General features: G+C 38.1%; 1 protein-coding gene and 1 long non-coding RNA gene across 3 annotated transcripts; both read right to left on the bottom strand.

The window, feature by feature from the left end:
• Positions 1–7,619: 7,619 nt before the first annotated feature.
• Positions 7,620–61,189, bottom strand: UBQLN1 (ubiquilin 1). Of its 2 annotated transcripts, XM_061163757.1 has the most exons (11): positions 60,815–61,187; positions 30,455–30,606; positions 29,228–29,343; positions 23,830–24,092; positions 23,077–23,235; positions 22,675–22,906; positions 15,803–15,945; positions 12,773–12,856; positions 11,444–11,559; positions 11,030–11,198; positions 7,620–9,626 (listed from the first exon to the last, which is right to left on the bottom strand). In XM_061163757.1, the coding sequence occupies exons 1-11, from the start codon at positions 60,992–60,994 to the stop codon at positions 9,474–9,476; spliced, it is 1,767 nt and encodes a 588-aa protein (XP_061019740.1). In that variant the 5' UTR covers positions 60,995–61,187; the 3' UTR covers positions 7,620–9,473. The 2 variants fall into 2 exon arrangements, with proteins under 2 accessions (XP_061019740.1, XP_061019741.1); XM_061163758.1 differs by lacking the exon at positions 12,773–12,856 and having other exon boundaries at positions 60,815–61,189.
• Positions 36,037–43,700, bottom strand: LOC133071233 (uncharacterized). Its single transcript, XR_009696389.1, has 4 exons — positions 43,417–43,700; positions 39,424–39,474; positions 37,953–38,729; positions 36,037–37,058 (listed from the first exon to the last, which is right to left on the bottom strand). It is a non-coding gene; the product is annotated as an uncharacterized LOC133071233 (long non-coding RNA).
• Positions 61,190–62,823: the final 1,634 nt, after the last annotated feature.

The following is a 62,823-nucleotide window of genomic DNA, read 5'->3' as shown; positions in this document are numbered from 1 at the left end:
ATAATTTAAAAGATAGAAAAGGAAGAAAAGTAAATAAAAAATAAAAATTCCGTTTGAGCCTTATACATACGACAATTCCACTTAAGTCTAGGGCAGGCTTATTTTTCATTCTTCTTAGCTGACTCTGATGTGAAGCCAAGGTTGAGAATTACCACCTCCTCTTTGAAGATTAACATGTTTTACAGCCCTCAATTATCTCCTAAATTTGTTTAGGATTTCCACAAAGCTATCCCCATCCGACACATGCCTCACAGTCTAATCAATGTCTCAAGTCTTTGTCACTTGAAAGGGAATCCTTAACAAAAACATGTGTGCTCTGTCATTCAGCTGTATCCAACTCTTTGGACCAGGGGGCGGTGGGGGCGGGAAAAGGGGATATTCCCCATCCAGGGATCGAACCTGGTGTTTCCTGCATTGCAGGCGGATTCTTTACCTGCTATCAGGGAACCCTATCAGAAACGTACTTTCTACTATAGATTTCACCCACATGCCATCTCCAGGCTGGTTTGCACCCACTGCCTGCTTAATATTTTATACTAGGCTTACAACAGTGCCACATTATGGCTGGGATCAATGCTCACAGTTTGTACATGAGACTGTTAAGTTTAGTGCCTGAATATGAAACATATCACACTTTGATCCAGAAACTAGAAGATGGGAGGTCATATTGGGTAGTACTGGAAACAGGAATGATAAGAGGAAAATGAAGAACTTGAAGAGGAAAAACAGAACTGGCCAAGAGCATGATCTATAACCAGCTACATTTTAACACCTATCATGTTCTCTTTGAGGCATATTTCTCTTTTTCTTGAAAGAGAGGGACAGAAATGGGGGGGGGGGAAACACCCAACTCTTGTCTACTCTTTGCAAATCCAAAACAGTGGGACCAATTCAAATGCATCAATGAATGACCTGTACCTAACAGCTAAATCCATAAAACTCTTGGAAGAAAACAGAGGAAAACCTCTATGACCTTGGATTGGGAATGAATTTTTATATATGGTACCAAAATCAGGAGTAACAGAAGAACAAAGGAAAAACTTGACTTTAAAAAATTAAAACTTTTGTACAAAGGGCATTATCAAGAAGTGAAAAGACAATCTGTAACTGAAAGGGTTTAATATCCAGAATATATTTTAAAAACTCCCACAACTCAACAACAAATATTTTCAAAAGGCAAAGGACTTGAAAAGACCTTTCTCTGAAGAAGATGTGCAAACAGCCAATAAAGCACAAGAAAAGATGCTCATCATCATGAACTCATTAGGGAGATACAAACCAAACCATAATGAGATAGCCATCCAACACTCAGTAGAATGGCTGAAGTCTGAAACAAAACCAAGAAAAACAGAAAATGTAAGTGTTGCCGAGGTAGAGAAAATTGGAAAACACACCTTGCTGATGGGAATGTAAAATGGTACAGCTGCTGTGGAAAATAGGAAGTTCCTCAAAAAGTTAAAAACTACCATATGACCCAACAATTCCACTCTAGGTAGATATCCAAATGAATTAAAAACAGACTCAAATACTTACTAGTGTTATAACAGCATTATTCATAGTATCTAAGTGATGTGTCCATCAACAGATGAATGAATGTGTTAAATCCATAAAATAGAGTTATTATTCAGCCATGAAAGGGAATGAAGCGCTGACACATGCTACAACATGAATGAACCTTGAAAACATGATAAACCTGACATAAAAGACCACATAAAGGCACACCTTGTTTTACTGTGTTTTATTGTCCTTTGAAAATACTTTTAAAAAAAAAAATGAAAATTTGTGACAACTCTGTGTCAAGCAAGCCTTCCAGTGCCATTTTTCCAACAGAATTTGTTCCTGTCTGTGTGTCACATTTTGGTAATTCTTGAAATGTTTCAATTTTTTCTCAGTTATTACTGTATTTGTTACAGTGATCTGTGATCAGTGGTCTTTGTGACTGCAGATGTGGCGGAAATGGCAAGAGAACTAGAAGTGAAGCCTGAAGATGTGACCAAATGTCTGCTATCTCCCAATAAAACTTTAATGAATAAGTAGTTGCTTTTGACGGAGGAACAAAGAAAATGATTTTCTGAAATGAGATCTATGTAGTAGTCCTGGTGAAGAAACTAGAAGACTGCTGAAATGACAACAAAGTGTTCAGTATATCATATATTAGTTGGTAAAGCTGTGGCAGGATTTGAGAGGACTGATTCCAATTTTGAAAGAAGTTCAACTGTGAAAGGAAGTTCATCACTTGTGAAAGGGAAGAGTCAATGCAGCAAACCTCACTGTTGTCTTGTTTTAAGAAACTTGCACAGTCACCCCACAAGCTTCAGCAGCCACCACCTAACCAATCAGCAGCCACAACCTTGAGACAAGACCCTCCACCAGAAAAATGACTATGACTCACTGAAGGCACAGATGGTTAGCATTTTCAGCAATATTTTAATTAAGGTGTATACATCGGATTTTAGACATTAACACTAGTGCACATTTAACAGACTACCGTATAGTGTGAGCATGACTTTTATATGGAAAAACAAACACTTTGTGTGACTCACTTTATTGTGTTATTAAGCTTTATGAAGGTGGTCTGGAACTGAACCCATACTATCTCTGAGATATTGCCTGTATTATATAATTACATTTCTATGAAACATCCAAAATAGGTAAATGCATAGAAGACAGAAAACAGACAAGTGGTTGCCAGGGGCTGGGCTAAGGGTGGGGATAAAGAGTGATTTCTTAATGGCTTTGGGGTTTCCTCTTGGGGTGATGGAGTTCTGGATGATTGTGAAGGTTGCATAACACTGTCAATGTACTTTAAATACCACTGAACTATAGATTTTTAAATAGTTACAATAGTATAATTTGTTATATATATATATATATATATATATATATATATATATATATAATATATATATTTTTTAAGCAAAAATGAAAACCACAGGCATTCCCAAGAGCTTTCTAACCTTATTACCATATGCTAAGACAGCCAATTACAATGCATGCTTCCTTTGGGAAGGCTGTTTCCCGGAGAACAGGGACTCAGTCAAGTGTATCCTGCTCCTTCTACAATATTCAGTAAGCAGTCACCACTTCTCCTTTGGAAAAGAGTGAATACTGAGGAACAGCAATGTGCTCCTCCAACATTTTCCCTCTTCTGGCATGATGGTGTGCTGCTGATTAAGATGATCACAAATTCTGTGATATTCTACTTATCAAGCAGTTTGGGGCCTATGACCCTTAAATCTGGGCAAGTTAAGCTTGACCAGTAGAATACAAGAGAGATGACACTGGGCCAGTTTGGGGGGTGGGGGCGCACACCTTAAAAAACTGACAGCTTTCATTTTTCCTTGAAATACATGCTCTTGAAACCTGTCCACCATTTTGTGAGGAAGCACAAGTAGCTCTTGTAGGAAGGCCCAGGTGGAGAGGAAGGCCCAGGTGAGACCCCCAAGTGCACTCCCAGATGAAAGTACATAGTAATTGAGACAGCTAAGGGAATAAGCTCTCTTGAAAGTAAATTCTCCAGACCCAGTCAGGTTACTCCAGCAGTATTCACCAATCCTTGCCAAAGTGCTCAATCATGAATAAATTTAATGACTGATTTTTATTTTAAGCCCCTGTGCTGTGGGATAGTTTGTTATGAAGCATTAAATAACCACAACACGCTGGAAATTTCCTTCCCTTTCTAGAAACTAGGAGTAGAGAATGGGTCTGAATAGTTTTAAGAAAAAAAAAAAATTAGTTTGCATATATAGCAACTACTATATACTTCATGAAAGAATTAGGCCCCACATTCAGCTTTCGCCTTCTGAGGGAAAATATACCAGGAACTCCCATAAATGCCTAGGTTCATAGAGTGGTAAGCCAGACAGATTGGATTGTGGCTCTGGGACAGGTTACATCATAATTAAGGAGTTTGAGGCACAAATGTCAACACCTTATAAACTGGAATTACAAACTGAGATGAGAATGTGCTTCATTACTACCTCAGCTCTGGAAAAAAATCTCCATCTTATTCTATTCAATCTCACCAATGCAAAGGTGTTGGAAAGAGATGCTTTTCCTCCATTTCCAAAAGGGTTGACCATAAATAGTAGTTCAGATGGGCTGGGAAGGTATAACTCCTACTAATAAGGGAAGGCTGCTAGCTACCTAGCTGAGGAAAATGATGGTTTGAAAGACAGAGAAATCCTCTCCCTCGCACTTTAGCCCATCCAACAAATGTGTCTGTGTGCTTATCTAGATCTATCAGTCAAATTCATTCTAGGGATCAAAGGTGATGGTTAACTACTTTTTCTTTATAGTTTTTGGTAGAAAACAATTACTTCATATTCTCCTCCAAAATCGAGTCCCCTTACACACACACACAAACAAAACTTCCCATCTTAACAGAACACAAAAGGCAAACTTCCTCTACACTGCCATCACTTCCCTCAACTCAGCTACTGTTCCCCATTTCTCTGGATTTTCTTTACTTCAAAATTCTGTGTATCCTGATATTTTCCAGGTTCATTCTAATCAGAATTTTACCCTAATCACACTTTAAAACCCCTATTACAGTCATAGAGGTCCTTCCCTTTACTAAATCCATAGGTTAATAGTCAATCCATGATGGGTACTTAAAGGCAACAGCATTCAACACTTCTTCACCATCTTTCTCCTGTGAAACACTCTCCACGTGCTCTCAGCCCACCCGCCTGTTCACATCTTTTGCTGGTTTACTCTCATCGCTCTGAGGTGAAGTTAACAGCAAACCAGGACTCAAATCTTCCCAAAGTGTGTTTATCAACACACTCTAAAATTCATATAGTCAGGATTTCTCAACCTTGGCACGATTCACATTTTGAGACCAGATATCTCTGCTGTGGGAGGCCGCTCTGTGCATCAGAGAAGATTCAGTGGTGTCCTTAACCTCTACTCATCACATGCCAATAGTAGCCTTAACTATGATGTCAAAAAGGTCTCTCTAGACATTGTCAAAAGCCCCCCTTTGTCGTTTCTGGTTGAGAACCACAGACCTCATCCTTGGCTTTAAACACTATAGAAAAATTGATGCTTTTGAACTCTGGTGTTGAAGAAGACTCCTGAGAGTCCCTTGGACTGCAAGGAGATCCAACCAGTCCATCCTAAAGGAGATCAGTCCTGGGTGTTCATTGGAAGGACTGATGCTGAAGCTGAAACTCCAATACTTTGGCCACCTCGTGTGAAGAGTTGACTCATCAGAAAAGACCCTGATGCTGGGAGGGATTGGGGGTAGGAGGAGAAGGGGATGACAGAGGATGAGATGGCTGGATGGCATCACCGACTCGATGGACATGAGTTTGAGTAAACTCCGGGAGTTGGTGATGGACAGGGAGGCCTGGCGTGCTGTGATTCATGGGGTCACAAAGAGTCGGACACTACTGAGCGACTGAACTGAACTGAGCTGATATACACTGGCGGCTGTATAACTTGTCTGTAGCCTGAACCTCTCCTCACGCTGCCTTCTCATTATCTCCAATTATATATCTAATCAAGTACATCTCACTTAACACATCAAAACTAGACTTCTGACATACACCCCAACCCATATGTACCCTGCTCACCTTGCTTGGCATCTCTCTTGTTCTCAACTCTCACACTTTTATTCATCAGTAAAACCTACTGGCTCTGCCTTCAAAACATACCCCAATTTCTTACTACAATTTGACTATAATTTCTTACTACCTCCACTGCTACCAGTCCAACCCAAGCTGGTATTAACTCTGAAATCCTAACAGTCTCTCTGCTTCCACCCTGGTTCAGTGGTTCTTACCTGGGAACTTGTTAGAAATGAAAATTCTCCTCCAAGCCTAGGACTAGCAAATCAGAAACTCTAGGAATGGGACACAAAAATTTACTACTTAACCTGTCCCCATCTCTCTAATCAATCCTTACACTACTTTCTCCCTAGCTCACCTTGACCGTCACACTGAACTGCCTGGGTTCTAGAAACACATTCAGAACATTCACATTACAGCACATTTTCATTAGCTGCCTCTCTTCCTGAAAAGCTATTCACCCTCCCAGATATTCCTCAAGTCTCTAGTTAAATGTCACCTTTTCAGTGAGGCCTTTTCTGACTACCCTACATAAAATAAAATACCTTCTTCCTGAATTCGTCTCCTTAATCTTGGTTTTTCACCAAAGCACTTGTCACTACCTAGCAGGCCATATATATGTTTTGTTTACTGTTTCCCTACATTCCACTGTGTAAACCCCATATAGATAGAACTTTGCTTTATTTACTCCTATGCTTTGAGCAACTAGAAAAGAACCTGTTACTCAACAGATGTTCAATAAATGTTCACTTTCTGAAGCAAAATGGTTGCATATGGTTGACTAGAGGAAAGATACAAAGAAGTTGAGGAGAACCACTTCATGTTACTTAACTGCCAAGAAGATTTCAGAGCAGAAAAACAAACAAAAATCCTCCAAACTGTAAGTGAATGAGAGAAGCAGAATGCAGCAGTTAACATTTCAGAGTATATCAACTGGTTAGCCAAGTTTAGGAAAACTACAAAACTGATCCCAGAGGCACAGTAGGCTTTACATAAGCCAAAGAAGACAGATGAAAGTCCAAAGGAGAGAATACCATGTGCAATACTAGAGAAGCAGACATTTGCTAAGTGTAATTTTCCCCAAGTGTGTTTTCACTGGATCTACCGAGAACAACAGTTAAGTGAAAAGGACAGTAGAGAATAGGACAAAGTTGTATTATAAAAGTTTCCTTAATGTAGGACTTATTGACTTAATTAACATGTTTAATGTTAACAGAGGAAGTATGATATGCACGTATTTCTCTGCCTTAACAACATAAACTTGTTTTGCACAAGGACACAGACATGTGCTCCAGCTTCACTTTTATCACTAATATTAGTAACATTTTTTATCTGTCCTATTTTGTAATTTTTCTACTAAATTAACATAGTAATAATGTTTCTCAAACAAAAAAACTCCTTTCATGATTACATTTAGGCCAAGTCTGAAACACCAATTTTGAATACACAGAGGCCAGCTGTCATTTATCTCACTTGCTAAAATTTGTGTAGGATCACAAGTATTCCACTTGGGAAATAAAATCCTGAAATGTTATTTTCATCACTCAACCCAATATGAGAACAATTTAAGTCTACAGTATTTTAGGAGTGTTTTTTGTTTTTTTATTTGTTTTTAAGGCTTTGGAGAATTTTAAGTATCTTCAACTCCTTAAAAGATATTCACATCTAAGATGAACATATCAGAAACAAACAGCAACAAAAAAATCACACCAGAGCGACAACTAAAAGGTTCTTAAGAATCACCTAGGCGAGTGTGCCACATAGGCCTCACCACCACTTTCACGACTCCAAAATAACTAGTCAAGAACCAAAAAGAGCAAGCAAAAGCCCAAGTTACCTGATGTCCCAGTTGGTTCTCTTTCTAACGCACAATATAGTATATACACACATAATTTAACTGAGGAAACAAAAAATTAATGAAAAATAATCTCAAGTGTAGGAAAATCTGGGGGTCAATCAATTCCAGCAGTCTTTAAAAGACATGATTACCGAAAGTAAATTGAAGACATCTTTTTCTTTCTACAAAAAAGGCAAGACAAACAAGTGTAAAAGCTAGAGATTTATTGTTATTTTGTGATTAATAAATTGTCAAACTGGTTATGACACTACCCCACACTGTATACCATACCACCAATCGCTAGTACAAAAGTTTTAAAACCATACTGAGGCATAAGGCAGAGAGAGCAGACACACAAAGATCATCCTTGACAAGTTCCTCTTAGTCATGCCTCCATCTTAATTAACCTTTGTACCTGTTTTATTCCAGGGGACAGTGTCAAAACAGTGCACGAAATGGTGGGCAACCTGCCTCTTTACCTTTTTTAATAGCAAGCAACTGACAGAAGTAATGGAATTCAACTTGTATTTTCCCTTGATTTTACTGGTCTGAATTAATTTTAGTTACTTTAACATTTTAATTTCCCTTAACTGTACATGAGAGAATATAATGACCTAAGAGAATACTGAACCAGAGTCAGCTAAATATGTTACTGACCCCAAAGTTAGGTTTTAATTGGTCCTAAAGGAATGTACCACCCCAATAGTTTGAGAGTTAGGCAAACAGAATTTCCTTGGGGAGGGAAGAAAAAAGCTGTAGAACAGCCAAATGTACTCAACATTGTTAAAACGGCTCTTTGTTTTCACCCCTGAATGATACTTCTTTACTACACTATATGCACAGAAATCCTAACAGAATCTTGGTTGCCAGTATTATTTAGGCTGGCCCAATCCAGGACAGAACCCCACCCCACCCCCAAAATTCCCCTTCTCTCAGGCTCTGAAAAGCACAATATTTAACTATTTCTTAATAGAACTACCAAAACACTTCAGAAACAAGTGGCTCACAAATCATTTTAAATTCGTGTATTGCCTGTGCATGAGAAAACTGATAAACCCAGAAGATAGTTCTATTTTTATATGGCGATTAAAAATAACTGAAACATCAAGACACTTTCAGTGAAAGCAACATTTCAATTACGAATTGTAATGCCTGTTAAACTACCTATGGGAGAAGCTGAAAGTCCTAGGCAAATGCACTTTGGGGTTATACTACAGTGCTCCTTCAGTCTGCACAAAGATTAAGGTAATTTACAGTCAATCTGTGAATGCTGAGACAATGTTACATCATCTTGTCTGTACAATTAATACGTCCTTTTTAAAGAGACAACCAGAATCAGTTTTTCTACTGTATTTTCAACAAGCCTCACTAACCAGTACTTTTGCTGAGATGTTTATCAAAGATGCTGTAAGATTCTACACAAATTAAGAAATACTCCGCTTTGAAGTATTTCCTTATCTTTATTTTTCCCATTACAGATGTTTTGCTCAGATGATCTACTGTAGTATGTTTCTAGAGATGGTGTCCCAAATGTGCATACATACACTGTATACAAATAAAGCAAAAATTGTCAGTAGTATAAATCTTACAGCATTTTTGTTTGCAAAAATACATGCCAAAGTCACGATAAGCAATGTTGTATCACAAATTATAAAGCGCAAATGATTTGCTTCTTTTAATGCTTTTATTCTACATAAATTACTACCAGAGACTAATGTTTAAAAAGCAAATAAACTGGACAGATGCAGGACAAAAATCTGTTCACCCAACTATAAAAGGTGATATGTTTTTTAAAAATTACAATAAACGCATAAGTGTTTGACGCATGCAGTAGCCTTAAATGAAAAAGCATTGATTCCCACTGTTCCAGGAAAACAAAAAACAAACAAACACAGTGAAACCCACACATCTTACTGCACTCCACCTTAAAATGTATCATATATTGGGTTTGTTTATAACAGCACAGAATTCCAAGAGTCAAAATGAAATAAAGCGGGTATTTTAAAGATTTAAGAGCCGTTATCAAAAATAAATTACATTTTTTTCAAGATACAGAAATGCTGCTATGATGGCTGAGAGCCCAGTAACCTTTCAATAGCCGCATTGATATCACCTCCTGTGGCTATTAGCGCTTGCAAGTTTGCTTCACGGTTCAAAAATCCCATTGCACTGAGCTGTTCCAGTTGCTGCTGAAATCTAACTTCTGGATTCTGTAGCTGTTAAACAAAAACAAACAAACCAAAGCTCTAAGGAAAATCAGTCCATGTCGCACCTAAATAATCTTTTAAAATTTTAATTGCTTTTTAACATTTGCTAATCTATCAAGTGATATAAAAGCACTGGCCTCTCTTGAAACATATTCAACATAGGGAGCCCAGCCTGGTGTTCTGGTACAACTTAGACAGGTGGGAGGGAGGCCCAAGAGGGAGGGGATATACATACAATTATCACTGATTCATATTGTTGTACAACAGAAACCAACACAACATTGTAAAGCAATTATCCTCCAATTAAAAAATTCAAGAAACTAAAAATATATAAATAATGGAAAAATAAAATATTATTATTAAAAAAATAATTTAAAAAAAAATTTTGGAGCTATCAACCAATTGGGTAATTGTAAAAGCCAGTGTCCTCATGTATAAAATTCTAAAGTTCTAATCTAATGAGGCTTAGAATGTCTTTAATTTCTGTATCAGCCAGTCAAGTCTTCAGAAAAAAGTTTCAGTTTCAGATGTACTTACCATACTCCTCATTTTTTCAGCTGCATCTCCTTTTCAGAAATGATATACTACAGAAATACATAAATGATCCCTCAATTCTGGGCAACATGATAATGGTGAGGCCTATAGATTGTTCAAGTTAGATAACAATTCTGCCCAATACCTAAAATTGCTTTTTCCTATTAATTCAAAGAACATTTACTGAGTCAGCAAGTCATGCTAGTTATCAGGAACACAAATCCTCATATAAGATAAAACTCTGACCTATTTATTGTATTTAAAAAGGCTTAAAATAAAAAACTATGCTGTATTTTCACCACGTAGTAGTTTGAGCACAATCTACTGTAACAGGTTTGAATTTGCAATCATCTGTAAAATTGGCATATTCTTAGTAAATAAATGATTCTAGATGCGAGAGGAGAGCATTAGGAGTCCACATTTTTTTAGCCATATTTGTGAGGTATATACGTGTAACACAAGTTACCATAGGAAGCAGTAGCAAGTGGGGTGAAGTACTTACAACTTTCAAGCCAAAATACAAAGAGCAGATAGAATACAGCTGTTCACGAGGTATGTGGAATAATCAATTTCTATTCCTCCCTGACAAACTTTTATAAAATATAATCTATTTCAAACAGTTTTCTAACATGGACTCCAAAAAAGAATGCATTTTAAAAAGCAATTTCCAAAATTACAGCAGAGCATTTCTTCCCTACAACTGTAACATTTCCTTTAATGTCTAATATAGTACCAAAGTTAACAATTATAATGCCTATTTTTTAGAATCAATATAATTAAGAACAAACTTTTCATTACAAGTTAAGCCCCCAAAGATGACCCCTTTCTTTACTTTTTTGAAACTTCTACCATTAAGAAGAGCAGAAAAGAATCATTACCTGAGGATTCACTCCAGCAAGAGCCTGCAGCATTTGTTGGATAAACTGCTGGTGTCCAGGTTCGGTGGTTCCAACTGTGGGACTTGGGTTTTCGCTAGATGCAGAAGTAGAGCCATTGGTTCCTGAAGAGCCTCCAGTACTTCCTAATGCCCCCAGGCCAGGAGTAAACCTAGAGAAAGCACCAACTGTTAGTAAATCTAAACTCCTAAAAATAAGAGGACAGACCAGGCTGGCTAATGGCAAATTAGTTACAATTCAACAGAATGTTAGCTAAGTTATCTTCTTAAAAGAAGCATTTTTAACTTTGAAAACTCTCTTACAATCTCAACCCAAAAGAAGAATGGCCATTAAATCTAAAATTCTCAGAGAAAATAAGCACTGTGCACGTTCACAGTCTTTCCCAAAGAAGCCTACCCTGGGATGAGGCCGGGGGCTTCAGTTGCTAAGGTCTGTAAACCCTGCTGAATCTGTAACAAGGCCTGCATTGCTCGAGGGTTTGACATTGCCGATAACGTATCAGGATTCTGCATCTAAGGAAGAAAGAAAACCAGTGGTTACGAGGGAATTAAAATTAGTGAAGGTAAAATGAAAATGTTTTCTTTGCTATGCTTCTTGAGAAAATCTAAAACCTTACTCCTAGACACTGGTAATCCGTAATTTCTTTCCCAATGTAAACACAAGCACCTCCCCTTTGGCAGCAATCTCATGTGCGAATCGTCACTTGACCTCCTCCCAAATCCATTGTGAAAACCATTTTTCATAATGAAACACAATCAGGAGCTCCTCTGGAAGCCATAGTTGTTCCTCGTTTTCCAACAGATAAAAAGAGTTGTTTCTAAGAGACGACCTCCAAATGCACAGTTTATATCACATTAGGTAATATGGTGAAAGCCACATATTCCTCCTTGACCAAGTGTTAATCTGTTGCTGATGGAACAATTTTACCAATCAGATACACTCTAAGACAATAGTTCCAAAGTTGAAGTTAACACGTGTTGGTTCAGCTTCACTACTTCCAAATATACGCCACCGGACTAACCAAAAAAAGATAGGCCTACATCATTACAATAAACCAAGGACACTGACTAACCTTAGATGATGGTTTATAGGTCAGAGGATCATTTGGGTAATATTTAAAAGCCCTCCCTAGAACTACCAGTTTCAAAACACCAAGACTGACTCCTCTTTTCTTTTTAAATAGTAACATACCATGGCAATCTCAAGTACTTTTTAATTAAAATAACTTCCTTGTATGACAAGACAATTTTAATCTTGCTAATTCCAAGTTTGAGGAATGAGATCTACCCCTTGGAGAACAGGCATTCTATTAATTTAGAGGAATTAAAACATTACGAAGAAACCAAACACGTAAAGGGTGGCTCTCTTCCTGTTACTCAAGATTAGTTAAACCATAAAGCATAACATGACACAATGAAGCACTTCAAAGTTAGTAAAGTGAAAGGAAATGGTTTATGATATTAACAAAGCATTCAAAATCCTAAAAATCCTCAAAAGCAAAAACCAAATGGTCCTTTCCTCAGAATTTGTATTTTTAAAAATAGAAGCAAAAGGTCAGCAGTGAAATGGGGCTCAATTAAAAATCAAGCTGAATTCTCTGCAAATTGACAGCAGACTCTATTCTACATTTTGCTATCAGCCAGAGAAAAAGCAAGGAAAATGTTTACCATCAAACTTTTTCAAGCAAATCATTACCGAAGACAGCTAGCATCTTTTCTTACTCACTTGTTGAAGGAAAGTTGGGAGCTGTTGTCTCATTTGTTCTTGAAGCTGAGGATTTCCAGCAAATAGGGGATTATTCAGCATCATCTATGGGGCAAGTGTTCAAACAATTTTAACTGGAAATATCTGAAACAAGTAATGTACCTTGTTTAATAGTCTATCTTCCCCCCCAGTGCCTAACCTGGCACTTAACAGGGAGGAAGGTAGAACATGAATAAAAAAGGGAAGATACTGTCCACAAGAGGGATCTCCAGAAAAAACAAAAACGAGACATCTTTTCTCTCAATGAGAATGGTGATTATGATAATGTCATGCGATATCCTAAAAAATAAAAGCAATCATTTTCTTAGGCTTTTCCTTCAGTAAAGGTGAATATTTGCCCTTGAAAGAAAAATGGGAGTAACTGGAATTCATGAAGATACATTTTCTGCTACACTCACAGAATAAACGTAAGCATCAATACATCGAACTATACATGGCTTGCACAGACACCTCAACACACAAGTGGCAAGCACAGAGAAAATCCAGATCTGGAATCACTATATTTACCTGCCTACTGCAAAAGAGCTAATATTAGGTCCAGAAAAATAACACCGCAGAACAGCAACCAACTTGCCAGAGAAATGGAGCTGCCAGGTGAAAATCAGCCTAGGACTAGAACGGATAGATCTCTGGGGATAAAGTATTAAAATGCTTTAGTAAGACCTAAACCATGTAAATCATTTGAGAACACGAAAATTAGCCTCTAGATTTCACCTCACTACCACCAGAGATGGAAAAAATGGCATGCCTCCTAACCTTCAAATGGGTGTTTAATGAGTTAAATGAGTTAAAAAGTCAGTCAGGGCCAATATTAATGTGTTGTATACCTAAAAATAAGATTACAATACACAATAGCATAACCAGAAACTAGTAAATTCTCATAGCTTCAAAAGAGACAAATTTTATATCAGTTTCCCCAAACAGTGAAAAGTCAACTAACAATGATTTACTGATAGCCTATTTACCAGTCCACATCCAAAGTCTGGTGGGGGAGTGGTGTGGAGGATGATTCCTGCCCTCAAGTATTAATAATTAACTGTGTGTAAGAGTAATTAATGTTAATTGCTAAAAGAAGAGAGAATTCCTCCCTCCCTCCCTCAGTTTATCAACTGTTGCAAAGCAGACTTAGTTAATTTCAACAAAATAAGATAGGAAGAAGTCAGACAAGTTTTATGAATATACGGCATTTATTTCAAAGTGACCAGTAACTTCACAGTAAATAAGGTAAAATCTAATTGAGGCCAACAAACCTGCTTCTCTAATGGCTCCAGTCAATAAAGTTATCACATTTATCTTTTAGGATTCATGTTATTTGAAAAAGTGTGTCATCTTAAGCTGATTCATACTTTCTCAGAAAATTGTTACCACATTTGATTAAGATTTTTCTCCTAACTTACCTGACTGTATAAACAGTTTTTACAATCAGACTTTTTTGAATACCTAAAAATGAAAATCAGAATAGAGAAACTACAAACTTTAATACACTGGTAACCACAGTACATTGTAAATGTTTCTAACAATTATCTATCAATATTGTAAAGCCAATTCACATCTAGCTTACTTTTGTTTCAACATTTTGCTTTAGAGTAAAACAAGCAACATACAAAAGTGCTCAAGTCACTTTATAAATGTAAAATGTTAGTTTAAATGGCTGGGAATGTGCTTGTTAGAGTCAAAATTTTAAAGCAAGATGCACATTTAATGATTATTAAATAGGCAAATATGTATTTAAAACCATACAAATAGGATCACTCTGATACATATTTTCCACATTTATTTTAAACTAAAGTGCTATCATCACAGTAAGCTGAAGCATTTAATACTAATAACTCAAATCATTTTCTAATGAATAAAACAATATTTCATAAAGTAAACCTACAATGTAAAAATTAAAAGTATATAAAAATTTATCTAAAAACATCTTTATTTCCAATTTTACAAATTTTAAGAGAATAGAAGTTATTACTGAGGGTTGCTAACTCAAACATATCTGCTATACACTTGAATCAACATGGTTCCAGATTTTAGAAATGTAAAAACTATCTCATTTGATATAATGAAGAAAGTGGTTTAACTTTAAGAGCTTTTAAAATTTTGGAAATGGAGAGAGACTATTATAGGAAACTATTTTAAATTCCCAACATTCCACAGAAACCATTTTTAATAAACAGCAAATATAAATTATAGACAATCAAAGTTTAGTTCATATGCTCTAAGGGTTTTCAAGCCCAATGGTTCTTAACTTATGGGTACATCAGAATCACTTAGGGAACTTGGAAAAAAAAATCCAATACAGTTATATCAAACTGTCTGAGAATGGGGCTAAAAAACAGTTTTTTTAATCTTAAAATTTCCAAAGTTATCCTAAACATTCAGCTAGGGTTGAGATTCACTCATTTTTTAAGTTATGGTCTCTTCTGAAACAAGTTAGGAAATAATTACTTGATGAAGGACCAGTGTACTAACTTTGGATAGAGATCTATAGTGGAAAGAATGAGAATACTGTTCCCACAATTCTCTCTGCCCATAACTGAACAATTTCAGGCTATTTTATAACTGACATTTTGAACATGACTAACACTCAGAATCTGTGTGATCTAATAAATAAAAGTCTTTCAAATGTATTAACACTTCTTAATCACTTTCAAGATTTACATTACACTAAAGAGTACTGTTTCTGAAGTGCTATTCTGAAGAATAGGCTTCAAAAGGGAGAGCAATCAGAAACTTTTCTATTCTTCTCCTACATGAACATATGTAGATATAAAGTAAACCTGAACTTCCTTCTAGCCAGTGGACAGAGGAAATGAAGCTGTTTTAATTATATTATGAAGTATTAATCTACTGTAAAGAAACAAACTGTCCAAAAAATTGGGAGATGCAATTTGCTTCTTTAGTGTGTTAAGGCAGAACACACAAAATAAATGCGCCAAAATCACAATGATTTGGTTAGGCCATTTCGATCCACAGTGCTCACAATGATAAGCTCACCTGTGCAGCAAGGTCAGGGTTCTGGCTGAGTGACTGCATCATGCTTCTCATGTAGGGGGCCGACAACATGTTTTGCATAAGTTGTGGGTTTTCAGTTATTTGCTGCAACAAGCTCTGCATTCCTGGTGTATTGAACATACTAGCTGGAAGTTTTTTTTAAAAAGAAGACATTTTATCAAGGGAAAGATAAATAAAAGAAAGTTTTAAAACACAATACTTTTGGCAATTTTAGACAAACATACCTATTAGTTATCAAGTGAACTAAAAAAATTTTTAAAACTAAGATCTCTAAAACTACATACTCAACGTATACCAATTAAGGAGGGTTTATTGACTTTAAAGATTCTAGTTATATGCAGAACAGAAAAAGAGACACAGAAATACAGAACAGACTTTTGAACTTTGTGGGAGAATGTGAGGGTGGGATATTTCAAAAGAACAGCATGTATACTATCTATGGTGAAACAGATCACCAGCCCAGGTGGGATGCACGAGACAAGTGCTCCGGCCTGGTGCACTGGGAAGACCCAGAGGAATCGGGTGGAGAGGGAGGTGGGAGGGGGGATCGGGATTGGGAATACATGTAAATCCATGGCTGATTCATATCAATGTATGACAAAACCCACTGGAAAAAAAAAAATAAAAAAAAAAAAAAATAAATAAAGATTCTAGTTGCATTTACAGGAAAATCATATCTTATGGAAAGGCTGGGTTCTAAAAAGTCAATTTAAGGCAAAATTTACTACTGAAAAATCTCATTAAGTGAAAATGTCTGAGCCAACTTTTCCTCCAGAATCACTAACTAGAATCATATTCAGCACTCAGTATGTTCCCACCTAAAAAAGAAGGAAGCCTTCTCACTCAGGCCTCTGTGACATTTTCACTGAATCCTGGCACTCAATAAATTCAACCCCAAATTAAGGGGCCTTCTTCATACTTCAGTTTCCCCATCTGCAAAATGTAGATACTTGCTACTATTCTTTTTTTTTTTTTTTTGTGGAGAGCTATAACTAAATTTATGTGAATTCAATATTCTTTGGAAATTAATCTATTCAACATACATCCACATTTTCACTTGCCGACTAGATATACTCAAACTCAAATACATTCTCAAACTTTTTCACTCCCCTTGTTGTTATTCCATTCAGTGCAGTTTAACAGGCTCAAAGCATTTGACTCTTCCCACTTAACTTTCTAGTATATTATAATTCTGCAGTTTTTAGTAATTTTTGTTTTTCCTATTCTCTCATGTTATTTCAATTTACGTTACTCCCCCACCCTTGCCACATTCCAGAGACCAAGGATATTCTAAGACAGCGGATGAACCTAGTCTGCAGGGCAAATATGGCAAGTGACCTGTTTCTGTACAGCCCATGAGCTAAAAATGGTTTTTACACTTTTAAATGGTTAAAAAAATTTTTTTTGTGAAACGTGAAAACTGTATGAAATTCAAACTTCAAGTTCCATAAATAACATTTTGTTGGGACACAGTCACGCTCCCCCAACAAGTCTGGACAGAGGCGCCATGTGGCCCTGTCACACTCTACAGAGCTGTTGGGTGAGCCACAATCAGTGACTCAGTTATACCATGTGCCCCATGAATCACTGCAGCATGCCTATTCTATTCTATTCGATTCTCATTACCAGTGCATACTATGTCAGAACAAGAAGAAAAGGGGGAGAACTGGGACTATGCCTGCCTGCTTTTAAGGCACAGTAGAAGATGAATTATTTTATCAAATGAGGTAGCAACATATTACCATGCAATGATACTAAAATTAATAAAATACACTTCCACATTGTTAGAGCACTACCACAGCAAAGCAAGTCAGCAAAATACAATTACTGGGGCTTCCCTGGTGGCCCAATGGTTAAGAGTCCCCTTACAATGCAGGGGACACTGGTTTGATCCTTGATCTGGGAAGACCCCACATGCTGCAGAGCAACTAAGGCCTTGCACCGCAACTACTGAAGATGCCGTTCCCTGAAGCCCACCCTCTGCGGCTAGCCAGAGAAGCGGGAGAGCAGCCCCCACCCGACTACTCTAGTAGTCGCGACGAGAGGGAGCCTGAGTGCGGCAGCAGAGACCCAGCACGGCCGAAAGGAACTAAGTCAGTTAAAAAATAAAACACAGTTATCTCATCATAGCCAAATTTCTCCACAAAAATAAAAAATGAAAATAAAGCTGCAACCAAAGTTAGGTGTCCAAATGGTTTATTTGTTAGCCAAGCAAGGAAAGCAGCATCCTAGTTATGATTAATTAGTATGGTTATTTAAATCTTGACTGCAGCACCCAGGGAAATGTGTGCTGGGAAAATAAACTTGTTTGAGGCTACTCGCCTTTCAAGGAGAACAACTTCTCAAAAGTTAGGGACATTGAGCTGTTAACTGATAATTTAAAAACACGAATTATTTTGAGTAGTGTTCCTTGGTCCCTAATGAATAGATAAATGTTACTGATACTGCTCAGTCCTTGTTTGAGGCAACAATGTCAAGATGGAAGTTAACTAAAATTAGCTTCTATAAACAGTCTGCATGAAATAACAACAAGCAAAACTATTTTCAAAGTTAAGAGAACATTCATTTGGTACAATAGAGAAGTAGAATCTGCTAAGATGTGCTACATCTCGTGATGATAAAGAACACATGTAAAGTATTAAAAGGATTAGTTGGACAAAGACATACTGCTTATAAAAATATAAGGTATTTAGACGATAGCTGATCCACCGATTCATCAGCAGGTACTCTGGAAAATATTTTGAACTTTAACATTACTCAACTGATAAAAGTTATCAATAATAAATTTCATTTCACTCTTGTGAACTTAGCTATAGTCAATTTCATGAACTTTTGTCAGAAATACCCTGATTTGCCCAAGCACATGGCAGTTCGATGGCTTAAGAGTAGTAGCTTCTTAGTCTTGTTTTTAAAAAGATACAATTTTATTGCAATTTTTTTTTTAACGCTCAGAGCTAAGACTGAAATTCTTCTGAACCACACAATCACCATTATCAAACACTAAATGACTTTGGAAATTATCTTTTGCTAAAACCTGGCAATGTTTCTCAATGAATTCCCTAAATTAGAAGACAAAACAACATTTACATGTCAAACCCATACTGTGACGTGCATTCTGACAAGTGAACTGTTTGAATCACAATGTCAAGCTGCTTTATACATTCTTGTGTTGTCAAGTTAAAACAAGCAACAAGATCTCTTTTCACAGATTTGCCGTAAATATAGTTTTGAACTCATATTATTGTTCCAGCAGCATTTTTTGGACCTTAGTGCAAGTACAAAGAAATCTCCATACTTTAAAATTCATTTCACTGTATAACTGAGGCACTATGACTTAATCTTCAATTGGAATTGATTAATCTGCAATGACATGTTAAAACACCAAGAAGACCCTGACAGAATCCTACAAATGCTTCCCAACTAATGAATATGCTATAGTCCTATTTTTGGAATCAATACATAATTAAAATGAAAAAAGTAAAATCTCATTACTTATTAGTATTAATAGATGAACATTTACAAATGATTTGCAACTGACGAAAGGAAACACTGTGAACTTTAAGCAAAATGTCATCCCTAAAAAGAATTCCATTCCTACCATTAGGGAATGTGTGAAACAATATAATCCATAACTGACTCACTGGACAAGAGTTTGAGCAAACCCCAGGAGTTGGTGAAGGACAGGGAAGCTTGGTATGCTGTAGTCCACGGAGTTTCAGAGACTCAGACATGACTGGGCAACCGAACAACAAAAATAATATTATACCCAATTATTATATTTTTAATTCCATCAATAAAAGAACTTGTTGAGATTGGTCTTCTAATATAATATTCTTTTTTTTTTTTTTTTGGTCAAGCTGCATGGCTAGTTTTCTGACCAGGGATCAAACTCGTGCCCTGTACAGTGAAAGCAAGTTGTAATCACTGGGATCATCAGGAATTCTCTTCCCTTCTTAATAAAATAGTCTTGATTTTGTTCTTTTGGCTCTTGGCCTGCAAAGCCTAAAGTATTATTATCCCTTTGCAAGAAAAATTTGCTAAAAAAAAAAAAAAAAAATTTTTGCTGACCCTTGCTCAGCAATTTCCTCAGTTTCCAGAATGAGTGCTTACAGGGCAAAAGAAGAGTAAAGAATTTCATCTTTCAGGTATATGTGTGCTTAACTTCAAACAGTTGAGTAAAGGTCCTAATAGTATAAAAATATGCTAACAATGTTAGGCCATCTGGGTACAATCATTATTCTGTTTCTTGTTTTGCTTTGATGGAAATATTAACATGAAATCTTAAATAGCATATCAAGCCATTAAATTAAAAAGCTGAGTAAAAAGTTAAAAGACCATTTTGTTTGTAAGACAAAGTTGTTACTATAGACACCATGCTACAATTAAAAATAATTTGTCTATCAGCTGGGAAACCTTATTAAACCTTTGTCTCTGCTCTTAGACCTCTAAAATGTGAATGAAGCATCTCTCTCAAAAGTTTATCGGTAAAAATCAAATAAGCATTTGATAAAATCAGAATAGGATAGTATTTTCCTTGTTTTAAATATGGTTTATTTGGATTTTTAGACTTAAACTTTGGATGTTTAGACATGACCTGTATGCAGGCCAAGAAGTAACAGTTAGAGCTAGACAAAGGAGAACATCAAGGCTGTATACTGTCACCCTGCTTACTTAACCTATATGCAGAGTATATTATGCAAAATGCCAGGCTAGAGGAAGCACAAGCTGGAATCAAGATTGCTGGGAGGAATATCAATAACCTCAGACACACAGATGACACCACCCTTATGGCAGAAAGCAAAGAAGAACTAAAGAGCCTCTTGATGAAAGTGAAAGAGGAGAGTGAAAAAGTTGGCTTAAAACTCAACATTCAGAAAACTAAGATCATGGCAACTGGTCCCAACACTTCATGGCATATAGATGGGGAAATAATGGAAACAGTGACAGACTTTATTTTGGGGAGCTCCAAAATCACTGCAGATGGTGACTGCAGCCATTAAATTAAAAGACATTTGCTCCTTGGAAGAAAAGCTATGACCAATCTAGACAGCATGTTAAAAAGCAGAGACATTACTTTGCCAACAAAGGTCCATCTAGTCAAAGCTATGGTTTTTCCAGCAGTCATGTATGGATGTGAGAATTGAAATATAAAGAAAGCTGAGTGCCAAAGAATTGATGCCTTTGAACTGTGGTGTTGGAGAAGACTCTTGAGAGTCCCTTGGACTGCAAGGAGATCCATCCAGTCAATCCTAAAGGAAATCAGTCCTGAATATTCATCTGAAGGACTGATGCCAAAGCTGAAACTCCAATACTTTGGCCACCTGATGCACAGAACTGACTCACCGGAAAAGACCCTGATGCTGGGAAAGATTGAACGCAGGAGAAGGGGACAACAGAGGATAAGATGGCTGGATGGCATCACCGACTGGATGGACATGAGTTTGAACAGGCTTCAGGAACTAGTGATGGAGAGGGAAGCCTGGTGTGCTGCAGTCCATGGGATCACAAAGAGTCGGACACAACTGAGTGACTGAACTGACCAAGACTTATCACAGCAATCATTTTGCAATACAAATACTGTATCACTTCACTTTACACCTGATGCTAATATAATGTTTTATGTCAATAGTACCTCAATTTTTTTTAATGGCATTATTTAAATTTTTACAAAACTATTTTGCATTCTAGGGCGACCTAGTGGCTCAGTTGGTAAAGAATCTGTCTACAATGCAGGGGACCCAGGTTTGATCCCTGGGTCGGGAAGATCCTCTGAGGAGGAAATGGCAACCCACTCCAGTACTCCTGCCTGGAGAATTCCATGAACAGAAGGGTCAGGCAAGTTACAGCTGATGGGATCACAAATAGCCAGACACGACTGTGCAACTTTCACTTTGTATTTTATCCAAAAATCTCATTATACTCACTGTATTCTACAAAAGAATATATTCTTCTGTGCCCATTCTGATTATTGCCTCTCAGTAAAGAATTTTTTAAAATTCCTTATACTCAATAAGGAATACTTATATACTTATATAGGAATACTAAAATATTCCTATATTCTGTATCTCTTCTTTCCAGTTTCACTGCCAAAATACAGTTATCTTTTAAAATATACCCAATTACTCTCACCTGAGGGAAGTGGCCTCATGCTTTCATTTCTTCTCCTTTAAATGGTAAGTATTAAGACTAAAATAATCATTCTAGCTACTGATTTTGGACCAAATGCTTAGCATGTAAAGACCTGAATAACTGAAAAGGATAGCCACTTATTGAATCTAGTCTACAGAAAAATGACCGAAAGTAAATTCCTAACCTGCTCATACATCAGAATCTCTAGCATCTTTACACACACACATCTCAAACTCCACTGTGGCAGATTCTGATCCACAGATCTGAGGTTAAGGCTTAGAAAGCTGACTTTTAAAACAAAGCCAGCAGGTGCTCTGATTCGGCTAAGTTTAGCCCTGTTGGCAGGAGTGGATACCCACTGAGTCCTACAGAAGAACACAAAACTGCACTAAAGCCAAGGAAAACATGCCCCACTGATTAAGTACACGGCTAACTGTGCTGCTCCTACACTTCAGCTTCCCTAAGCTGTTGAAAGGAGAAGACAATCCACTTCTCCCAAGCCATCTTATGAGAAGACAAAACCACAAAACTGCCTGTGGAAATCTTTGGTAACCTCTTGAACTACAATGCACACAAGTTAATACTAATCATTACATATTTAAAGCATCCTTAAGAAAAAAAAAAAAGCACAACATGAAAACAGTAGTTCATAAAAGCTGTTCCTCGAACACACACAAAGGCACACAGGGTGACAAGAGAAAAGGCGCCAGCCGGCACGAGCGTACCTCCTACTCCAGGCCCCAGATTTGGCGCAGAGCTCTGCCCAGCAGTCCCACTGGCAGCACCGCCACTGGTGCCCCCCGCCGCGCTGGCGGTGCCACCGGAAGCGGATGAGCTCTGAGAAGCCTGCGGAGCCCAGGGATTGGGTAACGGATCTCTATTTTCTGTACGGGAAGGCTGACTACCTTCACCCGATGACGTATTGCTCACCAACGAAGCAAACGGATTACCACCAAACTGTAATGAAAGACAAAAAAATCATAAAGAGTAACTTTTTGTCTTAAATAACAGACACAGAAATCTTTGTTAATGAAAACTGTACTCTGCATACAAACACAACACTCAATCACAGATGTATCTGTGTTGGAACAGGAGCCCTGCCCTGAAGCACAGCGCAGTGGTGTTACCTGCTCTTGGGCGGCGCTCAGCATGGGCTCCTGAATATCCGTGTACATGCGCCGCAAAGCGTTGTATCCCCCTGGGATGCTCTCCAGGTTGCTCAAGGCTCGGTCCTGGTTTCTCATCATTTCCTGCATCATTGCTGGATTCCTAGCAAGCTCCAAAGTCTAAGAAAAAGATTTCGAGAGGGAGGAAAAAGATGCTGAGATTAACTGTCACAGCTAATTTTCTAATTCTCTGAATTAACAATCTTCAATACTTAAATCAGAAAACTACTGTGAATTGGGGAGAATGGATATGTGCATATGTATGGCTGAGTCCTTCTGCTATTCACCTGAAACTACCACAATACTGTAAATCGACTTTACTCCAAAACAAAATATTTTTGGTGTTAAAAAAAATAATATTTTTTTTAAAAAAAGAAAATTATTGTGAATAGTTCCTGCTGAAAATCACCTCAAAAAGCAAGCTAACATTCAAATAACATCAAGAGAGAAACACTGTGCTCTGCGGGAATGTCCATCTCTTGAATTGGACTCTTTGTTCCTTAGATCTGCAAAACAACTATTTATTAAAAAAAACCTTTAAAATACAGCACAAAATTCAAAGTTCACATAGTTCGAATTAGTGCTTTGTTGTATTTTCCTGAACAAGGATTAGGGTTTATTTTTTTTAGCTCATGTATTTGGCAAGCTCTTTAAATACAGAAAATAAGAAAAATAAGTATATAATTTCTTAACTAAATGAAACTATTTACATACTTGTCTCATAATATCTGGATTATTTAGCATATGACTAATTTCTGGATTTCTCTGTATCAACTGTTGCATTTGTGGATTGGCCATAATTAACTGCCTCATCAGGTCAGGATTTGAAAGCATGCTCTGGACAAAGGGATTCTCCATGATCTGGACCATCATTTCAGGATTGGACATAAGTTGCCGCTGCATCTGGCTCTGTAGTTCAGAGAAGTTGGTAGTATTCAAACCCAAGCTACTCAGACCTGCAAGTCCTCCAAGGCCACCTAAGAAAATAAAGGGAAAAAACACAAATGAAATTTTATCATTAATATGACTGTGCTAAAATATGAAGATGAAGCAAAAATATTAACTGAATCAATAGCCTATTAACAGAAAACCATTCAGCTTAAAGCAAAAATAGATTTCCTATTACTTTCTTAAGTACATGTCTAATTTCTATAATTGAGACTAGTAATAAATATGTTCACTCTGATATTTAAATAATAAAACCAAATAAACATGTATTTCCTATGCACAGTATAATACAAAAACATTATTTGGTTGTTTGTTACATCTGGTTCCAGGCACAGAGCTCTTAAAACACTCACGATTTCCTAACAGAAGGGAATGTCTTGTTATCGGTAACAAGTCCCTTTAGATCATATCTCATTTATGTTAATGGTATTACTTAGGATGGGGCCCCCAGACAGCCTCAGAATGTGGTGGTCGCCAGAAAGATCATGTGATTTTTTGAGAGTTGGAATGTTCAGCCCATTCACCAATTTCCAGGGCTAGAAGAGGATCTAGAGATGAAATTCTGTGAAACTCTTGTGCAATGAGATTCACAAACTTCTGGATTGGTGAATACATTTACATCGTATGAGGGTGACATGCCCAGAGAGGGCACAGAAGCTCTGTACTCTTCCCCCACCCCCCCCACACCCATACCTTGCCCTATGCTTCTCCCCCTCTTCCACTTATCTATTTCTGAGGTCTATCCTTTACAAAAAACTGGTAAATTTAAGTGAAGTGTTTTCCTGAGTTCAGTGAGTCATCTGAGTAAATCATCAAACCTGATAGGGGTTGTGGGAACCCCCAATTTACAGCCTGTCAGTCAGAAGTACAGGTAGCCTGGGACTGGACTGGTACGTGAAGTAAGGGCAGTCACAGGGGACCAAGTCCTTTAACTTGTGGGATCTAACTCCAGGTATTAGTGTCAGAACTGAACTACTGGATACCCACGCAGGCAGTGTTGGAGAAATGGCTGGTATCAGAAAGAAAAAACATCCCAGACTATGCCCACTAAAAGAAATGAAAAATATACAGAAGACTATACTTCTAATAATCTCTTTCCAGAAGACTAGTGACTAGTTTAACAAGTAGAATTCACCAATGACTGGTTGGAACAGAGCTGCTGCCCATCATGGAAACAGATGTCTCTCTGAAAGTATTAAATCATGGAGAAACCTAACAGATTCAGGAGGGTGACTGTTTATTGTAAAACTTTGTATATAGCCAACCAAAAGCATTCATTTCTCACTTACTGAGTACTGTGTTATATGTTGGGTATAAGGTAACAAGAAAGACAAGCATACCCTCAGAACTTAATCTGGTGGGAAAGCCAAAATAAATGCAGAATAAGTATTTCAACAGAGACTGTCACAGAATATCATGATAATATATTAATAGTACCTTAATATATTAATAGGTAATATATTAAAAGCGAAATGGCTACTCTTCCACAAAATGACATTTAATGAATTTGGAAAATGAGTAAGTGGGCAAGAAGTAGGGAGAGCTGGGAGGACAATTTAATACTAGGCACAACAGACATTAGCTACAAAAGCACAGATATAAATGTGAGAACTGATGCATTCTTAAACCACAAAAAATTCAGTATGACCAAAAGAGCAGACACCAGTGCTCACCAAACATCTCATGTGCAGTCTTCTTTTCTTTTGGCAGGTGAACAAACTGCCACATGACTAGTTAAGGCCAAAGGACTGTAAGAAATGGTACGTGTCACTTCTGGCCCAAGTTTAGAATACAAGGTCCAGTTTAAAACACTTTAGCTCTATCTTCTGCCATATTCCAAATGGTGCAGCTACAAGATAGTAGAATTGCACTAGTTTGAGTCCCTGAGGACTATGCAGATGCAGGCCTCACTGACCAGTGAAGCACACAAAGCGTGAGCAAACGATTACATTTAGAACGGATAAACAAGGCCCTAACGCACAGCAGGAGAAACTACATTAAACATCTTGAGGAAAACTATAATGCAAGGATATTCTTAAAGCATATATATGTGTATAACTGAGTCACTCTGCTGCACAGCAGACAGTAAAATCAACTATACTTCAGTTAAAAAAGGCATGAAGAAAAAGGCAACCCACTCCAGAATTCCTGCCTGGAGAATCCCCATGGACAAAGGAGCCTAGTGGGCTACAGTCCAAGGGGTCACAAAGAGTCAGATACGACTGAGCAACTAAGCAGACACATTACCACAGGACAGCCTATCCTAACCCGTGTAACTTGTGCAAAACGTTAAATTAAAATGGAGAGGCTACATCACAAAATTTTGAAATATTTTAAATGCAAGACAGTCACTTAAGATATTTTTAATAACAGTGTGGAAATGACATAGAATAATAAACATTTTTAAAAGTTGAGGAGCTACATCAAGGCAGTAGCAACAGAACAGAATCATTACATGGGGTGGGAGAGAAAAGATTTTATGGACCAAGAGACTTGGCTGCAGAGGTAGTAGTCTGAGACAAGATGATGAATTTATTTGTTTTGTTCTTCTTTGCTTTCTAAGAAGGAACATACAGGCTAAAGTACTTAAGAGTAACATCAGGTAATATCAAAGAGAGCTGAATACAAGGCATGGAGTTCAGAATTGATGTGGGTTTAGGTAGAGATTCGAGAGTCAACAATTTACAGTTAGGATAATGTCAGTGGAGAAAACAGAATAAAAGAACAGAAGAAAGAAGGCAGAACTCGGCAGAACAATACTAATAAAAGGAATAGGAAGAAGAGACCCACAAATGAGAGAGAAAAAAACTAGTCAGAAAATTAACCAGGGAAAAAGCATATCAGGAATTAAAGAAAAAAAATTTCAAGGAAAGACTGGTAAGTAATAGAAGACAGCAATTTAGATTTTAAAACACTTTCTTTTGATCTAAGTGTCTAAAAATCTAAAAAAGTGTCCATTAAATTTGGCAAGCTAAGAGATCAATGGTGACTATCAAGGGAAGTGATGGGGGCAAGAAATAGAGCACAGCAAACTTAAGTGAAAGAGAAATACAGACAGAAGACAGAATATATCTTTTCCAAAAATAGCTGAGAAAGAAAAAGAAAGGTGGTAGCGGGATTCTGTTGCTTTTAAACATGCTGCTGCTGCTAATTCACTTCAGTCGTGTCTGACTGTGTGACCCCACAGACGGCAGCCCACCAGGCTCCCTGTCTCTGGGATTCTCCAGGCAAGAACAACTGGAGTGGGTTGCCATTTCTTTCTCCAGTACATGAAAGTGAAACTTGAAAGTGAAGTTGCTCAGTCGTGTCCGACTCTTAGCGACCCCATGGACTGCAGCCTACCAGGCTCCTCCGTCCATTGGATTTTCCAGGCAAGAGTACTGGAGTGGGGTGCCTTTGCCTTCTCCGTTTAAACACAGGACAGACCTTAATGAAAACACACAGCGAAAAAAAAGCCAAATAAACAGGGTAAACAGAATAACTGATGGAGAAAAGCAACTAAGATAGGAGGGGATGAGAATGAAATAAGCAGCAAAGGGACAAATTAACTAAAAGCTTCTGTGGGCTTTAATTTCTTTGCCTATAAAATGAGAGAATAGGGACTTCCCTAGTGGTCCAGTGGTTATAAAACTCCATGCTTCCAATGCAGGGGGCCCAGGTTCACTCCCTGGTCAGGGAACTAGATCCCACATGCCCCAACTAACAGTTTACATGCCATATCTAAGACCCAGCACAGCCAAATAAATAATATTTTAAAAAAAATTGAGGGAGGAGATTTACCTCAATAATACACTAAATAATTTCATCCTGATCTTGCTAGATTAGTCATGTTAATCAATTTTTCATCTAAAACTCATCTGCCTCAACCAAAAGAGAAACATTTAGCCCAAGATGTGTTTAAATCAAACATTAAAGAGAGAGAGAGAGAGAATGTGAATCAATGCCATGCCCTAAATGTTGTTTCCAACATAACTGGCACAGTAGAGCTATCAATAAATTACTGAAAAACTTTTCCTGGAAGTGAAAGAAAATATGAGCCTCGACACATGAAAACTGTATAAGGATTCATTACACAGCTTACGATGTCATTATTCACATTTGCTCTGTCAGGCTTTTGTTCCAAGCTCGTGTATACTATAAACTCACACTTATTATTGCAAAGTTTTTAACAGTGACGCGTGGTCAAATTCTGAGTGAAGAATTAATAGGTGAATTTTATGCAGATACTTTCTCTGAATATCCAAGTGATATACATGCAACTGTCTCAGAAGATGACAGTTCTTTAGAATACAGTTCTGATTCAGATGATGTGAATATCAGACCAACAAAGAGAAAACTTTAGTGACTGATTCTGACAAAGAAAGTGAAAATAAAACTCACGGTGCTGGAAAAGACTTCACAGGTGTGTCAGGTTTAACTAATAAATGCAATAAACTGCAAAGTATTAGTAAAATAACAGAACTAATTTTTGGCTAGCCGAAATAAAAATTGCTGGTCACAGGTGTTAGTTTCTGCCAAAAGTCCCCCGGTCAATAATGAGTTAAAATGTCATTTCAAGCTATTATACCTGTCATACAACTTAGGAACTGAAAGACGCACTAAGCCATTTATCTATCTAGTTCAACTTCTGTTAGCTTCAGATCACTCTATTCTCCAACTAAACCTTCCTAAGAACCTCAGTGTAAAAACTAATATAAGAAAAGTAGTTTTGGCTGATGCAGAAGATCCTTAACCACCGGGCTTGCACTCAGGCCTTTCTGTGTGAGTTTAGGACATTTAGAAAATCACTAATGCAATCTAAGCCTTTCATTTTACAAAGGAGAAGATTGTGTTCAAGGGGTTAGCTTATGATCAACAACTAGCTAATCTTTTCCAGAGTCAATTACGTGGTGGTCAAATCGGGTACACATACAGTACATCTCTTTCATTATTAAAAAGAAATGTGCCACTTACTAATCACTTATTACATATAAATGTAACCTAAGCAAGCACATCTGTATCCCCAAATATCCCCTTAATAACTACAATTATAGAAATAAGCTAAAGAAGTTTTTGTCATTGCTAAAGTGACTTAATGTTTAACTGTCATCTTATTTAAAACTATCCTGGGAAAAAGGAAATTTGTTTATTTTTATCCTTACGAAAAATGACTAAAGATATTTACCTAAACCAAAAGGGGTGCTAGTGGCAGAACCAGATGTGGAGTTACTACTAGGAGCCGATGATGTGGTAGCACTGGTTCCACTGGCATTCGTTTGTTGAGCTGAATGATCCTGAGGCCTAGGAAATATAATTACACCATAATATAAACATTGGAGCGAATTATTTTCAAAAGGAGCTCTGAAATTCCAATAGGTACAAATAAAGTTTTTAAACCAACTCAAATTATCATTAAGTAAATATGCTGAGATAATTAAGCACAAGGAACATGAACATAAACAAATATAGCAAAATCCCATGAAATCCAAACTATACTTCAATTGCCCCTCAAGTACTTGTCATAAATATTTCATAACATTCATAAACATAAAAAATGTCATAAACATTTCAATTATACTGACTGACTGTGTAAGAGAGGGAGATAGATCACCTCATAGAAAAGAATTAATGACTGATCACAATCACAAAGCCTGACTATATAAGCAATTTTTAATCTATCTCCTAAGTTCTTAAGGACTGGGGAGCAGTTTTACTCAGAATGAAAAATGTTGAAAGTAAAAAAAGAGACTTGACCAAAGAATGCTGCAAAATCAATACAAATAATAACTAATTATTACTTAATATTAAAAAAAAATGAGAGTTTATTAGAAACCCTTTCCATCTGATACCAGTTAAGAGTTCTGAATCTCACTTAATCTGAATGATGATAAAATACCATATCCAAATAAGTCTAAGGAAGCTCTAGGAGCTCTTTCACTAAGTAGAAAATAGTTCTAAATGAGAAGAAAATATACCAATTTAATGGGTGATATTTTTTCTTATTGGTACACAAATAAAAGTATCTCTTAAGAACTGAATAGTGCCTTAGATTTAATGAAATATGGTTACTAATTTGTGGTTTGCAAAGAAAATGAGTCAAACTTCTAATCTTTGTCCAAAAATCTGAGACAAAAAAAACACAGCTCAAGACATTAATTTGCTTGTTCTGTAATTCAAGTAATATAATAATGATGATGAACATTCTAAAATATCAAATGTGTAAGCATTAGCATTACTGAATCATATTGGTTTTCTTTAAAACACCTGGTTATCAACAGCAGCAAATAAATGAATTTTAATCTACTTACACATTAATGACAGCAAATCATTTAAAGCCAAGACTGGTTATTTTTAAAAGGGAAATATAAACATTTATTCATGGTGTACAGCTAAAATGTTTCTAAAAACTTACCTGTTTTGTGTTTTGATGACAAGGTGAACAGTAAGTCCATCGTGAATTCCATGCTGACTCAAAGTATCTTGATCTTTTAAAATTTTTCCAGCAAATATCAACACAAGTTGGTCGGTATGTGATTTGAAACGTTTAGAGATTTCCTCCTTGAACTAAGTAAGAACAAAATAAATATGTATTATAGATGTTTACATAGCATCATCTAGTCTAGTTTCTAGAAGTACTTCAAAAAGCCCCCAATACAGATACTACAGTAACTCAAACAATATGAAGACATATCCTTTCTGTGTCCATTATCTTGATCTTAGTGGTAAATGAGTATTACCATTTCACTCATCTCTAATGCAAACGTTTTATTACAGATGCATAAATTCTATATTTAAGGCTTAATAATCCACTTCTTTGTCATAGCCCTGTTCAATTTTACATCAATGGTACTAAATGTAGTTCAAGTTACACACAGCTCTTACCAAGTTTACAATATTCCTTTCCTCAGATTTCCATCTCAAATTCTGTTCCTTTCTAGTTCAATATAGAGAAAGCCAACCTCTTATTATTGGCCTACTATACTGACTTTATGCCCCACCTCTTTCATTCAACATCTATTAATAAGCAGTATCATGCAGATACAGGCTTGCCCTGTAGCTCAGTGGTAAAAAGTACGCCTGCCAATGCAGGAGATGTGGGTTCGAGTTGTGGTCCGCAAAGATCCCCTGGAGAAGAAAATGGCAACCCACTCCAGTATTCTTGCTGGGAAATCGCATCGACAGAGGAGTCTGGCAGGCTACAATCAACAGGGTCACAAAGAGTCAGACACGACTGAGCAACTGAACACAAGAACACACACATCATGCAGAAACAGAAAGTAAAAATTCCTCCCTGAAGGCGAGCAGTCAAGTAAACCACAAAGTACAGAGGAAGTACAAAGGATAGAGAAAGTTTTCGTAAAATATAATTAGGAAGAAGCCAAGAAAACCTCAAGAAAGGCTTCCCAGGGAGGAGAATAAAATGCAGAAACATACAACAGAAGAGTGTGTCATACTATTGGACTACCCAAAAAGTTCATTTGAGTTTTTCTATAGTATCTTGCAGAAAAGCCAGAAAAAACTTTCTGGCCAAACCAAGATAAGAAAAGCTTACTTATTCTATGCTAGATAAGTTTCTCACACTTTCACTAAAATCACCTATACACTTAGGTTTTACTCCACTGTTGAAGTCAGAAAATCTCAGGGTGGGTAAAGAAATTCAAAGAATCCCATCATACCACAATGCCCTCCAGAAATGGGTCTCAAGAGACAATTAACATTATCATCAAGGCAATGTTTTGGAAATATAAGGGGTAATTCTGGTTGTCACAGTAAATAGAAAGATACATTAAATAATATCTAACATTTTCTTACAAGAGTAGGAGGGGAGATGTAGAGGAATACAAACATAAAGCAAGATAGATCATATGTCAATCACGGTCAAAGAGAGGTGAACAAAAATTCATCACATTCTACCTTTGTGTATAAATGAAATTTTCCATAACCAAGTTACAACACTCAATGTAACTTTTATTTAAAAATCATAAATACAAGGTGAAATTATACTACAGTAAATATTTCAGACCTTTATCATCTGAACTTTCCTTCCTTTGAAAATATATGATATATAACTCTTTTATATAAGATAAGCAATTTTCAACTAGAAAAATCTTTGCTAACGCACCAGTAGCACAATATTCTATATAAAAAGATTAAGTCCAATCATGAATTAACCGTTCTCATATTATTAAGCATTTCATTTCTCTCTTTGGCCGCTGTTAGAAATAATAATAAGGGAATGTGCATAACATAATTTCACAAGAATGGAATGACAACGGCTGTGAAACTCAAGCACCCGGTACAGAAGGTGGTTTAATGAACAGCAGCTACGAGAAGGCCAGCTCTTTAGGCCTCAGTAACTGAAGATGACTCTTAATCCCATTTCAGATACAGAAACAGACGGGTTCAACATGCTCCTCTCACAGTGACACAGCTAATCAACTGACTGGTTAAGCCTCAAATTGGAGCCCCTGGTGGCTCAGTAGAGAGTCTGCCTGCAGTGAGGAGACCGGGGTTCAATCCCTGTGTTGGGAAGATCCCCTGGAGAAGGAAATGGCACGCCACTCCAGTATTCTTGCCTGGAGAATCCCATGGATGGAGGAGCCTAGCAGGCTACAGTCCATGGGGTCGCAAAGAGTCGGACACGACTGAGCAACTTCACTTTCACTTTTCTTTTTCAAGCTTGAAATCTAGGTCTGACTTTAAGAACCAATCTACTCAGATTAAAAGCAAAGGATGGGGAATACGTGTAAATCTATGGCTGATTCATATCAATGTATGACCAAAAAAAAATAATAATAAAAAAAATAATAATAATTAAAAAAAAAAAAGCAAAGGAGAAAAGGAAAGCTATACACATTTGAATGCAGAGTTTCAAAGAATAGCAAGGAGAGATAAGAAAGCCTTCCTCAGCGATCAATGCAAAACAGAGGAAAACAACAGAATGGGAAAGACTAGAGATCTCTTCAAGAAAGTTAGATACCAAGGGAATATTTTATGCAAAGATGGGCTCAATAAAGGACAGAAATGATGTGGACTTAACAGACACAGAAGATATTAAAAAGAGGTGGCAAGAATTCACAGAAGAACTGTACAAAAAAGATCTTCACAACCCAGATAATCACGATGGTGTGATCACTCACCTAGAGCCAGACATCCTGGAATGTGAAGTCAAGTGGGCCTTAGGAATCATCACTACGAACATCACTAGTAGAGGTGATGGAATTCCAGTTGAGTTATTTCAAATCCTGAAAGATGATGCTGTGAAAGTGATGCACTCAATATGCCAGCAAATTTGGAAAACTCAGCAGTGGCCACAGGACTGGAAAAGGTCCGTATTCACTCCAATCCCAAAGAAAGGCAACGCCAAAGAATGCTCAAACTACCACACAATTGCACTCATCTCACACGCTAGTCAACTGATGCTTAAAATTCTCCAAGCCAGGCTTCAGCAATACAAGAACTGTGAACTTCCAGATGTTCAAGCTGGTTTTAGAAAAGGCAGAGGAACCAGAGATCAAATTGCCAACATCGAAAAAGAACAGAGTTCCAGAAAAACATCTATTTCGGCTTTATTGACTATGCCAAAGTCTTTGACTGTGTGGATCACAATAAACTGTGGAAAATTCTGAAAGAGATGGGAGTACCAGACCACCTGACCTGTCTCTTGAGAAGCCTGTACGCAGGTCAGGAAGCAACAGTTAGAACTGGACATGGAACAACAGACTGGTTCCAAATCAGGAAAGGAGTACGTCAAGGCTGTATATTGTCACCCTGCTTATTTAACTTACATGCAGAGTACATCATGAGAAACACTGGGCTGGAAGAAGTACAAGCTGGAATCAAGATTGCTGGGAGAAATTTGCCAGGAGAAATATTAATAACCTCAGATAGGCAGATGACACCACCCTTATGGCAGAAAGTGAAGAAAAACTAAAGAGCCTCTTGATGAAAGTGAAAGAGGATACTGAAAAAGCTGGCTTAAAGCTCAATATTCAGAAAACTAAGATCATGGCATCTGGTCCCATCACTTCATGGCAAATAGATGGGGAAACAGTGGAAACAGTGGCTGATTTTATTTTTCTGGGCTCCAAAATCACTGCAGATGGTGATTGCAGCCATGAAATTAAAAGATGCTTATTCCTTGGAAGGAAAGTTATGACCGACCTAGACAGCATATTGAAAAGCAGAGACATTACTTTGCCAACAAAGGTCCGTCTAGTCAAGGCTATGGTTTTATCCAGTAGTCATGTATGGATGTGAGAGTTGGACTATAAGGAAAGCTGAGCACTGAAGAATTGATGCTTTTGAACTGTGGTGTTGGAGAAGACTCTTGAGAGTCCCTTGGACTGCAAGGAGATCCAACCAGTCCATTCTAAAGGAGATCAGTCCTGGGTGTTCATTGAAAGGAGTGATGTTGAAGCTGAAACTCTAATATTTTGGCCACCTGATGCGAAGAGCTGACTCATTTGAAAAGACCCTGATGCTGGGAAAGATTGAAGGCAGGAGGAGAAGGGGACGACAGAGGATGAAATGGCTGGATGGCATCACCGACTCAATGGACTTGGGTCTGGGTGGACTCCAGGAGTTGGTGATGGATAGGGAGGCCTGGTGTGCTGCGGTTCATGGGGTTGCAAAGAGTTGGACGCAACTGAGCAACTGAAATGAACTGAACTCAACTCAGATTAACTATACCCTGTGCTAAGTCACTTCAGTCACCCATTTTTGGCATACAATGGCTTTTTAGTATATTCACAGATTTCATTCAACCATCACCATGGTCAATTTTGACATTTTCATGTTCTCAAAACGAAACCAGTACCTTTTAGTTATGACCTCCCTATCCCCCCATCACTCCAAATCGCAAGAAACCAGTAATCAGGGAGCTCCTTGGCAGTCCAGTGGTTATCACTTGGCAATTTCACTTAAAATGTATGAAAGGTGCATTCATGTTGTGGTATGTATCAATAGTTCATCACTTTTTATGGCCAAACCTTCTATTGTATGAATATACAACATTTTGTTTATCCATCAATTGATGGGCACTTGGGCTGTTTCCACCTTTTGGCTATTATGAATAATGTTGCTATAAACTAAGTGGGGAAGATCCCCTGGAGAAGGAAAACAGCAATCCACTCCAATATTCTTGCCTGGGAAATCTCATGGACAGAAGAGGCTGGCAGGATATAGTCCATGGGGTCCTGAAAGAGTGAGACATGACATAGCAACTAAACAACAAGTGTTTATGTACAAGTTTTTCTGTGGACATATGATTGCATTTCTCTTGGGTACATACTCAAATGCAGAATTAAATGACTCTTAATTCTTAATCACTTGAGGAACCACCAGTGTGTTATCCTAAGTATTTAATGGCTATTACTATTGTAAAATCCTACCAGCAGTGTATAAGGTTCTAATCTCTCCACACCGTCACCAATATTTATTACCTAATTTGTTTTTAATAGCCACCCTAGTAGATAGGCTGTAGTTTTCATTTCCATCTCCCTGACAACTAATGACGTTGAGCATCTTTTCGTGTGCTTCTATTTATATCTTTGGAGAACTTTATTCACAGCCTTTGCCCAGCTTTTATTTGGGTTATTTGCCTTCCTATTACTGAGCTATAAAAATTCTTTATACATTCTAGATATGTCTGTTAATCAGAATACGATCTGGAGGAAGAAACATTTTAAGGCAGAAACTCATAAAATAGAAGAAATTGAGACCTTTTGGTTTTAACTAGAACAAAGTTTTGATCCTAAACATCCAATGGCACCCAGGAGAACTGAATCCTCAACTGGTAATACAGAAAACCAAGCTAATACATCCCCCCCCCAAAATCTCCAGAATTCCTAGAAGACTCACTATGGTACCACCAGGGGCTGAGAACAGGGTATAAGGTGACAGATGCTGAAGGACTAAAATAGGGGATTTGAAAATCAAAGCAGACACATCTTCACTGCATGCTAAGCAAGCAATCGTCCCTCCCCAAACCCAACAAAAAGGAGGGAGAATTTTCTTTCCTCTGGAAGGGGAACAGGGTCTCTGGACTAAAGAACATACTAGGCACATGGAGAAAAGGAGTACGACACTAAAAGAAGATTAAGTCAACAGAGACATACGAGATGCTCAGCCTTTCCCCATTCCCCTCACAGCTATCAAACAGAATGCCGGCGTCTGGACTTTCAACATTCAAGCATAAGGATAATAATATACAATGTCTCCAAGGAAAATCTAACTAGGCTAAAATAAAAGAACTTAGAGATAAAGACTTAAGGGTTTTCACTAGATAGTTATCCAAGGCAGTGGTTCCTGAAGTGCGTGGAGGCCTCTATCTGCCCTGGGGAGCATCTGGCAATATTTGAGGACATTTTTCGTTGTCACAACATGGATTAAGTAGCACTAGTGGGTAGAGACGGAAGACGCTAAATAACCTATAACACACAGTTCAGCCTCAACAACAAAGGATTTTAAAACCCCAAATGTCAACAATAACGAGGTTGAGAAACTGTTCCAGAGCTGTACTTCTCAAACTGCTGTCCCCCAGATGAGCAACTTTCACCATTACCAGGTTAATTTGATAGAAATGCAAATTCTCAGTTCAGTTCACTCAGTCGTGTCCAACTCTTTGCAACCCCATGAATCGTAGCACGCCAGGCCTCCCTGTCCATCACCGACTCCCAGAGTTTACTCAAACTCATGTCCATCGAGTTGATGATGCCATCCAGCCATCTCATCCTGTCGTCCCCTTCTCCTCCTGCCCCCAATCCCTCCCCGCATCAGGGTCTTTTCCAATGAGTCAACTCTTCACGTGAGGTGGCCAAAGTATTGGAGTTTCAGCTTCAACATCAGTCCTTCCAGTGAACACCCAGGACTGATCTCCTTTAGGATGCACTGGCTGGATCTCCTTGCAGTTCAAGGGCCTCTCAAGAGTCTTTTCCAACACCACAATTCAAAAGCATCAATTCTTCGGTGCTCAGCTTTCTTCACAGTCCAACTCTCACATCCACACATGACCACTGGAAAAACAATAGCCTTGACTAGACGGACCTTTGTTGGCAAATTCTCAGGACCCAGTCAAATCAGAAACTCTGGGGATGAGGCCCAGCAAGCTATGGTTTTTTTGTTTTTGTTTTTGTTTTTTTTAATCTATGGTTTAACAAACTTCCCAGGTGATTGGATGGTTCTGATGGACAGTGCTCTAATAAATTTCCCCCAAATTTGCAGGTGATTAATGAACATAGTAAGTGACATTAAAAGGAAACAGTCACCAAACTCAACAAAAAAGGTGTCCTTAACAAATAACTTGCTAACAGGAAAAAGCAGAGAAGAACCTATAGAAGAAAATGAAAGTTTTAAGTAAACATGGGACACTCAACCAAGATAAAATCATCAACTGGGTCTTAAAACAAACCTTGGAAATGTTAATAATTGTAAGTTTGAAACCATGTAAGTTTACTCTCTGACACTAATGGAGTAACAGTAGAAATTAGTAACAGAGAGATACCTGAAACTTTTCCAAAGTAAACAAAACACTTCCAAATAAGTCATGGGTCAAAAAGAAAGTCTTAAAGAACAATTAAAAAATATTTTCAACTGAACAAAAATGAAGCTACAATGTGAAAATTTCTAAGATACAGCTACAGCAATACCTAGAAAAATTTACACCGCTAAAGACATAAATTTAAGAAAGGTCACAAATCAGCAGCCTACAGTTTCAACCTTTAGAAAACAGAAAAACAACAAATGAAACCCCCTCCCAAAAAAAGAGCAGAAATCAAAAACAGAAAAATAAGAAAAACATCTCTCAAAATATCAGTAAAATTGATTAGAATCTAGATACAAAGGCCAAAAAAAAGCCAGAAGATATAAATTAGCAATATCAGGAACAAGAAAAGAAAATGACTACAGACCTCACAATTAAAAGGATAATAAGGAAAATTCCTTATTCCTTATTGTTGTTGTTTAGCTGCTAAATCGTGTCCAACTCTCTTGCGATCCCATGAACCACTTCCTTCTCCGAGGGATCTTCCCGATCCAGGGATGGAACCCAAGTCTCCTGCATAGGCAGGCAGATTCTTTATGACTGAGCCACCAGAAAAGCTCAAGAAAAACTCTGCATGCAAGGTGTTTGGTAACGTGGATGAAATGGACCGATATCTTGAAAGATTCAAGCTACCAGAATTCACACACTCTCTTCTGAAAATAGAAAAGGAAACACTTTCAATTAATTTCATGAGGGCAATATTATTACCCTGATACCAAAACTAGAAAAGAAAAACTACAGACCAATATCCCTCATGAACACAGACAGAAATGCTCCATAAAATGCCAAGTTAAATCCAGTAATATAGAACAAGAATAATTCTTAATGACCAAGTGAGGTTTACCCTAGAAATTTCAACATTTGAAAAACCAATTTAATTCACCATATTGACAAAAGGAAAAGAAAATCCACACCATCTTATCAATCAATAACAAAAAAGCATTAGAAAGCATTCATTTCTAAGAAAATTTTCAGGAAATCAGGAATAAAAGGAAACTACTTAGACCTGATAAAGTACATCTACAAAATATCTACTGTTTTGCAGTAATAACGGTGACCAATTGAATGTTTTCCCTCTAAGACCAGTAACAAAGCAAGGATGTCTGCTCTCCAAATACTATTTGATTCCACTTATACAAGATACCTAGAACAGACAAATTAACAGAGTCAGAAAATACACTGCTAGATGCCAGGGGCCGGGAAGCGGGGAGGGGCAATGGGGAGTCAGAGCTTAATGGGGACAGAGCTTCAGCTTAGGAAGGTGAAACATTGGGGAGAGGGATGATGGTGACAGTTGTGCAACAATGTGAATGTACTCAGTGCCACTGAACTGTACAGTTAAACACGGTTAAAATGCTGTGTTTTATATCATGTGACTTTTACCACAATAAAAACAAACTTTAAAGGAAAAAAGGGGGGGGGGGGTGTCTGCTCTCTATTCACTCTATTCAACATCATATTGAAACCTCCAGCCAATGCAACAAGGCAGGAAAAACAAATGCATAACTAGTACAAAAGTGGAAAAACTAGGGAACTTATCAGTTCCTTGCAACATATGAGCTTTATTTGCATGTCATTTGAAACAGAAATCTTTTGCAAGAGAATGGGAAAAGCCAGACTGGGAGAAAACTCTTAGAAATGATCATCTGATAAAGGACTGTTATTTAAAGTAATTCTCTGGTGATCCAGTGGTTGAGTCTGCCTGTCAATGCGGGGTTCACAGGTTTGATCCCTGATCTGGGAGGATCCCACATGCCAAGGGGCAGCTGGGCTCGTGTGCCACAACTACTGAGACCACACTTTAGAGCCTATGGGCCGCAACTACTGAGGCTACGCACCACAACGACTGAAGCCCTTGCCACCTAGAGCCTGTTCTCCACAACAAGTCACTACAAAAGAAAAAAAAAAAAAACAAGTCACTACAAGAAGCCTGTGCACCACAATTGACAAGTAGCCCAAGCTCAACTCAACTAGAGAAAGCCCATGCACAGCAATAAAGGTCCAGTGCAGACAAAAATAAATAAAGGTTTAGAAAAAAAACTGAATGCAATTAAAAAACAGGCAAAAATTTTAACAGATATCTCACCAAAGAAGATACACAGATGGCAAAGAAGCATATTTGCATTATAGGCCGTTAGGGAATTGCCAGTTAGAACAAGAAGAGAGCACTATATAACTATTAGGATGGCCAAACTAAAACAGAAACATCACCAAATACTGGCAAGAATATGAAACAGGAACTCTCATTCCTTGCTGATGGGAATACAAAATGGTTATAGCCACTTTGGAAGAGTTTAGCAATTTCTTACAAAACTAAACATAGTCTTACCATTTGGTCCAGCAAGGACCCTCTCCCTGGTATTTACCCAGAGGAGTTGAGAACTTATGGACAAACAAAACCTACTCACAGGTATATATGACAGCTTTATTCATTAATGTCAAAGCTTGGAAGCAACCAAGAAATTGTTCCACAGGTGAATAAATAAACCATGGTACACCCAGACAAAGGGATATTATTTAGCAACAGAAAGAAATAAGCCATAAAACCATCAAAAGAACAACGCAGGAACCTTAAATGCATACTAAGTCAAATAAGCCAATCTAAAAGGCTACATACTAAAAGGCTAGTATAATTCCAACTAGACAACATTCTGGAAAGGACAAAACTATGGAGACAGTAAATGGATCAGTGGTTGCCAAGAGTTAGGGTAGAGGCAGAGCATATACACTATACACTTGTCAAAACACCAAGAGTGAGTCTTAAACTATGAATTTTGAATGATAAGGATGTGTCAATATAGGTCCATCAATTATAACAAATGTACCGTCCCCAGGGTGGGATGTTGATGGGGAGATTTAAGTCAGGGGAGGGGGGGAGCAAGGAGTATGAGAACTCTGTATTTCCTGCTCAAGTTGCTATAAACCTAAAACTGCTCTAAAAAGTCTTTTTTTAAAAAGGCAAAAACATATAGTAAATTCATGCTATCATTAACACTTAAAAAGTCATTTTGAGACAAAGGGGAAATTCCGGATTGGTGAAATTTAGACAGCATTAATTGGTAAGGCAGGATGATGTACTGTGTTTTTTTTAAAGAGGGTCCTTATCTTTTAGAGATACATGCTAAAATATTAAAGGATGAAGAGATATAATCCATGAGAGATGAGTCAGATAATGGAACTGAGAGGAGCCTTAAGAGTAAGTACACTTAAAACAAGGCTGGCTCTAAGATAAATTGTCAAAACTGGGTGAAGGATTCATGGGGAGTCAACTTACTATTATCTCTACTTCTTTAAATATTTAAAATTACCCATGATTTTTTTTCATTTAGTGAAGGATAAAATTACCCATGATTTTAAAATTAAGAAAAACTTTAAAGGGGGAACAGTAACTGGCAAACTAAAATTTCATATCCAGTGCAAATTCCCCCAAAATGAAATCAAAATAGACATTTTCTGATACACAAAAACAGAGAATTTGTTCCCAGCATACACAGACCACAGGGAATGTTAATGAACTCCTCAGACAGAAGAAAATGATCCTCTCCTAGGTGAAGGAATAAAACAACGGAAAGAATAAATACAAATAAAAACTGACTTTATAAAGTATTAATAACAATGTCTTATGTGGGAAGAAGGAAAAGAGAACAAAGGAGGAAGTAAGGAGGGGGGTTCAAGTATAGACTGCAGGCAGGTATAAACAGTGCTCAGTTGTTCCAAGGTTCTTGTAATAACAGCAAAGAAGTACAAGTAGCTACTGATTTAGACATTTTATAAGATGCACATGGTATTCTCTGGTACAACTACTAAACAATATAAACAGCATACATCTACCAACCTAATAAAAGGTGCAACTGGAAAAGGTGGGGGGCGGGTAGCTGGAATAATACAAAACAAAAAGAGAAAAAAGCAACATACAAGAGACAGGAAAGACAGAAATCAGTGGTAAAATGGGAACTGTAAACCAAATGTATCAATAATTACACAACAGACTACATGTTACAAAGACAAAATTGCCAGACTGGGTCTAAAAACCCAATTTCATATTGCTTAAAAAAAGATACACATAAATTACTAAGGGAAGAAAAAAAAAGAATGGGTAAAGATAGACCAGGCAAAAACTAACCAAATAAAGTTAGTGAGGCTACTCACAATATTTTTTCTTTACAGTTGAAGTGTAGTTGATTTACTCTGTTAATTACAGTCTGTTCAGCAAAGAGACTCAATTATACACATTATATGTAAATATATAAATATATACACACATTCTTTTTCATATTCTTTTCTAGTATGGTCTATCACAGGATACTGAATAGTTCCCAGAACAAAGCAAACTTTAATACAATACAAAAGCAACTAGGACATTTCAACATTAGAAAGTGTTCAATTCACAAGAAAACTTTAAACGTATATGTATATCATAATACAGTTTCAAAATAAAGCAAAAATAAAATAGAACTACAGAGAAAAATAGACTAATCCAAAAGTACAGTAACATATTTTATAGCACATTTACCTCAGTAACTGATAGAATAAAACAGGCAAAAAGGAAAAGAAAACATTTGAACAACATAATTAACTGATGACTCAACTGGCATGTATAAAACACTGTATCCAACAACCACAGAATAAATGTTCTTTTCTAGTACATTTACAAACTTACATACTGGGCTACTGGCCTCCCTCCTGGCTCAGAGGTAAAGAATCCCCTGTCAATACAGGAGACACGAGTTCAATCCCTGGGTCAGGAAGATTCCCTGGAGAAGGAAATGGCCACTCACTCCAGTATTCTTGCCTGGGAAATCCTATGGACAGAGGAACCTGGCAGGCTACAATTCTTGGGGTCACAAAAAAAGAGTAGGACACAACTCAGCAACTAAACAACAACAATATTGGGCCATAAAGCATGTCAACATATTTCAAGAAGTTTAAATCTTTTAAAGCATGCACTCCACACACAAAGCAAACAGAACCATGCAATTGTTGTTATTGAGTCACTAAGTCATGTCCAGCTCTTTTGCAACCCCAAGGACTGCTGCCCACCACGGTCCTCTGTCCATAGAATTTTCCAAGCAAGAATACTGGAGTGGGTTGCTATACCCTTCTTCAGGGGAAGATCCTGAAACAGACTGAATCCATATCTCCTGTTTGGCAGGCAGATTCTATACCACTGAGCCACATAGGAACCCCTACCATGCAATTAAACAGTATCAAAAAGGTAAATGAGTAGAATACTAGTTCAACTGGAAAAGATTTCCCAGATAGGACACAAAAAAATATAGCCACAAAAAATCCACAATAAATTAAACTATCATTAAGAGAGTAAAATGTTAAGCAAGAGAGTGAAAATATCTACAATACCAAAAACCAACAGAGATCCTGAAACCCAGATTTTATACAGAAAGCCAGCAGATCAGTAAAATACAAGCCAACTGAAAACTAGCCAATAGACTGAAATAAGAACTTCACAAAAATGAAATCTAAATAGCCAATAAACAAAGGAAGGAGACTAATCCTAAAATAAAAATCGGGTAACTTTAAAACCTCTGACACGGGACTTCCCTGGTGGTCCAGCGGTTAAGAATCTGTCTTCCAGTGCAGGGGATGCAGGTTCAATCCCTGGTCGGGGAACTAAAATCCCACATGCCACAGGGCAACCAAGCCTGCACACTGCAAATAAAGAAGTCTGTGTGCTGCAATCAGTGAACACGCACACTCTATAGAGTCCATGATTCTCCCCCAAACCTCCATCCCCATTAGTCAGCTATACCCCAATACAAAATGGCTTTAAAAATAAATAAGAAGAAAAAAACAAAGTAAAACTAGTGACATACCCACTGAATAGTCCAATATAAAAACTGTTACAGGGCTTCCCTATTGACTTAGTGGTAAAGAATCCACCTGCCAATGCAGAAGACACGGGTTCAATCCCTGGTCCCAGAAGATCTCACATGCCGTGGAGCAACTCAGCCTGTGTCACAAGTATTGAGCCTGTGCTCTAGAGCCCAGGAACTGCCAACTACTGAAGCCTGCACACCCTAGGGCCCACGAGTCACAACCACTAAGCCTATATGGCCCAACTACTGAAGCCACCACAATGAGAAGCCCACACATCATAACTAGAGACAGGCTCCCACTGCCTGCAACTAGAGAAAAAAGCCTGCACAGCAATAAAGACCCAGCACAACTAAAGATAAATAAATAGAATTATTGAAATAAAAATCTACTGAACAGCACAGGGAACTCTACTCAATACTCTGTAATGACCTATATGGACTAAAAAACTAAAAAGGAGTGGAGCTAGGTACATGTATAGCTCATTCACTCTGCTGTACACCAGAAACTAACACAACATTGTATATCAACTACACTTCAGTAAAAATCTTAAAAATAAAGTTTGTCTAAAAATTCTAGTTTTAGGTAGCAGATCAGAGTGGCTATGAGGCACAGAAATCACAACACAGATGATCACCCAAGAATAAGAGACAATTATCCATGAGCATAATTAAGCAGAGACAGTTCAGACCTGATATCCAGAACAGCCACAACCTCAAAAGCTTCTATCATAGAATGGCAGTGAATGCTTTAGTTGAGCCCTTAGTAATACTTAAGGGCTAGAATCCTACTAACCATAAATTGCCGATGTTGGAAAGGATAGTTTGGCTTTCTGGACATACTAGGGGCTTCTCTGATATCCTAGATGCAGAGGGGTAAGATCTTAGTGGCACACAGTTCAAAATGCACTTATACTCATCATTATTTTACTACAGCTACATCATGCCTCGAACCACATCCCCACATCATCTCATTCAATCTTCACAAAAATCTCAAGAAACCAAAGTCTTTACAGACTCATAAGAAATCACTTTCTCCTAAAGAATTACAACATTGTTGAAAATTAACATCACTGATACTAGACTCCTCTAGCTTCATGAAACTCCTGGTTCTGAGGGGCACCTAAGGCAATTCAAAATAAGAATTTATAGCACTTCATGTTGAAGACCGGAAAGCATTATGACAGAAATAGGGTACAAAGAGAAACTGTGTAATGTGACTACCTATTATCCAATTCTTATAAAAATAAATTTTAAATTTCAAATAACTGATGTCAAACAATTTAGGTAATTAGAACTACTCCCAAACAGACTAATATTGGTTTACTCTGATTATTCAAAGCTTGTAACAAACTTTACAAAAACAAAGGATAACAATAACTCTCAGCAGCCTGCCAGTCCACTGAAAACAAAAAAGAATAAATCTTAATTTTAATTATACCAAATCAGATATGCTCTAGTTTCCCAAATAAGCTACCTTTTGGAAAATTTTAATCCAAATATGATGTTATATTTTTACAGAAGAGCCAAAAATCCTGCATGTACTTCATACATCCTTTAACTTCTATTCTGCACTCTACAAAAGGTAGAGGAAATAGTTTACAATGGCTTTAAATTTTCCAAAATTTGATCTCTAACATTTGAACTTATCTGTCTGTTTTATCTATTATACTTTTATTGAATACAAGAAAAAAAATCAGAAACTAAGTAGTACTGACTTAGGGAAAAAAAATTAGCAACTTTTAGAATAATGCCATCCTGTATTTATTGACATGGAATGCTCAAAATTTTGCATTAACTGAAAAATTCAAGTTTAAATCAAGAGCATCAAGTTGGATTTTTTAATTTATTTTTTAATTGGAAGAAAATTGCCTTTCTCTGTTGTGTTTTCTGTGGTACAACAGCGAAAATCAGTCATAATTATACATTGGCGTCCCAAGCAGCTCTAGGGGTAAAGAACCCACCTGCCAATGTAGGAGACATAAGAGATGCAGATTTGATCACTGGGTCAGGAAGATCCCCTGGCGGAGAGCACGGCAACCCACTCCAGTAGTCTTTTCCCTGGTGAATCCCAGGGACAGAGGAGCCTGGCAGGCTGTGGTCCACAGGGTTGCACAGAGTCAAATACAACAGAAGCAACTTAGCGTCTGTTGTGCATGTGTAAGCCTCCCTCCCCTCTCCCCACCCTACCGCTCTAGGTCATCACAGACTGCCAGGCCTGGCTCCTCACGTTATACAGCAACTTCCCATTAGCTACTAGACTTCCCTGTGGCTCAGACGGTAAAGAACCTGTCTGCAACGCAGGAGGCCCGGGTTCGATCCCTGGGTCAGGAAGATCCCCTGGAGAAGGAAATGGCAACCCACTCTAGTATTCTTGCCTGGAGAATCCAATGGACAGAGGAGCCTGGTGGGCTACAGTCCATGGAGTTGCAAAGAGTCGGACACGACTCACACACACACTTCCATTAGCTATCTATCTGACACACGATAATGTATATATGTCAATGCTACCTTCTCCATTCTTCCCACCCTCTCCTTCCTCTGCTATGTCCACAAGCCCATTCTCTACATCTATGTCTCATCCTTTCCCTGCAAATAGGTTCATCAGTACTATTTTCCTAAATTCCATATATGTTAAGATATGATATTTTTCTCTGACAATTTCACTCTGTAAGGTGTTCATCCACCTCATTACCACTGACTCAAATTTGTTTCTTTTTATGACTGAGTAATACTCCATTGTATGTATGTACCACAACTTTCTATCCATTTATCTGTCTATGGACATCTAGGTTGTATCCATGTCCTGGCTATTGTAAATACTGTTGCAATGAACATTGGGGTACATGTGTCTTATACAACTGTGGTTTTCTCAGGGTGTATGCCCAGTAGTGGGATTACTGGGTCATATGGTAGATCTATTCCTAGTTTTTAAAGGAATCTCCACATTGTTCTCCATAATGGCTGTATCAGTTTACATTCCCACCAACAGCACATCCTCTCCAGCATTTACTGTTTGTAGATCTTATGATGATGGCCATTCTGACTGGTGCAAGGTGATGCCTCACAGTAGTTTCGATTTGCAATTCTCTAGTAATTAGCAATGTGGAACATCTTTTCACGTGTTTATTGGCCATCTGTATGTCTTCTTTAGAGAATTGTCCATTTAGGTGTCCTGCCCATTTTTTGACTGGGCTGTTTTTCTGATATTGAGCTGTATGAGCTGCTTAAATATCTTTGGAGACTAATCCTTTGATTACCATTCTTAAAAATTCTCAAAGCAGCTTTAGACAGGAGGCAGCCCAGACAATATTCTTCTGTAGAAACATAAAATTTATTGCAACAAATTATATAAAATGCTTCCATATACCTAGGGAAGAATCCTAACCAAAAAGGATTTTCATAATTTCCTTTAGTTATTTCTATACTACCTTGATAGATATGCTTACTTTTGTCCTTCCGCTCATGTGGCCACCACCAGTTCAAAATGAAAATACACACTGGAATGAGTCTCTAAGGATACACATTTCCTATAAATGTAGGTTTCCTACTCTGGTCTTGCTCTTGACAACCTTCAGAAATTTCCAACAGGCTAGAAAGGTTGAAAAGTGAAAACTACTATACACGTTCTCAAGAATCAAAATTTCAACATACCTAAAAGTAAGTTATTTAATGATTTGAAATCAACTCAGCATCTACAAAACATTCAGCAGCCTTCTCATTTTCTCAGCATCATCTGAAGTAAGGTGTTTCACATCAGTGGATTATACAGCTAAGTTCACGCCTGTGTGAAAACCAAAACTGCTTTCCATTCTACCAAATACAATTTAACTTTCTGACAATGCTGAGTTAGTTACTGGTACAGTTATCAGCTGCTGTCCTACAATACAGAAATACTATTCCAGACTCTCAAACTGTCTTATATTTGCTTTGTATCTTCCAGTGCATTCTTATCTTAACAGCATACCCTCTTCCCCCTAAATTTGCTATTTTTAATCTGAGGAGGAAGAGGCAAATAAATAATCAAGAATTAGAAGGCAACATAAAGTAGAATGCTATATTAAATGAAAAAATCTAAGATTTAATACAGTATCAACTTTCATGACACCAATCTCATCTGTTCAGGGTCTACGTCATTTATTCCCTGTTCCTGATTTGTTCAGGGGAAGAGACACAAGCACGGTGGGGCAGGGCGGAGACAAAGCATTACCACATTAGGGAAGAATGTTTATGAGACATGTTACACCCGAATTCAAATCTTATTTTTGCCACTTACTAGTTGTATGACCTGTAAGATGTCACCTGTCTCTGAGCCTCAGTTTTCTATCAGTAAAATGGAGAGTATAATTATTCTGCAGGACTAATAGGACAATTAAGTGATGAATGTAAAATATCTGGGCATAGTATACTCAGGCAAACAAATATTTCTAACCTAATTGTGTGAGGATAAACTCTGAACTATAAGCACTTTAAAATATTGAGTTAATATGCTTTTATGATGAAACAGTCATCCCTTACCAATATCCCACAATCCAAATTTACCTTTGACTAGCCAGTCTCTACTCATATTAAATATCCTTATGAAAAAAACAGAAAAATCTTGCAAGCTCAAAAAAAACCCAAAAACTAAAGATTAAAACACTTTAATTTCATTTCCTGCAGAACCACATATTAATAGCATTTAACAAAAATTTTCTAAATAGTTGGGTGAGTAACACACTGCATTCAAACATTTGCTATTTCAGTATTTTTAAGTCACAGGTCCTTTGAGAGTCTCTACTTTTTAATCAGTTTTTTATTCAGTACTGCTTATATCTCTCAAAAAAAAAAAAAAAATGTAAAAAATACATTTAAGGTTACTCAAACCTCAGGCATTATTCTCCAAATGCCTGAGGTTTGAGTAACCTTAAAGTACCCTCATTAAAAAACAGTGTATAAATCTTACATTAAGATGTTAGGCATAAGATGAACCACAGAAACATAAGCAGCTATATGAGAAAGGGGCACAGTTTTTAAGAGTTTTTAAGTTTTTAACAGTTTTTAAGAGTTTTTAAGAGTTTCTGTGACCTAAACTTTACAAATAACTACAAATTAAATGTTGCACTTTCACATGCTAGCAAACTAAGCTTTCTTCTACTACAAAAAAATAAGACTCAATTTCCTGGCAAACAAAAAGATACGAAAGGAAAGAAGCCAATTCAAGTGAAGTATATAAACTCTGAGTTAGGTACTTTTACATATTATCTCAAGAAATCTTTCAAATAATCTAGTAAAGCAGGTATTTCATCACATGTTAAGAATATGGCCAGTGAGGCTCAGAGGCGTAAAGCCGTTATCTTTCAGCTTCCAAGGTTAATGCTCTCTCCAAGATGCAGACCACAATATTCGTAATGACAACACCCTTTCCCTTTCTTCAAAAATATTAATATTATGCATTAAGCTGGTGAAAAAATAATTGTGGCTTTCCATCAAACTTTGCCACTTGATACTGGAATACATTCTAAATGTGGTTATGTTATACATCATTTAAATGTGCATTTCTTGCTTTGTTTTTTGCTAGCCACATTACTTGCTGTGTACTTTATTTTAAACTATGGAAATGATGTTTTAGACAAAAAGCAAATCCGAGCAACTTTATGAGTTCAAAATGAACTGCAAAGCAGCAGAGACAACTCACAACAACAATGCATTTGGCCCAGGAACTGCTAACGAATGTACAGTGTGCAGTGGTGGTTCAAGAAGATGACAGCCTTGAAGATGAGGACTGGAGTGGCCAGCCATCAGTTGGTCTCAGTTGACTACAACCAATTGACAGCAATCATCAAAGCTGGTCCTCTAACAACTACATGAGAAACTGCCGAAGAACTCAACTTCAACCATTCCATGGTCTTGTCTTGGGCATTTGAAGCAAATTGGAAAGGTGAAAAATCTTAGTAAGTGGGTGCCTCATGAGTTGACAGAAAATCAAAAAAATCGTCGTTTTGAAGTGTCATCATCTTTTATTGTATGCAGCAATGAAGAGCAATTTCTCAATCAAATTGTGACATGTGACAAAAAGTGGATTTTATACGACAACCAGCAATGACCAGCTCAGAGCTTGGACCAAGAAGAAGCTCCAAAGCACTTCCAAAGCCAAACTTGCATCAAAACAAGGTCATGGTCACTGTTTGGTGGTCTGTTGCCGGTCTGATCCACTACAGTTTTCTGAACCCCAGCGAAACCAATACATCTGAGAAGTATGCATGCTCAGCAAATTAATGAGATGCACTGAAAACTGCAATGCCTGCAGCCAGCACTGATCAACAGAAAGGACCCAATTCTTCTCCACGACAAAGCCTGACAGCCTACTGCACAATCAATGCTTCAAAAGTTGAACAAATTGGGCTGTAAAGTTTTGCTTCACTAGACATATTTACCTGACCTCTTGCTAACTGACTGCCACTTCTTCAAGTACCGACAATTTTTTGCAGGCAAAATGCTTCCACAACCAGCAGGAGGCAGAAAATGCTTTTCAAAAGTTCATCAAATCCTAAAGCACAGATTTTTACATTATAGGAATAAACAAACTTACTTCTCATTGGCAAAAATGTGTTGATTGTAATGTTTCCAATTTTGACTAATAAAGATGTGCTTGAACCTAATTATGATTTAAAATTAACGGTCCAAAACCACAATTACATTTGTACCAACCTAATAAATACAAGCAAGAGTTTCAGAAAAACATCTATTTCTGCTTTATTGACTATGCCAAAGTCTTTGACTGTGTAGATCACAATAAACTGTGGAAAATTCTGAAAGAGATGGGAATACCAGACCACCTGACCTTGCCTCTTGAGAAACCTGTATGCAGGTCAGGAAGCAACAGTTAGAACTGGACATGGAACAACAGACTGGTTCCAAATAGGAAAAGGAGTACGTCAAGGCTGTATATTGTCACCCTGTTATTTAACGTATATGCAGAATACATCATGAGAAGTGCTGGGCTGGAGGAAGTACAAGCTGGAATCAAGATTGCCGGGAGAAATATCAATAACCTCAGATATGCAGATGACACCACCCTTATGGCAGAAAGTGAAGAGGAACTAAAAAGCCTCCTGATCAAGGTGAAAGAGGAGAGTGAAAAAGTTGGCTTAAAGTTCAATGTTCAGAAAACTAAGATCATGGCATCTGGTCCCATCACTTCATGGCAAATAGATGGGGAAACAGTGGAAACAGTGGCTGACTATTTTTTGGGTCCCAAAATTACTGCAGGTGGTGATTGCAGCCATGAAATTAAAAGACACTTACTCCTTGGAAGGAAAGTTATGACCAACCAAGACAGCATATTAAAAGACAGAGACATTACTTAGTCAACAAAGGTCTGTCTAGTCAAGACTATGGTTTTTCTAGTAGTCATGTACGGATGTGAGAGTTGGACTATGAAAGAAAGCTGAGTGCTGAAGAACTGATGCTTTTAAACTGTGGTGTTGGAGAAGACTCTTGAGTCCCTTGAACTGCAAGCAACCAGTCCATCCTAACGGAGATTGGTCCTGGGTGTTCATTGGAAGGACTGATGCTGAAGCTGAAACTCCAGTACTTTGGTCACCTGATGCTAAGAGCTGACTCATTTGAAAAGACCCTGATGCTAGGAAAGATTGAGGGCAGGAGGAGGAGGGGACAACAGAGGATGAGATGGCTGGATGGCATCACTGACTCGATGGGCATGAGTTTGAGTAAACTCCGGGAGTTGGTGATGGACAGGGAGGCCTGGCGTGCTGTGATTCATGGGGTCGCAAAGAGTCGGACATGATTGATCGACTGAACTGAACTGAATAAATACAAATAATCAATAAATAACAGTCGAATGAATTAGCTCTTCATATGCCAATATAGAAAGACAATGAAGATACAAATAAAGAGTAAGGTTAAAGTGTGGGTAATGGTCCGTCTGCTTAACAGGAATAAGTAGAAAATTACATATGGGTAAATATATGAATATTTTTCTGAAAAGAATTAGATAGATACACACTTAAGAGTGGGTTTCCCTTTTTAAAAAATTTTTTTGAGTTATGTATTACGGTATAGCCAATTAACAATTCTGTGACTGTTTCAGATGAACATCAAAGGGACTCAGCCATACACATACATGTTTTATTTCACACTTTTCTCATTGGAAATTTCCTAAACAGAATGCATGATGTACTTCATTTTCTTTGCAGTTGGTATTTTTAAAACTAATAAAGCCATACTCTTTATAAAAACTGGAATCTTAAAGGCTCTAAAAAAAAAATCTAACAGAAGACCCCATACCAGTCTAGAAATCTACACATTAGCTGCTTAATAAATCAAGCAGTCTATGTAGTCATATCTACGGGACATCAAACTCACTCAGAACGGCATAAATTTACCTAGAATAAACCAGAGTTCATATCTTCTGATAATGAAAATTATTTGCAAAATAGATGCACATATATATATTTTTTGTTTATACCTATAACAAATGGAATCTGATATGCTAACTCAGTAAGTTTTGCATCAAGGAGATTTGGAGATAGCAACATTAGTCTCTTGAAAAACCTCCCAATTCTAATTTTAATGGGATTTTCTTTTTTTTTTTACAGTGGAAGTTGCTCAGATAGAGAAATAACTAAAATAACGCCATTGGGACTTCCCTGGTGATACAATGGCTAAGAATCCACTTGCCAATGCAGGCAACGTGTTGGAGTCCTGGTCCAGGAAGATTCCACATGCTGTGAAGCATCTAAGCCCGTGCATCACAACTAGAGCCCAAATGCTCTAACTAAGCGCATAAGCCTCAAACCTGTGCTCCCCGCTCTCTGCAACTGGAGAAAGCTCAAGTGCACCACTGAAGACCGAGCACAATCAAAAAATAAGATAAATAATTTTTAAAATAACTAATGCCATTGGACACTAAAGTAAGACTAAACGTCACATTTTTCTAAGCAAATCACACTGTTAAAATATTCCCAACTAAGCACAAAACACTGTAAAAAAAAAATCTTTAACACACTATTTGCTCATTCACTCTATAAATATTTGCATTACTCAATGTGTGCTAAGTACAATACTAGGCAGGTACCATGGGATTAAGAGGTAAGCAAAACCGTCCCTATCTTTGTAAATTCTTACAGTATGGGGAGGGGAGGATAAAGTCCACTTAATCACAAAGTGGTATCAGAGATTATAGTCACTGATCTAATTTAGAGTGGCAAGTCCAAGCAAACTTCAATGAACTAATACTTAAATAAACCTACAGGCTGAAAAGCCAACCAGAGAAAAGTCAAGGCGTCTTGAAGCAGTGATTAGGTGTGGACTCCAGAGTTATTCTGGAGTTATTCACTCCAGAGTTATTCACTATATAACAAGTGTATAAATTTAACCACTTTTCTAACCTGAGTCTTGGTTTCTTCATTTTTAAATAACAGGTAACAACAGTTCTTTCATCATAAAGTTGTGAAACTTTAAAAAGTATTAATGCAATATGCCTTAGTATAATAAGCCTGTAGTAAGTATCATGTTACTGCCATTAGCAGCATTGGCAAAAGCTCAAAAGGACAAAGAGCTACTGACAGTTGGAGGAAAAGACTTAAAAACAGCTGAAATGCAGTGAATGACCAGGGACAGGTAAGTAAGGAAACAAAGCAAGAAGACCTTATCAGCTATGCTCTCTAATTCTGAAGTCTCTAACCAAAGTGGCTACTGAACACTTGAAATGTGGCTAGTCCAAATTAAGATATGCTGTGCGTGTAAAATACACATCACATCTTGAACACCTAGTATGAAAAAGAAAAGTAACTTAATTTAAAAAATATCAATTACATGTTGAAATGATACTTAAGATATACTAGGTTAAAAATATATATATTACAATTACAAACCCAAAAGACAGAAACAACCCAAGTGACACTGAGAGCTGAACGGATAGACAAAATGGGATATATACATACCACAGTATACATATGCAATGGAGTATCCTTCAGCCTTAAAGAAGGAAATTCTGTCACATGCTGAAACATGGATGAAACTTGAGGACACTATGCTAAGTGAAATAAGGCAGTCACAAAAGGACCAATATTATGATTCCACTCTTCTGAGAAACCTAAGTAGTCAAATTCATAGAGACAAAAAGCAGAATGGTTCTTGTCTGGCAGGATGGGATAATGGGGAACTATTGTTTATAGGTACAGGGTTTTGGTTTAAGATGAAAAGAATTCTAGAGATGGATGGTGGTGATGGTTGCACAACAATATGAATGGATTTAAGGTCACTGAACTAACTGTACACTCAAAAATGGTTAGGATGGTAAATTTTATGTTCTAAGTATTCTAATAAAAAATTAATTTTTAAGTGGCTATGAGAAAAATTATATATGCAGTTTGCATTGTATCTCTACTGGTCATGCTGTTAAACTTAAGTCATGGCAAAATTTTCCAGTGAGAAAGGTTTTGAGGAACTGTGTGACAAGATCTCGATCTAGTAAGACCTAATGCCCTATAACAGGAGTCAGCAAATTTCTGGTAAAGGGATAGACAGTAAATATTTTCAGCTCCATGGGCTGTTCTGAAAGTACAGACAATATAGAGGTGAATGGGAATGGTGAATTTGGCTCACTCTAGTTGGCTGACACCAGCCTTAAGACGTTCACCATAAGCAACAGCTCCTACCAGCTCAGTCTTAATTTTCATAAATCGTATAAGCCAGTTTCATAGTCACAGCCTAAAATCTTCCATAGGGAGAGGTATTTACTACCATGGAAATCAGCAAACACTACAAATTAGTGCTGTTTTCCCCCAAAGAACTAGCTGATAAACATCTACTAGCACACCACTTAGCTTAGGTAAAGAATTAACTTCTCTCCTACGCATTTAAAAGTATATTGGCTGGAAAAACAGACAAGTCATTCAAACTTTCTGTTTTTTTTTTTTTGTCGGCAAAGAGTCGGACACAACTGAGTGAACTGAACTGATTCAAATCTTTCTGGGTCCTATGGTTAAAATGAAGCTTTTCAGTTAAGAAAGGTTGTTCTAAAAAAAAAAAAAAGAAAGAAAGAAAGGCTCTTCTAGAAAAATTGTTTCAGTAACTACAAGCGAGAATGAACATCCTGTAGCAGTCAAGAGTGTTGCACTGAAGGGAGAGCAGTTTCAGATGAAGCCGTGAGAGGAGGGCAGACAACAATGAGATTATGTACAGCCAGCTGTCCAAACCCACAAACGCAGACGGAGACTTTGGGACTTGAGCATCCACAGATTTTGGAATCCACAGTGGGTCCTGGAACCAATCCCTGGCGACACCGAGGGGCAACTGTACTGCACTCAGTAGACAGTAAGTAACTGGTGGTGGGTCAGTCACGAAGTCGTGTCTGACTCTTACAGCCCCATGGACTGTAGCCCCCCAAGCTCCTCTGTTCATGGGATTTTCCAGGCAAGAATACTAGAGTGAGTTGCCCTTTCCTTTCCAGCATATATTCCTGGCTCAGGGATCAAACTCGTGTCTCCCACTTTGCTGGCGGATTCTTTACAGCTGAGCCACCAGGGAAGCACATCTTCCCAAACCAGGGATCGAATGCAGGTCTCCCGCATTGCAGGCGGATTCTTTACCGTCTGAGCCACCAGCGAAGCTCAAGAACACTGGAGTGGGTAGCCTATCCATTCTCCAGGGGATCTCCCCAACCCAGGAATTGAACTGGAGTTTCCAGCATCGCAGGCCGATTCCTCACCAGCTGAGCTACCATGGAAGTCCTAAGTTATTGGTACTGATTATTAATTACTCATATCATGCATATGGTCTAGATTCAGTTATAAACAAATATTTTCTTAGTCCACACTATGTGCTAGGCTTTGGTAACGCTACTGGGAACAACCACGGCTCTTCTCCAGCACACACACACAAATAAATTAATCAAATAATCACATGAATACAGGTTTTAAGTTGTAATAAACTATGACCAAAACCAGGATACTGTGAGAAAGTACAATGGGGAATTTCAACCTACTCTGGAAAACCAGGGATACTTCTTTGAGAAAGTGACCTTGCACTGCGTGGGAAGGGCCACCAAGAGAGGCAATCTGGGTAATAGCAAGAACAAATGGCACAGAACTCGTCAGGCAGGGAAACAAAGAGATTAACAGGCCAAGGAACGAAAAAGTCAGTAAGGCAAGAGGCAAGTGACCAAGGAGGAAAGATGGCATCAGACTGGAGAGGCAGGAAGCAACCTTATCACACAAGGCCTCATGACCCCATTATGTTAAGTCCAAGATCAATGGGGAGTTGTTAGTTTATGTAGAGGGTAACATGATCTGATTAATATTTTTCAGAGACTGCTCTAGGAGTTAATGGGGGTGCAGGGAGGGCTACCATAGTTTCTAGGTGAGAAATAATGGCAACTTAGTGAAGTCAATCCTCAACCTTAAAACTCCCTACATAATCTATTAAATGTCCCATTGCAGCAAAACCCACATCTTACAGATTCTGAAAAAGTACATTGTTTGTTTTTGAGAAAATCAGAGTGAAAAACAAAAATATCTCAGAAAATTATGAAAGTAGCGTTGACCTTATGATCCTCCTAGAAGGGCTATGGGGACCCCCAGACTATATTAAGAACTGCTGCTGAGTAATACAAAGTCAAGTAATCACAACAAAATGCTTCACAGCAGCAAAGTTATAAAGACAGACAGTAACAAGTGTTACAGACAATGGAAAGTAACTGGAATCCTCATGTATTGTTGGCAGGAATAAAAACTGGTACAACCACTTTGGAAAACAGTTTGGCAGTCCCAAGAGCAGGTCAATAGACAGCTATCACATGACCCAATAATTCAACTCAAAAGGCATATGTTCAAGAATATGTCCACAAAAAACTTGTGTAAGTATTCACTTTGGCATTATTCATAGTAGTCAAAAAGTAGAGACACTCCAAATGTCCATCAATTGATGAATGAATCAACTGGAGAAATAAAATGTGGCATACGCTGGAATAGTATTCAGCAGTAAAATACATGCTACAACACAGATAAATCTTGGAAACGTTGTGCTTCTTAAGAAACCAGCCACAAGTTTTCAAAATCTGGTGTGTATTTTACCCCTTCAGCACACTTCAAATCAGTCACATTTTAAGGGCTCAACAGTCAGACATGGCTTGAAGCACACCTGTGGACAGAAGTTCTAGATCTACACTATAAAGTCTTTGTTTTAAATGATGTTTGAGATAATGACCCTGAGTCAATGTAATTTCCCCTATCAAGGAAAAGTTCAATTCTATTCAGTACAATATATACATTATATCTAAGTACGTTATTCAGTACAATATATACATTATATCTAAATACATTAGTAACATGTACATTATGTTAATATCTTTCTAAAAGATTCAAGTGATGAAGACATTTCCCAAAACTAGAATACACTGCCTGATTACTTCAGATGACTGTATTTCAAAATCTTAAGACTATACTCTAGAGAACTATAAAAATCCCAAAACAACCTAGTTAGGAGCTAGTATATAGAAGTCCCGTCTTTTCTCTGCACTAATTTTAACCACAACATTCTTCTGGACTTCATCTTGCTTGCTGACACTTAGAAATCCTCAAACTGTTTCCAATAGCAAATAATGAATAAGTAAGAGAAAACATAATCTCATACACAGGGACTTTGTCATTACACATTTTAAAAAAAATCTATTAACTTATATCATGAAAACCCTTACTAATGAAACCACCTTAAGAAAGACATAGTAAAAGTTTATATTCCAACCACCTTTAGGTAGAAATTTAAACTTTACCCCATTGAGCACTCAATGAAAAAATAAATTTCACTTTAATTTCAAAAAGTATAAGCTTTATCATCAACCTTGAATGAGTTAAAATTGAATACGAACTGTATTAAAGTATCCTGTTTCTCCCTGTTACAAATAGAAACAGAGGGAAAAATAAGAAACTTAATAACCACCTTACAACTTGTTTATACCTTATCCAAGAAATTTAATATAATTTCATCCCATCGATTAGAACACATTCATATACATACTCCAGAATACTAGAGTGGGTAGCCTTTCCCTTCTCCAGCAGATCTTCCAGACCCAGGAATTAAACCAGGGTCTCCTGCAATGCAGGAGGGTTCTTTACCAATTGAGCTATCACAGAAGCCCTGATACTATTTCAGCACAGTATAGTAAAAGAATTTACATTACACAGAAAACAGATTTTCAACATGGGATGTGTCTAATAGAAAGCCTAAGCCTTCAATATTATTTTTTGTAGGTCTTCTGCTTATCCTTTTTACCTCTAAGATTACTAAGAACTTTCAGGACCAAATACTTCCCAATTTTTTACAGAACATTTTCAGTGAAATCTCAACGTCATTAAGTTTATTTTATTGACTAATTTTAATCTGTAGTAAACAGTTTAAATCTGTGAAACCCTTAGAGAAAAACTTAAAATTATAGATGACAGAACTTTTCTTGTGCTTCAAGAAGAATTTTTCAAACCATGTGAAAACTACTTTTCTTATTCTTGTACATTTTTCCAAATGTACTTACCCTAACAGAGCCCACAATTTGTCTTCAGGTTCTTGATGCAATGAATGATAAGCTTAAATTTTTATCACATTTTCTACTTCAAAAGAAAGTATTTATCAAAATAAAAATTCAATTACCATGAGAAGAAGTTGCTGCAGAAAGACTTTATCTGTTAAAATTTTACTTTGGTTACAGAGGAGTTTAACTAAAACTTCCATAGAATTTGAAATTCCAGTTTCACCATCATAAAAAGTCAAAAACTCCTCACAGATAATAGTATAATAAACTGATCTAAATGAATTTTTCTATTTACAAAATATTGACTTTCTAATCTTTTACAGTAAAATGCTTAAAGCAGCCAGAATAATGGAGACCTGAACTTGAAATCCTGGAAAGAACTACTATGGGCTTCAAAAGCTAACATGGCTATACATTCATTAGAGTAACAAAAATAAAAAAAGACTGATATTATCAAATGTTTGTAGGAATATGGAGCAACAGGAATTTCCATGCACTGTCAGTGGGATTGTAAAGTACAAGCACTTTAAAAAAAAAACACAGTTCCTTATGAAACTAAGCATCCAGCTTCCCTGTTAACACACACTCATTCCACTTCTAGGCATTAACAAGAGAGATAAAAGCATTCATCCAACAAAAAGATTTGTACAGAAGTGTTCAGAGCCAACAACTGCAAAGAGTCCAGGTGACTTTCAATATGAAAATGGATAATTACGGTGATATATTCATACAATGGAAGGCAAAAAGCAATAAGAAGGAAAGAATTACTGATGATACATAATAGCGAGTCTCAAAACCCTAAGCTGAATGAAAAAGCCTTACCGAATGGAGTGTATATTGTATGCCATTTATATCAAACTCTACAATAAGCAAAACGAGTCCATACAGAAAAACAGTGGTTGAATCGGGGAGAGTGACTGAACTGACTGGGAAAGAGCCAGAGGGAACTTTCCAGTTAATTATAAAGCTCTACAACTCCAGAAGGCTTCGGATTACACACGTGTATGTATTTGTGTAAACTCGGGGAATGGCAACCGACTGCATTTCACTCCAAGTCAAATTTACCTTCAAAAATTTTAAGTTGAAAACCTGAACTCAGGTTAATGATATGCAATGCACATTGCTGAAGTGCTTTTCAAGGGTTCAGTTCAGTCGCTCAGCTGTATTTGACTCTTTGCGATCCCATGGACTGCAGCACGCCTGGCCTCCCTGTCCATCACCAACTCCCAGAGTTTACTCAAACATGTCCATTGAGTCGGTGATGCCATCCAACCATCTCATCCTCTGTCGTCCCCTTCTATTCCCGCCCTCAATCTTTCCCAGCATCAGGGTCTTTTCCAATGAGTCAGCTCTTCGCATCAGGTGGCCAAAGTATTGGAGTTTCAGCTTCAGCATCAGTCCTTCCAATCAGGACTGATTTCCTTTAGGATGGACTGGTTGGATCTCCTTGCTGTCCAAGAGACTCTCAAGAGTCTTCTCCAACACCACAGTTCAAAAGCATAACATGTACTAATACTTGCAACTTGCTTTGAATTGCATCCAAAAAATAAAACTGACCAATAAATGATTAATTGTGTGATAAAGCAAATAAAGCAAGATGCTAACTGTAGGTGATAGACACATGAGAGTTCATTGCACAATTATTTCAACTTTCCTGTATGCTGGAAAATACTTTAAAAATTAAGGGAAAATTTTATAGGAAAATTGAGAGACCAAAAAAATAGGGATTCAAAAGGTGGTCAAAGTTTCTCACGATGCTACACATTCTTACTACTTGACAGAACACACCACCTTTCATAATCATATAAACAACGCAAGTGTTTATTGTTCCTTTAAGGGAAACTTACAGGTACGTTTCATTTTTGCTTCTTCATAAACTGTTCACACTGTCTTGATATCTGCTGATCAACTGTCTGAGATCAATTCAGTAATTACAGAAATATTCTGGGACGTATATTTAACAAAAACTAAAATGATTTGTTAAATTCCTCAAGATCACTAATTAACTGCAGTAACTGTATTCCTGAATAGATTTTAAGCGGTAAATTACTTTTAAATTTCCTCCATTAACTCCAGGTTCGTGCTCTTTCATCTGACTACAATTGCTAACATGTGAATAACGTAGCTATTCCTCTAAAATCAAACAAAAACCTCCCCAACGATTGGCATCTAAAGAATGACAAACACACTTTAAAAAAAAAAAAAAACCAGAAACAGCAAGTCGTCAGTGAAAGTCATCCACCTTTCTCCTTAAGCCTAGTTCTATTAAGATTTGGCTGAAAGCAATTTCTACGTCACAGCTCCTTTTCTTCTTTAAAGATTGGAAGGTGGGAAAGATTTCAGCGGTCAAAACGCAGAACTAAATGGACACGTGCTCCTCACCCCCAAAATCTACTTTAACCCCCAGGCTGGTAAAACAATGAGCACCCCCTCTTTTTTTTTTCCTTCAAGAGACAAAACCGCAGACCAGGCTAAAGTCAAACCCTCGCCCAGCCTCCACCCCGCCCGAGCCAGGCGGCGGGTCTCTTTCCTTTGTGCGGAGTCAGAGGGAGGCGGCTGGAGGCGGGGAGCTGGGGGAGGAGGCTGGGGTCGGCGGACGCCGGAGCAGGAGGAAGGCGCCGAGGAGAGCGGCATCAGCGCGTCCCACAAACAGGCCAAGAGGCCCCGCCACAAACCTCTGCGGTGTCGCCAGGAGCAAATCCACAAACCTGGGTGTGATCTAATTTGGGATCAGACCCAGGAGAAAGGCCGAGGGCACCTCCAGAGACGACCCCTTCCTCCCAAGCCCTTGCAAAACAGTCTCCTCCTGCCGCTGGCGAAGGTCCTGCCGCCATCCCCACCCCGCCCCAAGCCTAGCGCGGCCCTCACCTGCTGGACAGAGCTGTTCTCGGGCACTGCGAACTCCTCCTTCTCCTTCGGGGTCTTCACGGTGACTTTCATGATCTTGGGTTCCGTGGAGGCGCTGGCGGCGGGTGCGCCGGCACCTTCGGCCGCGGCGGCGTTGTCCTGGGAACTCGGAGGGCCGCCGCTTTCACCATTCTCGGCCATGGCGGCGGCGGTGACTCAGGCGCAAAGGAGGGAGCGGGTGAGCGAGCGGGAGCCAGGCAACGCCAGAGCCCGCCTGGCCGGGCAGCGGAGAATGTGAGGCACGCTGCCTCAGTGACAACTGGCTCAGGGCCGCCCTGGCGGGCGAGGAGCCGCGGAGCTTGGCGTGGGCTCCGGCGCAGGCCCGGGTCGGGCGCTCGGCAGCCGCCGTGTGTTCAGACGCCGATCAGTCGCAGCGACATCCGCAGCAGCCGCCGCCGCCGCCGCTTCCTCCTCCCCGCCCCTCCCCCTACGCCGCTCTGCCCGCGCCGCGCGGGGCACGCCGGGTAACGCGGCTGGCGACGTCGCCGAGTCATGCCTGGCCGGCGGCGTTTGCATCTCCGGGTGCTTTTCTTTCCCTCTCCCGCTCCATTGACCAAAGCGTAGGCGCGTCCAGAGTCAAGGACTAAAAACAGAGTGGGGTGGAAGAGGTCAGTTCATTCCTTCTTACCCCTTTCACCAAAATATAAATTTGGGGGTTCTGGGAGGCACCGTAAGGGCGCACGAGGATGACGTCACGGCTAGCGAAATTACTGGAAAGGGAGCTAGACCACTGGGCGCTGCGGCCGGAAATGCGCCTGCGCGATGGCAGGCCAGGTAGTTCTCCCCCACCCTCTCACCTCACTCCGGCGGTTACGGTGCGCATCTCCTAGGAGCCTGAGCTTGCTTCACGGTGTACCCCACTGGGAGGAGGGTCTGGAACAAATGCCCGCGAGGGTTTTTTGTAGTTGATATTGAAATGTGCTTAAATGTTGCGTACTTTAAAATTTTTAAACGTTTGCTTTTACTACACGGTGCGCTAGAATTGAAAGATAAGTTAATGGACGAAAAAAATCCTCATCATAAAGAAAGGAAAATGGAGGACGCCCCTGTCGCCACCCTGCTCTGTTCCGAGCGGTCAGTGCTCCGGGGCCAGAGCTTCCCACCCTGGTCAGTCAGGTTTGGTCAGGGGATCAGGCCTCCTATGTTGGCAGTGGCGCTGAAAGCCCTGCTAGCCCCCGGCTGAATTCTCTGTCAGTACTGTCCCGTAAGATGTTTGGGACAGCAACATAGTATCCAAGGCGTGCTCTCCCGGCTGAGACAGCACAATGTAGCCGAGGTGTTCATTTTATACTCTACCAAATTAACTTACTGCCCTGTTTCAGACTTGAGGTGACATCAAAGGTAGTCGTTCAAAAATTATTTTCAGTGTAATACATGTGTAAATAAGAAACAGGAAGTTAATTTTCCCCTAGAGAACATTAAATTTGAAATGACCTCATCACTTGCCTTTAAAGATGACTTGCAAGGAATGTACAACACTGGACATAAACTTTATAAACCAGTATTGCGCAAATGTAAACTTTGACACCACACCGTGACCCAGGTGTGGAAAGATACACTTTGTATTTCTGTTCTTAAATCGTCCAGCTCTGTTCTGGCTCTTTTAAGTACTCTTGCATGAAGTCCGCTTCTTAGCAGAGCCAGTCTGAAATCTGGGTCTAAGTTCTTAACGTGTAAATTGCTATAGCGACGTCATTTCATATCAGCGAAGTTTCTGGCAGCATTTTTCAACAACATGAAGAAATTACACAGAGCTTTCTGCTAAAGAATGGCTGTTTACATATGTTTAGATGTGAAGTAATCATTACTCCTCAAGGTAGAAAGTTCCACCGTTGGAAACCATTTATATCTAACTCTGCACTTATGAAATTGCTCTGTGATTATCTGTGTGTTACATTAATTTCTAAAAAGTTTTGATGTCTGTGCACGATTTATGAAGTAATATAATTTATCTGTACGCATATACAGTA

The sequence above is a fragment of the Dama dama genome, chromosome 16, assembly GCF_033118175.1.
Source record: "Dama dama isolate Ldn47 chromosome 16, ASM3311817v1, whole genome shotgun sequence".
Taxonomy (NCBI): Eukaryota; Metazoa; Chordata; class Mammalia; order Artiodactyla; family Cervidae; genus Dama; species Dama dama.
Note: the sequence above shows the minus strand (reverse complement) of the source record. Positions and strands in the feature narration are given on the sequence as shown.

What these genes read in the sequence shown, in the direction of transcription:
- UBQLN1 (XM_061163757.1), bottom strand. Translation starts at nt 60,994, where the DNA reads ATGGCCGAGAATGGTGAAAGCGGCGGCCCTCCGAGTTCCCAGGACAAC. An exon ending in ATCCAGATATTATGAGACAA is followed by an intron (nt 23,236 to 23,829) that starts GTATGTAAATAG and finishes TCTTTTTCTTAG; the next exon opens with ACTTTGGAGCTTGCTAGGAA. An exon ending in ACCCTGACCTTGCTGCACAG is followed by an intron (nt 12,857 to 15,802) that starts GTGAGCTTATCA and finishes CTTGCCCCATAG; the next exon opens with ATGATGCTGAATAATCCCCT.